The following is a 52,811-nucleotide window of genomic DNA, read 5'->3' on the forward strand; positions in this document are numbered from 1 at the left end:
GAGATTTACAAAACCTTGAAATCACTTTTAAAATGCTAAAAATATATTTTTGGAAGATTATAAATACTATTTTATGAAATATATTTCAAAATACTCATTTTTAAATATGAAATTAGGGGGAAAGGATGAAATAAGTAAGCACAGCCTAATTTTTATTTATTCTTTGTGTTTGAGACACATTTGTACAAAGTGGCAATTCCACTTCTGCTGTAGCACACTGTCAAAGGAACACAACACACTACTTGATATTTTGAAAGACTGCCATAGACAGATCTAAAAGGCCCTCCCAAACTCCTTTCTATGGGAACCACTGAGGATTCTGAAGCTTGTAGTGTGCATTTTAGAAATCTGACAGTGTACTGTCCCCACTAGCCCTGAACCTGGGAACTCCGGGAAAAGAAAACTGCACAATTAGTATCTCAGGACTCCAGAATTCTTAATGAACATAGTAGCCTGTGGCCTTCACATCTGATTTTTAGTGGTATCTTAGGCCAGGTTCACACACTGTATTACCAATATGTTGTTGCCTGGAATATACATCCTGGCTCTGCATTCTACCAACTTAACATACTACTGCCCCAGTTGAGTCAACAATACTTAACAAGCATTTACTGAGCGCTTGCTTTGCGCCAAGCACTCCGACAGGTTCTGAGGCTACAAAGTCTGGCAGAGACACAGTTCCTGACCTGAAGGAGTTTGCAGCGAAAGATATAAACAAGATATTGTTTCCCCTTTGGGCTTTTTCTATGATTTATAGTTATCGCATGGATAAAGAAATAAGACATAATATTTACAAATCAAATCTAAGTAATAACCTTTCTTCCTTAACATTTTAACAAATAAATGACTGAAACATCAAGTTGTAAAACAATGTCTTTTAGTTCTTGTGTTTTTTTTATGACCAGCTTTCTTTAAAAAAAAAAAAAGATTTTATTTATTTATTTTTAGAGATGGGGAAGGGAAGGAGAAAGAGAGGGAGAGAAATGTCAAAGTGTGGTTGCCTCTTGTGCACCCTCCACAGGGGACTGGTCCATAACCTAGGCATGTGCCCTGACTGGGAATTGAACCAGCTACTCTTTGGTTTGCAGGCTGGCACTGAATCCACTGTGCCACACCAGCGAGGGCTGTTCTTACGTTATTTGTAACCTATATTATTTTACTATTATTATTATGTTTTCATTTATATGTAGTAGATAAATGAAAGGTAGACCTGTTATTTCAGAAGAGAGGTATTACCTGCAATTGGGCAAAGAGGGCAACTCATGCTTGTTCACTATTTTATTATCAGGTTTGACTTGTAAATAAAATAAATTATATAGGAATTTTAAATACTAAAAGATATCTGTCTATAATTTTGATTATTTCAGAATAATGGTGTGTTTTCTTGTGGGATGCCCCATCCCACAGAGCTCTCTCAGTTGCCTCAGATGAGAATAAGTTGTCCCAGACACAATCTGTTGTTTGGGACGAAAGGTGTCACAGAACAGGCAGAAAAAGGGGTGGCAATTCCCTCCGGTGGAGAATGCCCCAAGCCCTTCTCCAAAACGGCTTTTCACTGGGATCAGTATGTGCAGAGGTATGCAGCATGCATGCATAGCTCATGAGACAATGCTCAAAGGCTGTAGTTAATAGAAAACAGATATTATCTATGGATAACAATGGAAGGAACACAGAGATCTGCCTCTGATCAGGGTCTGGCAGCTGGTTGTTAAGGCGTGTTTCATGAGATAAAGAGTTTCACTCCTGCTTTTGGACTTAGAGATCTGATTCCTGGCAACAGGAATCCAAAGCAAAGCAAGCCTCCAAGAGTATAATGCATTCTTTAGCCCTGATGTCCCATGGAAACCCTCCATGCTAGTATCAGGTCACACCTGCCTCCAGCATTCCTAGTATTCTAGTCGAGACTTACAGGCCTTTTTCAAGGTCTTGCTCCCCCGCGACTAGTCTCTGATAACACACAAAGTGGTCCCCAACATTTTCTTACAATCCTTTTAAATCAAAAAGCAAGTTATTGTCCTGTCTGGTGTAGCTCAGTGGATTGAGTGCTACACCAGACAGGTTTGCTTTTGGCTGCAAACCAAAGAATTGCCAGTTCAATTCCTAGTCAGTTCCCCGGGTTGCTGGCCAGGTTCCCCGTACGGGGTGCTTGAGATGCAACCACACACTGATATTTCTCTCCCTCTGTCTCCTTTTCTTTCCCTCTGTCTAAAAATGAATAAATAATTTTCTTTTAAAAAAGCAAGCTCTTTAAGCAGTTTAGCTAATTCTGAAACTCATGAATTGGTTTTTTTTTCTCCCTTATAAATTAAAATACGAGGTACGTCCATAAAGTATCCAGCCATATAACAAAAAATAGAAACACTTATTGAAGATGTAAGATAAAAGAAGCATTGTACATAAGACAATGATACCTCAGTCCCTCCTTCATTTACAGCAAACACCTATAATGTTGTACAGAATTTATGAAGTCAGATTTATGTTTCCTTTGAATGTATCTCTCATTTGAGACTGAGCCACATGGAGCCTTGGGAATTATTTAGATTAAATATTACAAAATATATTTTCTAATAAAATATCAATGTATTAATGCCAGCCAATTACAGTAGCATAGCTTTTAAAGATAGTTTTGAACAGGATTGAAAAAATATGCATAACTAGACATAGCCAGGAATTTTTGCATCATTCTCTGTCTATTGTCAATCCTCTGGCATACTTAATTGAAATGTTGAAGGGAGTTCAGTGAAGGGACAATTTACAGAGCTGTGAGCAGGGTCAAGGGGAGCCCAGAGGAATGCTGAAGCTCGGAGGGCCCAGCAACAATGGGAAGCTGTTTCCTGGGACTGAAGGGTCGGGCGAAGGGACAGGATTTCTGGGGCCCACTGAGTTGTGCAGCCTAACACTTCAGTCATAGACATTTTCCCCTTAGAAGGTGCAGTCACTCTTTTATTTCATACTTCAGAAGATATTATGATAATACGAGGTCTGTCCAGAGGGTATCCAGCCATATAATATGAAAAAGAGACATTTATTGCAGAAAATACAAGATACAAGAAACACTGTACAGAGGACAATGACTTCTCAGTCTCCTTCAAAGTAGGCACCTTGAGACCTCACACAGTTCTCCCAGTCACCATCAGCTCCTTCATTTTCCTGAATCTCATCAACAGTCTGAAATCTCTTCCTTTTCAAATATGATTTTAGTTTTGGGGAAAGCCAGAAGTCACAGTGGGCCAAATCTGGGCTGTAGGGGGGCAGAGTCACCTGGGTGATTTGATGTTTTGCCAAAAATCTCTCCATGAGACATGATGCATGAGTGAGTGTGTAGTTGTGATGAAGCTGTCAATCACAAGCTGCCCATAGCTGCAGCCTTCTGGATCATCTGAATAGTTTCTGTGGAGGAATAGTCAAACTTAATGCAAATTTAATGCAGATTTGTTGCTCTACTCGCTCAGTCATTTTGAATGTGACAGCCACACAGTACACACACTCACTCAATGGTGTCTACTGCCCCCACTGACTAGTACAGTGAAGTCATCATTGTTCATGCATCCATGTTTCGGTCCACTCTCCTTGGCTGCCAGGTTACACTGATGGCACACAAAACATTCTCATTTATATTAACAATGGCTGGACTTTTTCCAGACAGGCCTCATATGTCCCCTTTGCTCCCAAGGTAGCATAGTAAACACATTTTGTGATAGTTAAAATATTTCTTCAAGGCCAAGTAACTGTTAGAAGAACAAAAAGGTTTGTCATATATTTTCAACAAAAAAAGTGTTTTTCTTGTATTGGAAGACCATATTCATCTTTAGTCTTGCAGTTTTTTCATGGACCTAATCATATTTCAGGCACCCTCTCAAGGTCAAGAAGAAAAGAAAAAAAGCTCAACAGAGTCAGACAAAACTACTGCGCTGTCAGCAGCACTATCCTATCACTCTCTCCTTTTGCTCTATATTTTACAGGCTCATACCAGGTATGTCAAGCTCTCAGTATAAATGGGACAGCAGGACAATGGAAGCAATCCAAGAGTAAATAATAATGAAATGATAATGCTGTATGACTTGCATGCAGAAAATTCTGTGGATGACAAAATAAAGCGACTGTAAGATAAATGAAAGAGGTGAAAAGAGTCAATGTAGTGGAGAAAAATTAAGGAAATTTGTTTGTTTTTAGCTTTACACAAAACATTAGGCATTCCACAGTGATAGCATCTGGGCACTTTTCACATAGTTTGGTTTTTGTATTTTTTTTATTGTGGCGAGAGATACATAACATAAATTCATCATTTTAACCATTTTGAGTGTACAGTTCAGTGGTATTAAGTGCATTCGCCATGTTGTGCAACCATCACCAGCATCCATTTCCGGAAATTTTTCATCATCCCAAACAGAAACTCTGTACTCATTAAACAATAACTCCCCATCCTCCTTTAACTCCCCATTCTCCTTTCCCCTCAGGCCCTGGTAACCTCTAATCTACTGTCTCAATGAATTTAACTATTCTACTGCCTCATGTAAAGGGAATTATACAGTATATGTCCTTTTATGCCTGGTTTATTTCACTTAGCATAATGACTGCAAGACTTATTCATGTTGCAGCATGTATCAGAACTGTGTTCCTTTTTAAGGCTGAATAATATTGCACTGGATGGATATACCACATTTTGTTTATCCATTTTATTGTCGATACACATTTGGGTTGTTTCTACCTTTTGGCTATTGTGAATAATGCTGCTATGAACTTTCCTACCCCTGCTGGGTGGCTGTCTTCCACTACTTCATTCCCAAGGCACAGGACTTTGATGAGAGCATACATTAACTTCTGAATTTTATTTGTTTTTGCCACGTGTATTTACGAGGGGTACTAAATAACGCACAGACTCAGCGACTCTAACTACACAGTAAAAGATAAGTCTCTGAGGCTGAAAGAACTTCTTTCTTTTATATAACAGGATCTATGGTATTAGCATATTTTTAACATGTCAACAATTAAAAATGGCTTGTATAAAAGGATAGAAAAAGCAGAAGTTGAAAATGCAAATTGAAATTGGAGAACCCCAATAAGCAAACTGTAAACTTTACATCTGTAGAACACATATCTCCACTGTGGAGATGGAAACAGCAAATTATTATAACACTATTTAATATGGTTTTTTTTTAGTTTATTTATTTATCTTTAGAGGGGAAAGGAAGGAGAGAGGGAGAGAAATATCAATGTATGGTTGCCTCTCATGTGTCCCCTGCTGGGAACTGGCCTGCAACCCAGGCATGTGCCCTGACTGGGAATTGAACTGCGATCCTCTGGTTCGTAGGCCCGTGCTCAATCCACTGAGCTACACCGGCCAGGGCTATTTAATAAGTTTTTAAAAGGCCAAATTGTAAACCTCAAAAAAAATGTCTTTCCTCATGATTCACTTGATGGCCATGCCCCATCACATGCCTTATAGCTACTCTGAGATTTTAACTTATTAATTAGTTGTACAATTATTTGTTTACTGTTGTTCGCATGAGTCAAACTGCCGGTGACTAACTGCCATGCTATATTGCTTTTCTAAGTATCACGATGACAGAATTCATAAGGCTTGCTCTTACCAGGATTAGAAAAACACCTATTTTCACTTCCTTTTTTTTTCCCTGTCCTGGTTGGCACTCTAACTCCACATTAGTTTGAGGTGGGGTTTGGGAGCATGGGAAGCACCATTACACAGATGCTCCCTCTGTGTTTGCTTCGTAGATGAAATCAAGATCTGTGAGAATCTGCACATGCAAAAGTGCATGCTGTTGTCTTAAATCTCCCATTTCCTCATGCCCTTGATTTTTAGGGCCTGGCGATTTAACATAAATTATAGTCTATGGCAGTGACAGGGAATTAAAATATGGAAAAGATCATACATGTTTCCTGATCTAATCATAAGACCATGTTCTTCCTTTAGCAATTTATTCATTTCTTATTTTAAAAAATAGTCTCTTTCATTGAGATTTAGTGGTCACACATTCCTAACTAGAAAAAAAAGAAACAATTTCCATCTTGAAAAAATTAATATAATGAATCCAGGAGAAAAAAATATATTGTTTTGGTGTCTCTTCTGTAGGAGATTTGGTTCCTCGCTTTTCTATCAACTGAGATCAAGCATAATGTAGTGACCAATGGAAAACAGATTCATTTCCTTCCTGGATAAAAAAATATAACTCAAATTTATGCAAAACTTATTGCATGGATGTTGACACTATATTTCTTTGATAATAAAAAGACAGTACATATGACAAGATTTTACATTTTACTGAATGAAATCACAGTTGATTAAAAATGCTGAATTATTTTTATCTTATGCAAACATATTTTATTGTTGTGCAAGATTGCCCTCTTGTGTTTTCTCTAGTTAGGTCATTATTATTTTTATCAATTTAACATTCAGCTTTTAACTTTTGCACTTAAAACTAACTCACTACTAAATGAACTACAAAGCTGTACATTCAAAACCACACAGACCGTAAGTTAATGTTCGTGTCTGGGCTCATGGTACAACTTTATTCTTTTAAATCTCAGAATTAATTTATAAAATGCTATGGCTTAAAGTTAAGAAAAAGCAAACTCAAACAGACATAAATACATAAAGAAAAATTTAGAATAATGTCAAGGAACACTAAAACCTTGGTACTAACTGCCTATATTACCAAGTAATAGAGGATGCGGCCAATTAATCTATTAGTATAGGTTGGTTTAATATCCTTGTAATCAGTTTCTTCCTTTACCTTACTTAATTATTATGGGTATATGAAAACACAATTAACATTTTAAATTATTTTGAAAAACATTCCTTATTTATTAAGTTAGCAAAGTTTTTTTTTAATGTTGCCTAATTCAAACAGGTACCGTCAAATGTTGCTGGTAATAATGTAAACTTGATACACATTTCTGTAAGTCAAATTGGCAGTATATTAAAAAAGGATTATTAGGTTTACTTCTAGGAATTTATCTCAAGAGTGCAATCCTAAGTACCCAAAGAATTCTATGCCAAAACTGCTCATCATAGCATAATTTATAGCACAAACATCAGTAACAACCTAAATATAGCCATGTGTTGAATTAGATTGGAATACAATCATACTGTGGAATCTTTCACAACTATTAAAATTTTAATATTTAAAATAACATTTTCCTATGTGACAATTTTAAGTTTTTAAAAATCTGGACTAAAATGAAATGTCACCAAATATAGTGGTTGTCATTTGGGAGTGGAACTATGATGGGGTTTTTTTTTCTCTATTTTTGACTTGTCTATAGTTTTCATGTTGTCTATGAATCACTGGTATAATAGAAGAAGTCCCCATGTTCCTAACATCACCAGAATCCAGGTAGTGCCCTCTGTATAGAAATCAGGAATTCTCGGTGGGTTTTCTACGCAAGCTCAGAAAGCTTTTGTAAAGAAAACCAGGACTTCAGCAACTAGGTCATGGTAGAGCATCCGGATGAGTGATTGTGGGAAAGTGGAGGGGCCCTAGGTCACAAAAAGAGTGGGAAAGGTCCTTAGAATGGATACTTATTCTCCCAAATCTTTATTCTTTGAAAGAAGAAGAAACAGGTGATATAACAGAGCAACAACTACTTATTAAATGCTGAATACTTTAGGTTGGTTGAAAGGATTAGAAGTTAAATGTGATAAATGGCTGAATGCCAAGGATAGTTAACAGAAGTTGACCTCCAGCCATCCTGTAGGACTTCCTACGCTAGATTTGTAGCTAATGAGCCAGTCTTCCTAGCTACATTTCTGCAACATCCCTTGTATCCCTTTAACCTCCATCTCCATCCATTTTCCATACTTCAGAGAGGGTGATCTTTTCAAAGAGCAAAGCTTCAACAGATTCCCAGTGCCCTGTGGATGAACTAAACTTTTCATGGTGGCCGACAAGGCCTTTAATGATCTGACTTCGTCTTACTTCTGTGGTTCCCTTCTGCTTCCCTCACTCTGCCTTCCAGGCTTCTGATCTCCACCAGGCTTTGCCTCTGGTATACTCTCCAGTGGGACCCGCTCTGTCTCTAACTCCTGCTTCCTTTTCAAGTCTCTGTTCAAACACTTGCCTTCACTGGGAAAACTTAGCTGCCACCACCATATGCACCCATCGAAATCGCTGCTTTCCGTATCACATGTCTTACTATATGTTATTAAATTCTCTGGTTTAGTTGTCCTCATCTGGACTGGAGGCTCTGGGAGGGAAAGGGCTAAGTAAGCCTGATTCACTTCAGTACTTCAAAATGCCTAACAGGGGAGCAACAGATGTTTACTTAAAGAATGAATAAATGGATGAATAAATTTCACTTCCCCTGAACTTTCTTTAAAGAGGTATTCTGATGCAAATGCATATCGAAATTAATTAAGGTAAGGGATACACATTCTGATGGTGGTAGTCCTGGAGTGCTGTGAGTTCTCCATTCCCCACTGAGGTCCTAACTCCTGTTTTCGGTTAACAGATATGTGTATATGTGTGTATATATTTCAGAAGATTTTTCATATTATTTTTCAAGCCTCTCATGGAAAAAATTTCTGAGTTATTGACCAATTGTTTCTAATCCTTAAAAAATAATGACATCTTCATTTAACAATAGGGGAGTAAATACACTGTAATTTATAAAATAATTATAAAAATCTTTAAAGACATGGTAAAATAATATCATGCTATTATTAATAACAATATCATGGTAAGGTTTTTTTAAGTATACAACTACATATACAAAATAAGCTACTATCTCCCACATGAAAAAAATGCATGTATTATATATTTACATAATAAAAATATTGAAAGGAAATGCATTAAAAATATTTTTTGATTATTTCTGAAGGTCATTTCTACCTTAAACTTTTCAGTATTTCTATTTAGAATAAACATGTATTACTTTTGTTAAAACATGAAGCATTATCAAAAACTCTTTATAATAAGATTAATTCCTTAATGTATAGGCAGTTATCCCAAAAATTGTTTTAAGACTAAAGGATTATTTCATGAATATTTTTCAGAAAGCACATACATATTTTAAAATATTTTATACTGAATAGATTTAGTAATGCAATGACCTTTAAGGCAGATGCTACTAGAAGACTATAATCCAGCAACTATTCAACTAGAAACTATAACTATCTTGAATGTGACTTGTCAAATATCCTTATGTTTAGAGTTTTTCATATTTCTCAAGAGAAGACAATTTTATTAAAGAGTATTTTGTGGATCCTTTTATAGTTTATAAGCGTAATGATTGGGTGTTCATGCTCTTGTGTGACATGCGTCTCCCATAAACCTTGTTACAACATCGGCACATTGCCCATCTGACATAAAAAAAAATAACTAAAATAAAGAGTATTTTGTGAAATGGTTTTCAAAGAAAATTAATGTATTTTATTATGTCTAGTACAAAAAAATGACATTTTTAAAAAGCCCTGAAGGATAGGCTACAGGCAATCAGCTAACTGTAGTTGGTCAAAGTGGACTGGGGAGAGGCGGCCTTGGCCAGAATTACCTCTTGAAACAGGCCAAAAGCAGCAGCTCAGACTGCTAGTCTGGGAAAATCCCTCACCTGCACCACCATCTCAATAGATCTAGGAAGTTGCTTTTTCTTTTGCTTAACAATAGGTATAGTGATAAGCAAAATTGCCCTCCTCCAAATCTCCCTGAAGTGCAAAAAGACTAAGAAGATCAAAGGAACCATTAGCCACTCCCTGAACTTCAAAGGTTTATCCTATGGGAACTTTGAGAAGCTGCTGCGAGTTTACAGGTTACTCACAGACTTCCATTACAGTCTATAAATATAACATTACAAATACCTTGATTACCACGTTCCTTTTATCTCCCTTCTATGGTTGCATTGAAGGTTCTAGAGGTTCGTACACAGACTGAGAAACCAATCCCAGTGCATCATGACCAGACCCCATACAGCCCCAATGAACGCTGAAGCACCATTCCTGGTGTGACGTTCTTTCTGTGCTTTCTGAACCTAGCTTTTTAATGTCTTGATTGTTTCTGTATTTTCTCACTCAGAAAAAAAGTAATAAAACAAGCATTTTTATTTCACATAGTTTGTGTTTTAATGTGTTATCAAAGTCTACAAAATCCTTTCCTGGACTGGATGTACAGACTCAGTCCCCATGATGATGAAACTGTTTCTTCGCTAATGTACTTCATTCGGGCTGTGGTGACTTTTATAGCCCAGAAACTCCAGTTGGTCGTGTGTATGTAGACTGTGGTGCTGTCATTGAACACACTGCCTCAAAGTGTTCATTTTAATAATAAAAAGTGCATCTGTAAGCAACTACTTTAAGCAAAAGACCCTAGAAGACACGACTAGACCCTTGAGACTCTAGAAGACACTTTTATCATTTCCGGTGATAAGAAGTCGTGTATAAATAAACTGGTTTCGAGGCATTTACACTGAGAGAGATCTACTATCTGAAAAGATGTAGAGCAAGGCCAACCTCAGAGTCATACACTCAGCTACCGGCTAAAAATGGAGGAAGACAGAAATCCCACCCTTAAAAGGCTTCCATTCTAGAAGAAGCTGCAGGTGAGCAAAAAAAGTGCTATAAACAAGTATCCTCATGGAAATCCAAAGCACTCGCAGCATGGAAAAGCCAGTTTTGTAAGTAGTGAGAAGGAGTGAGTGTGTGTGTGTGGGTGGGGAGGGAGACTGACCAGGTGTGGTGGGGGTGATGATTTCAAGGAGCAGTAGCAGCATGAGCACAGACACAGAGGCCAGAAATCATCTTGCACATTTTGGGAACTACAAGAAGTAGGTTGATTCAAACTTCATTCATCCATATACATAATGATTATTAATTGAATTCTTTCAGTTAGAGTTGTGAATGGCAAAAATAACTTGTGCTTCAAGGTAAGATCATCAAAAGGACCTTGTTTAGCCCTGGCTGGTGTGGTTCAGTGGATTGAGTGCTGGCCTGTGAACTGAAAAGCTGCCCGTTCAACTCCCAGCTAGGGCACGTGCCTGGGTTGTGGGCTGGGTCTCCAGTTGGGGGTGCGTGAGGGAGAAACAACCAATCTATGTTTCTCTTGCACATCCATGTTTCTCTTCCTCTCTTTTTTCCTTCCTTCCCCTCTCTTTGAAACTAAATAAACAAAAATTTAAAAAGAGAGGACCTTGTTTATGCAGCGAACATAGAATGTAGTCCTCCCAGAATCCACCCCCATTCTTTCTAACAGAAACTTAATGCTACTTAGTATACACCTCTTCCCTACACACCTATATGCCTCCAAAAGAAGCTCGCCCATGCTTAGCCCCAGGTAGCCTAAATGGGGATATGCTTAGTTTCTTTCTAGTGACTGAGTCAGGAATGGCATATGACTAATTCTGACTATTGAGACACTGAGAGAAGTTTGCTAGAGGTTCCTAGGAAAGCGACTCATATAAGTCACTGTAGGCCTCTCCTTTTCTCTCACTGAGCAAGAATCAAGAAGCACATAGCTCTCTGCCCTGACTGGTGTGGCTCAGCGGCTAGGTGTGGCCCTACAAACAGAAAGGTGGCTGGTTGGATTCCTGGTCAGGACACATGCCTAGGCTGTAGGCCAGGTCCCTGATTGATCTTGCTGTCCCTTTCATTCTCCCTCTCTTCACCTTCTCTCTTGAAAATATATATAAATAAATAAAACATTTTTTAAAAAGAGAGAAACAACATAGCTCCAAATGCTTACGGCAATCATATTAATAATACGAGGGAAACCAGCTTTAGGATGGAGCTGACTCTACAAATGGCAGGAGAGAGAAAAAACCTGGGTTCTCAATATTCTCACTGAACCAACTAGCCCTGAACTTCACACTACCTCTGGTAGTGTTTTACATGGCCTAATTTACTCCCTGATTTTTTTAAAAGTTAGATTGCATTAGTTGTCCTGTTGTTTGTGTCCAAAACACCCTAACCAAAGTTTAGGTTTTACTAGGCAATGGGTTGTCGACGAAGATGTTTAAGCAGGAGACTGACATCATCAGTTTGCACTTTATGAGAAAAGCAGTGGCAGAAATGCTGAGGATGGATAGACAGGATGAGGGACTTGCTGCCATATATGAAAGGCTTACTCTGCACTTTGTAATAAACATTTTTCTTTATTAAATCATTTAACCCTTCCAAAATCCTATGAAGCATGTAATAGTATCCACATTCGATAAAAGGCATCTGAAGCCCAGAGACATGAAGTTGTCCAAGAACACGAAGCTACTAAGTGACAATTTCATTATAGACAGTCCTTCATATATACATGTTAGAAGCAGCTCATCTCACTCTCAGCCTTAAATAGGCCTACTTGATATGAGTAAACCCAGCCCTCGTCTAGTGATTGCCTCAGAAATAGGCTGGTGACCCAACTCTGGTCTGGCTTCTAACCACAGATTCATACTGTACACTTCATAGGGTTATTATGAGAAGTAATGAGCTATTGCTTATGACATACTAATGTCTGATAGGCCCACATTAAATGCTAACTATTACTATTATGATTACAGACTACAATTATCAAGAAAAACTGAGAAGAAATATTGAGAGAAGGAAAGCAATAGAGAGTGGTATAACAGAAGCCCTGGGAAGAGTTTCCAGAAAGGGCAGACCAGGATCAAATGCCATGGGGGAGTGAAGTGACAGGAAAGCTAAAGAGAGTAATGGGTCCAGCCTTTGGGACATAATGAGTGGCTTTTGCCAGAGTGGTGTTAGTGAAAATGACGTGGCAGCCAACAGACTGGTTGAAGAGAGGACTTGCAGTGAGTGGAGACGGTGGCTACCTACTGCAGATTAACAGTTTCACTGTGATGGAAAGGGGAGGAAGAAAGGATGGTAGCAGAAGTTTTTGGATGGAGTACCTTTATAAACTCTGAGGCAGTAGCTAGCAAAGGTACTGTTGAAAATTCAAGAGAGAAACGATGATGGGACAAGTCCCAAAGGAAAATGAAAAGAGATGGCTTCAAGCCCAGAGGCAGAGGGAAGCCTTAGTCTTGAAGAATCAGGCCATCTATCCTCCTCTAAGACGCACTGGGGAGGGAGGGAGGTGTAAGTTCAGATACAGATGCATTTGTAAGTATGGGGAAGGAGTGGAAGTTGAGAGAGTGTACCTATGGAACACTTCATTCTTCTTAGTGAAATGAAGGCAGGGTCCTCTGCTGGGAGGGGGAGTGTGCAGCACACTGCAGTCTGGAATAGTCGCCCTGGGGTGAAGTTAGCCTGAAAGACAGATTAAAGAATTCTAGAGTCCCGACCGCTATGGCATAGTTAAGTTGGAGACCACGAATTTCCAAAGGCTTTAACCATGTAGGAATATGATTTTCTTCAGTACCACTCATAAACCCTGGTGGAGATAGGAAAATCACCCTGTTATGAAGGTAAGTGTGAGGTTAAAAGTAATGGAAATGAGGACCATTTGGCCATAGTTTTCGCTGGTTCCTCATATTCTCCAAAGGCCTCAGTTCTACAAACAAAATCTGTGCATATAATTGGGACTGCCAATCACTGTTCTCAAAGGAAAAGAAGGTTAAAAAACACAGTCACACCCAAAAATTCAAAGGGAAGAAGAATATTGTTAATTAAAGCATTTTACTTAGGAATCTCACAGTGTCCCAGGATTGCAGGTAGGAAAACAATATACTAATATTCAGTCTTTGATTAAATTGTATGGCCCTCAAATTTGATGTATGCTCTTTCTTTCATTTAGGATAAAACAAAATTAAGGGGACTCATATTCAATGCTTTATGTATAATAGATAGGATAAATAAGAACCACACGGCATGTAAAATAAAACTACACAAATATTTAAATTATTCAGTATGTGCGCCTATGCCACATAACAGGTCATCCTGCTGAGTCAAAGGAACTTAAAACGTCTCTCCTTTATTAATGTCTTCATTCCTATGGTTACCTTTCAGGTAAGTACACAGCTAGGTTTCCCCTCTAAACCTAGCCAATAAGAGAAAAATGTTAGGTTGTTAGAAAGAATTAGGAAGGGAATTTTCTCCTTCCAAGCTGACTTTAGGAAGTTGTTTTCGAATTTTGTTTTTGAAATTGCTATTGGTTATTTTAATTGATTTAATGAGGAGTTATTTCTTTTTTTCTGTAACAGAGGGGAAGGGGAGGGAGAAGGAGGAGGAGAGAACTATCAAGGATCCTCTAGCACAGGCCCTGGCCAGGGACCAAACCTGCAACCAAGGTATGTGCCCTAGCCAGGAATCGAAACTGGGAATTTTTTCTTTGTGGAATGACACCCAACCAACTGAGCCACACCACTCAGGGAGAGGAGTTATTTCTTCTAAAAAAATTAAGGTGTGTCCTTCTGATGTTCAAAAACAGAACAAAGACAATAGTAAAAAAAGTGACTATGGCATCATAAAGTATTACAAAGCAATGAACATATCAATCACACACGCAGAGAACATCATTGGTTACACTTTACCTGCTCTGAGACCACTTGTTCCTATGAAGTTATTGCTCATGAGACACAGTTGTCTTTTCAGAGTCTCATTAGAAGTAAATAAACCTAAATCATGAGTGAACTAATCTCATTTCTATTCCTAAAACAATGCTACCATCATATCAGCATATTACTCATAAATATGAGTAAATAAGAAAAGATTTTGCCTTGGCTGGTGTAGCTCAGTGGATTGATAGCGGGCTTCAAACCAGAGGCTCCCCAGTTGATTCCCAGTCAGGGCACATGCCTGGGTTGCGGGCCAGGTCCCCAGTGGGGGCCACATGAGAGGCAACCACACACTGATGTTTCTCTCACTTTCTTTCCCTTCCCCTCTCTCTAAAAATAAATAAATTTTAAAAATTTTTAAAAAGAAAAGATTTCGTAAATATAAGTGCAGATTTCTTAGAGATGTCATCTGACTTGGAAGATCATTATTGGAATTTTAATACTGGGATATAAAGTGGAGTCACCGGAACTTAGATATCAGAATGCTTATTAGCTTAGTAATTAGTAAGGAGGTCAGAATTTACTTTGGTTAATTATAAATATCCTGGACTGCTGAATGAGAGATTAGCATTAATTCAGTAAAAAAAACTTAAGCTCCCGTTTATGTGAATACAAAGTGAAGAAGACTCAGTCCCTGACCTCAAGGAGGTCTTTATAACTCTCGTCTTTCTGAAAATAACTTTGTGACATCAGGTCAGCTACTTAGTGTGAGAAAGCTCAATGCCCAGTTACAATACAGAAAGAATGTGAAGACCTGCCACCACTCATTCATTACAATAGAGTCACATCTTTCTATTGACAAGGTTATATTCCACAGTGAGTGACAGACATTTCTCCAAGTAAAAATTACCCTTAAACATGTCCTAATAAGTTGTGTAGGGCCATCTTGATCAGTTTTTCCTGCATGACTTGAACAGATTGTTTCTTTTGCTGAACATGCAGGTTACATTTAGAAACCATGTCTTTTGAAAAATAAGTATATTTAAACCATGTATAGACATTTGGTAATGAGTTTGTTTTGTATTTTTTATAAACCATAAATGGTATCGCATTGTACTTAGTATGCATCTCATTTATTTTACCCCCTTAAGGCATAAGCTCCTGTGGCAAACTTGTATTTTCCAAAAATGGCCACAGCAATATTTCTGGTCTCACACACTCTTTAAGAACTTTGCCTCTTCCCTATCAAGAGGTAGGGTCCATTTCCCTTCCTCTTAAACCTGAATGAGGCTCTGTAGTAGCATGGGTAAACTGAATGCAGCAAAACCGAACTGACACTGTACAACTGATAAGATTACTGATAATGGAGCAAAGAAAAGTCATCCCTGCTGTGCTATCTGAATTCCTGACCCAGAGAATCTGCAAGGGTAATAAATGCTTGTTTTATATATCACTGTGTTGTTAGGGGGAATTTGCAATGCAGCCAGAGTAACTGGAAGAGCACCTATATATCTATTTCAATGTTTTAAACAATGGCAATGTACAGTACTATAGTATTTATGTATCACATGAGTATTTAGTGATTTCCGTGTTGATAGATACTTAACTGGTTGGGTTTTTTCCTATTATAAACAAGGCTGAAATAAACAAGCTTCTATGTCTACTGGTGCACAAATTGTCAGTATTTCTACAAAAGCCTAGGGGAGTTTTTATAGAAACCTATAAATGAGTTAATAAATACATGTAAGATACTTAGAACAGTGCCTGGCAAACAGTAACAATTTTTTTTTTTGTTTCTTTTGAATCAGTATAAGTTGAACTTCCATATAGAAAGTCGTAGTTTTTCCTTTCCATCTTTAGTGAGAAGGACCCTCGCGATTGTATCTAACAGCAGCTATGGCCAGTGCATACTACTGTTTACAGTTTACATTATGGCAAACACTTGCAAACATAGTCATAGAATTACATTCCTGAAAACGTCCACCTGCTGCACACCTGACCCGCTGTATCAATCTCTTGTTTAAAAAAGTTAATTTGCTCCGTATGCTGGTGAGTTACACTACCTGCGTTCCTCTTAGGCCAGGTCTGCTGAAAATCATCAGTTGTGAACCCCAGCGGAAAGAGCTCTCGGCAGTGCTATCCCTTCTGCACCCCCGTAGGCGGACTGTTCCACGGGGAAGGGGGAGGAGCTTCAGGTCGCTTTTCTGGTTCTATTTCAATTCATAAGTTTAGTAATCTGCTTTTTAAAAAGTTTTTAAAATTAAACTTATTGGGTTTACACTGGTTAATAAGATTATATAGATTTCAAGTGTGTATTTCTATGGTACATGATCTGTATATTGCATTGGACTGTGCTTTTTTAGTCGCTGTCACTGTCTTCCACCCTAACTCTCCCCCACGCTTGCTTTCAGCAGCCCAACACCTGTTAATCACGTTTACCTCCAATTTTCCTGGGCGGGGTGAAGGGGGGTATCCTTAAAAAGGAAGAGGAGTAGCTGTCCACCTTCTCTAGTGTTAAAGGGGCAAAGTCTAGTTAAACTTAAGTGACATTTTAACTTCCTCTTCTTTTCCATTTTCTCCCCTGATTTGCTCCAGTTTAAGAGACTCGGGTAACCGCCCCCCGCCCCCCAACCCTTCGCCCTCGGGCAAACGTTAAAAGAGATACAACTGAGCAAAAACATTTTTAGGAGTCTTGTAAATGGGATCGACAGGCCTGGAGACGGCGGGCTTCGCGGCAGCTCCGTGGCGGCGGCTGGCTTGCAACGGAGAGCGCCCGTCCCGCCCATCTCTCTGCGGCTCCGCGCCGCGAGCTCCGAGGAACTCCAAAGCCGGAGAGAGTAGGTTGGAAGCAAGTTACTCCAGAGCCTTCAGCAACTTCTCCTCCCCTTTGCCCCACTCGTAGCACGCACCTCCCCCGAAGCCGGCAGGAGACACCTTCGGCCCCGCCCCTGCACAGGTCACCTCCCTCCACGCCCCTTTCCTTTGGCCCGGGCAGCCGGCAGGCAGGGAAGTGTCGTAAAGCCAGGCCCAGGAAACTTTACCCGGGGTAACAGACGAGGCGCTTTACGGCGACGGCGGCTGAGTGTGAGCCTTGGCGGTGGAGGCGGCCGCGGCGGTGAAGGAGGCGGCGGCAGCGGCTGAGGAAAAAGAGGAGTGGCGGCAGTGGCGGCGGGGACCTGTGCCGGGTGAGCCCCACGGAGGGGACGGGGAGGGGCAGCGGTGACAGGGCTGGCGGATGGGCCCGGGCAGACGAGGACGGTGGCCGGCTGAGCAGCTGGGCGGCGCTGAAGAGCGTGAAGGGGGTCGGGGGGAGCCACAGAATTGGGGGAACGCCTCGGTGAGGTACGATTTCTGCCTTTGTTTCCCCCACCTCTGCTGTCCCCCGCCCGCCGCCCCCTTTGCTCCGCGCTGGTCGGCCGGGTCTCATGGCCTCCGCTCTCGGTTTGTGTCGCCTCTAGGATGGCGGAGGTACCGCCTGGGCCTAGCAGCCTCCTCCCACCACCGGCACCTCCGGCCTCGGCAGTGGCTGAGCCCCGCTGTCCCTTCCCGGCGGGGGCCGCCCTCGTCTGCTGCAGCGAGGACGAGGAGGACGACGAGGAGCACGAAGGCGGCGGCGGCAGGAGCGCGGCGGGCAGCGAGGCGGCGGCGGCGGCCAAGGGGCATCCGTGCCTCCGGTGCCCTCAGCCGCCGCAGGAGCAGCTGCAGCTCAACGGACTGATCAGCCCCGAACTGCGGCACCTCCGGGCGGCCGCCTCTCTCAAGAGCAAGGTTTTAAGCGCGGCCGAGGCGGCCACGACCACGGCCACCCCTGACGGGGGCCCCAGAGCGACTGCAACAAAAGGATCCGGGGTCCACTCGGGCGAGAGCCCCCCTCACTGCCTCCCCAGTAATGCCAGAACTGCGCTCCCCAGCCCCGCAGAGGCAGCGGCGGCCCGCAATGGACTGGCGGAGGGCGCGGAGCAGGAGGAGGAGGAGGAGGAGGAAGACGAGCAGGTGCGGCTGCTGTCTTCATCCCTGAGCGCCGGCTGCAGTTTAAGAAGCCCCTCAGGCCGGGAGGTTGAGCCTGGGGAGGATCGGACGATACGTTACGTCCGATACGAATCCGAGCTACAAATGCCCGATATCATGAGACTGATCACCAAAGATCTGTCTGAACCCTACTCCATTTATACCTATAGATATTTTATCCACAACTGGCCGCAGCTATGTTTCTTGGTAAGTGGGATGGAGTGAAAAGAGGGTGAACCCAGCAGAGAGACCCAGGCCGCGCAGGGCAGGGAGCGTGAGGGCAGAGTGGCAGTGGCTCTGCGCTGCGTTTCAGATACCTGACGTGACGTGGAGTGCGTGTTCGCGCTCCTAGGTATTTAATGAAACTTCGGAAGGTGAGACCTCTTGACCTCAGTTAACTTCATACTGATGTAAATGCAACAGGCCTGTACGGCGTTGGGTGTTGGGGGTTTTGCATCCTGTTTGCATTAGCTTATAATAATGTTTAACCTCTTTAATTACCCTTCCTCATTCTCAGAGTACTTTGCAGTCATTTAATTTGAACATGATTCTGTTCGTTGCAGACCTTATTAATCTCTCAATTACAGCTATAATCAGGGAAGGGTGTATGCATAAACTTGTTTTGGTGAACATGATTGTCAGTAAACTTACTGTGGTCACATTGGAGAATTAAATCTTACAAGCGTGTTCTATCATTATAGAGATTGTTTCTTTTTACTTCCACAGGACAATTAACAGTTTGTAGCCAGCTTGCTTTCTGGTGCTTGATTGCAGAAGGCGCTATTCACACTTCTGGTGGCTGAAAAACTGAAACTTGAACAAAATACCTTTTTGCGAAGTGCAGGAAACTAAGTGTGAAATTGTTACTCAATTCCATATCCAGATACCTGTCTTTTTCCAAGTGGGTTTCTAGGGGGAAAATGTTTCCTTTTTAATTTTTTTAACTTACTGATTTATTATGTTTTGAGAAAAACTGGTCATAGATATGCCTAAATACTAGTAGTAACACTACACTGGCTTGTGTGAAGTATAATTGGCAAAAATTTTTATGTGTGTGTAAGTCAAAAAAAACCTGGCTACAAATAAGCTGAACAAGTTTTTAAAACTTTACACGGTAGCTTCTTTCCATTTATATTTACCAATTTCATTCTGTTTGAAACCTTTTACTTAAATATTAACTGCAGATACATGCTTTGTATCATGTGCTCACAAACATGTTGTTTCCTTTGAATTTTACTGAAAGGCAACATGCTTTTAAGGAGGATTTTTATGATATGTAAAGGGAAAAGCCACTGCCACTGTTTATTGTTTCAGCATCGATTTAGTTGCACTTGGTAATTCCCTGCAAGACGTTTTAATGATACTTCAGAAATCCATCTTTTTCATTCTGTAGTTTAGTGGTAATCTGAAAATATATCCTTAGCATTGTAGTTCTACTATTTTCTGTGTTCACTTTGATAAACTTCAGTTTAGTACACTTGTTTTAATCGTGGAAACTCGTTTATATTCTATGAAACTCCTCTTAGGATTCTAACCATTGTATCAAAAAATGGGAAGATGATTTTTTGCCACTGTTACAAATGTCATATCAAATGCCATCGTAATTACTAAAAATTACAGACTTATTTACTGGTAAATTAACCCACAGAAGTGAACAGTTGAGTTACACTTTAGACTAAAATAGTATATGTGTTTCCGTTAATTTCAGAAAATAGTTGGGTATATATAGGAGTGGGCAAGAGTAGGTTTAAAGTTGTAGATATGTGAAACAGTTTATTGTTGTATTATTTATTAATTATTGTATCACTGTTCATATGAACAGGTGTAAGCCTACTTCTGCCCACCCTAGTATATAATATTTAGTAAACTTTTCAGTTCTGATAGGGCTCTCTCAACTTGTCTGCCATTTTAGACTCTGGAAAAATGAGTATTAGTAAACTTTAATTTTGATTTTATGTAGACTCTTCCCAGTTCACCAGTTATTTTGTACTTTAGCCCTTGAGAGTCAGTTTAACATAAAATTCTGAATATCTAGAAATGGAGATATGCACAAGTGGTTGACCTATATAGGTTTACTGGTGCAAATATAATCTAGTGGTATGGAACAAAACAATAGCCAGACAATCAGAGGCCATTGTAGTGCTGGGGCCTTTATATTGGCATTTTAAATTTTTGAATTTCCTATGAGAACTAATATAAGACAAATTTAAGTGTACGTGTTTATTTTAAGTCATATCATTTTAGAACTCTAAAGGACCCTAGAGATAATCTAGCTCAACTTAATTTTTTTTAATGCGAAAAAGTAAGGACCAGGGTGACTTTACAATGTTTAAATCTCTAGATATGTAGTGTAGGTAATGCTAGAACCTAAATCTCCTGGCCTCATGGAAACAAGAACCTGAAAAATGATATAACCTTGACCCATTCATTGAACATGATTGTCACCAAATTATACTTCATCAAGGGACACATTGTTCTTACCAAAATCAATCTCAGTGATGAGAAATCTCCAAACTGTCTCTGGTTTTCATGAGTAACCTGTAATGGATTAAACAGAATTAATGAGGTTGGACCTTAGAAAATTGCCAATACTTGATTATATTTGACTAAAAATTACATTTGGTTATGATTCTTCCTAATAATTGTAATATGTGAAAGAGTATTATACAAATGGGAGGCACTGTCAGTTACTGTATACTTAACTAATTTCTCACTACATCTTTTGAGTTGATGGTATTTTTAGTTGTAGGTGTGATTTTGAACTTCTTATTACCAGTGATGTATAGTGCTTCCGTTTATTTGTTCTAAGTTTAACTTTCCGGCTTCTTCTGGAAACACTTCTTTCCTATCCTATTTTTAGTGTTCTGGAATTTAGGAATCTCTAATTCACACAATTTCTATTTTTCAAGTACTATAGATTGTTAAGCCTTTTGGCCTTTAGAGTTATCTTAATTAACCTTGCTGGAATTTTTCAGTTTCCATCTGAAAAAAGAACATGTTTGATACATGAGTTCCAAATGTATGTGCAGAAACTTTTTGGAAAAATTGACGAGCAGTTTAGTGATTCTTGTAAGCGTATATTTATTAGCAGTTTATCAGGAAAAAAATAGCATTGAGCTTCCTCACTTCCAATATCCTATTAGTAATAATATGTAAAAACAACTTGGTTTTTGCTCCTACAGATTTTTAATCAGAAAGAAATCAATCTAGTCCAAAAGGGAACTAATATGCTTTGTTTGCTTTTTGCTTCCTTGGTCAAAGAACAAAGAAAATTTGAAATTTCTAATTTGAAGGAATTGTCCAGCTATATTATATCTGGTGGTTTTAAATTTTTCCTCTTTTGGATGGTTTATTAACTGTGAAGAATAGCTCTTCTATAGTTTTGTATTATAGATTTATATAGCTTTCCACTTTCTCTAGCTAATGAGGTTAGGTCCAAGTTTTTTTAATGTACTATTTGTTCTGTGACATTACACACACTGACACAAGCACATACATATTTTTGAAGCGAGTTTTCATATCAGAAAATGCTGTCGGAGTTCAAACAACTCTTGTGTATATTTCATGTCTTAATATAGAAAGAAATTTTAGTTTTCAAAAGATTTTGAAAGCACCAGATTGATTTATTATGATTGAAAATGGAAATAATTTTAGAGGTTTATTGGCTCAAAATAGGGCTGTGTGATAAAACAAATTAACTAGTGTAGATTGTTGAATTTCCTATTCCTTTAAAAGGATTTTCCTGACCTAGTTGAGGTTGAGGCTTGCATGAAATGGATTAAAATGATCTTGCCTAAAAGATTTGTCCACAGTTTTTTTTCTTTAGCCAAGGGCTTTTAATGCATTTTATAAAATGATGAACTAAAACAATCTCACAACAAATTTAAGTTAAAATAAGTAAGAAGTATAAATTGGACTCTACTTAATCATCTTTAACCCATTCCTGTTTTTTGTTGTTGAAATAATTTCTTCTGAAAAGTCAGTTTCATTAAGAAAATTTTAATTTTAATTTTAATTTTTTTAAATGAAGACTCTGCAGCAAACAAGTATTTCTCACTGACACATTATTAAACAATTGGAGTTGTTTCCTTATTTACATTTACCAGAATACCACACTACTGGAACTTTCTATCAGTGATGGAACTTTTGAAACATTTTGAGTGGTGACACTGGGGATCTTAAGGACTCTGGAGAGCTGTACATTTTCAGTAAAATAGATAGCTCTCATATTGAGTTCTAGGTAATCTGTGAGCTGTACAACAATGACTCACACTGCCAAGAGTGTCCTAAAAGTGAGACCATCATATCTCTAATCTTTGTTGTACTTCAGTAATAAAAACCCCTTGGGTAGGATCTAAGGAATACCTTAAAACAGTCATTTCTCTGAAAATTTTTTACATTTTTTTCCCTGATCAAACTACTATTTGGCTATAAATATTATGTCATATCTTTCACTAATGCTTTATTATAATTAAATTTTAAATTATTGTACTCTGCTGATAATTGTTTTCATAGTATTTTATCATTTTAACGAATAGACTTTTAAAAGAAACTATTTTTACATATTCTCCCTTTCCCAAGTCTTAAATATGTAGGTCTTTATTACAAATAATTGTAATTTTAAATCTCTTTTAAAGCTAATTATAATTAGAACCCTTTTATAAGATACTAAAATATTTGTTTATCTTGTGGAGTTCTTGCTCTCCCCCTCCTCGTGTTTTGATAATAAGCAGAAGAAACTTACGTTCTAAAGACTTGAAAGATTTTAAAACTAGAACATTTGAAGGAGCTTTGGGATTTTTGAAACTTCTCTTCTGCTAGAATTCTCATTATTTCTTCTTCCCTCAAAAATGCTGACCGCTAGTTGGTTGCTGTTTCCCTGGGTGCAGTACCTGATGGCAGTATGTTCTTCATAACTGTTTGTTTATTTTTAAGGCCATGGTAGGGGAGGAGTGTGTAGGTGCCATCGTTTGCAAGCTGGACATGCACAAAAAGATGTTCCGCAGAGGTTATATAGCGATGTTAGCTGTGGATTCCAAATACAGGAGAAATGGCATTGGTAAGAAAAATATTATGTCACTAAAAGAATGTATTAAGTTATTTTTCTTTTTTGTTTTTGAAGCAAAAGACTTCAATGTAAATATGTAGAAATGAGCATGATGCTAAGATTGTTTTTATTTCAAACTATTTCTAAAATGTTTTTATTGAATTTCTTATTGATTTAATTGTTTGAGAGATTATCTTTCTAATAAGTAGCAGGTGACCATTTTTTTGTTGTTGTTGTTGATACTATTACAGATGTCCCCCATTCCCTCCTGCCCTGTGGCCTTTACCGAATTGTCTGTGTCCACGGGCTATGCCTGTATGTTCTTTGGCTAATCTCTTCCATTCTCTCCACACCCACTCACCCCCTCCACTCAGAGATCTGTCAGTCTGTCCCATGTATCCATGCCTCTGGTCTTGTTTTGTTTGCAGGCGACCTTTTTTTTTTCTCCAAACATATTTTTTTATGTTCAAAATGTTTTTTTATATACTAAGTGCTGCAATTTTTGATAGCATTGTAAGAGCACTTATCATAGCCCTCAAGCAGCTGTCTATACTTGGGTGAAGTGGGCCTCAATGAAGACACAATTATGGAGAAATTGTTAACCATTATTTAGTACTAGTTGTCAAACACTATATATTAACAATTCAGGGAAGACCTGCAAAAAGAATTTTTTCTGTTCCCAATCATCTCTTTTGTGGGTCCTCCTTTTTTGCCAGTTTTCAGTTAATCTTACAATGGCCATTAGAGTCACCAGGGTAGTTTAAAAACAAATACTTGGGAAGCTTCCCCAGGTGACAGTGATGTAAGCCTGTCCCAGAGTTTAGGAACTACTGGCTCTTTGTTCAAGAAGGAAAATCAGGTAGATAAGCAGCTGTCTGAGTATGTCAGATTCTGGGATATACTGAAGCTAAGTTAGTATTCATGAAAGAATATTTGATGCTGTAGCAGTACTTAATTACTAGCAGTTTTGTCACTTGCAGGTTTTTTCCCCGACTGTTAGTGTTATTGTCCAGTTTAAGGCAGAATCTTAGATATCATGGGAAATTATTATGAATAGGTTTACTTACTAGATTAGGTTAAACCAACTTACAATGTTATAATTTACCACCAAGATTTTTAATGAATCAGGCCTAATATGTAAGCCAAGTTTGAGGCATTGATGCATTGAAAAGAGCTGATATGAACTCATGGCAAATGATAGGCAATTGGCTATTTCAGAGGGCAGAAGCCAGTAGCCGGAGGGCTGTATCCTAGTCCTCAGACATTTTGTTTGGCCCATATAATGCATATTTGCTCATGTTTTGAGAATTAAAATATTTCTTATAAAATGTAGATTTCTTTCTTCTCTTAAAATCACATTTGACAGTTGTTTGCCCTTTAATGTACCCAAATATATCTAACCCTAAACTAGGATATGTTTTGCTAGGCTTTTGCAGACATACCTCTGACATCATTTGGGAGTGCCAGACTTTAGTGTGCCTAGACTCATTGTAAGGTTTGTAGGAACCAACCCAGTGTTTTGTGCCTGCTTTAAGTCATAGCAGTTCTGGTGTGATGTTTGGCAAGATTGGTTCAAGGGTCATGTATTGAGTCCTGGCCAGCTCAAGAGGTTCCTGGGTTGCTCGACTGTAGCATATCTTGCTTTTTTCTTTTTTCCCTTTTCCCTTCAAACAAAATAGTACAAACTCCTGCTTGGAGCAAATGATTACACCTGAGAAAGAGGACTATGTTAGGACTGAGGTTTTTCAAGAGGAGACTTACTATGTTGCTATGTGTAGGTTCTATTGGCCTCTCATTTTAAATCTGAAGTTTTTCTCACTTTGATTTTAGATAATCTGTGTATCTGCATTCAAGGTAGAATTCAGCATTTGACATTTCTGTGCCTATTACGATATTATAATTTAGGTATCTTTAAGAAACTACTTACATTTTTCCTTCATTAATACTCAGATCTATGTTCTAGGTACTAACTTGGTTAAGAAAGCTATATATGCCATGGTTGAAGGAGACTGTGACGAGGTAAGTCTTTCTAAATGTTTAAGACCTTTTATCCTGGGCAGTATTCTACTGGGTATTTTTTATAAGTAGCCCATAATAATTGTACTGCAGGTTTTATTACAGACTATTACTATACAAATACAGCTTATAGTGAAATTATACATTATTTAAACACACATGAATTTTGACCTAGAATAAATTTTAAGATGGTATTGGGAGCTAAAATTTGTTTTGTGTCAAAATGTAAAGCTAAAATCTTAGACATTTTAAGTAAATAATTGATACTCAGAGGAATTGGTATTCAGAGGACTTATTATCAGTTATTTAAGGTAGCTCTTTTTGCAAACCTTATTGTAATTTACTTGCATTTAAGCCTTATTTTCTCTCTAAATATTTTTTTAGCTGTTGGCTGTCACCTCATATTTGAAAAACATCTCTTAGCATTAAATAATGATAATGCTTGGTGGGGGGCAAGACAACCACTTTTTAAATGTAGAGCTCTCTATATATTAACCTAAGAGCATCTCTTTTCAGCTTGTTTGTAAGGCCTGATGGCAAGTATAATTTCTTTGTATGTTGTAGCCCTGGGCTTTAAACATGGTAGATGTTCAGTAAATAATTGTAATGGTTGGGAATGTTAAAATTTACTATTGAATAATTTGGGAAAGAGTGAATTAGGGGAAGTATAGCTGTCCATATAGCAATGAAGACTGAGAAAGAACAAAGTTGCATTTTTATGTATAGTAATTTATGAGCAAAACAAGTGACAGTTGTCTTTGTTATTGGAGGGCAAGTGTGCCTTAGAAAGTTTACAATGTATTTGAAATCAGGTATTTTTTTCCCCAACAGACTGACATTAATAAGTTACTTGTCTTGGTTACTTTTTTTAAGTTGTTTCTTTTTTTTATTTGTACAAAATCTAGACACAGTCATTAACCATTTTGTGTGTGTGTGTGTACTTTGTTTTATAAAGTCTCTTTCACTGTCTTCATGCTCTTCAGCTCTTCATTCATCTTTCCACTTAAAACTACTATTAATCTTTCGATATGCATCTTCCTATTTTCTAAGCACATCTGTATGCAAATGTGTAATACTTTTTTTATAAAAATCTAATCATAGTCATTATTTGTAATACTTTTTCCATTTAACTATCTCATGAACACATTTCCATGTCAGAATATAGAGATTTACCACAGAGTATTCTCATGCTTCTTGTTCACATTAGTTTGTATTCTGACAGATCACACTAAATGGTGGTTGTGTGTGAAGGCCTACAGACATACTAAGCAGCACAGAGAAGTCCTGGGATTTAAGGATATTTAATTTTACTCCAAATAAGATAATTACACATGGTGGAGGATCTCATATTGTTCGAAGCTTTTAATATCAAAAAGTAAAAGGTACAGTGACCTTGATAATTTACATGGCTGGTAACTAAAATTTGCATACGTTTATGAGTATAAGTCTGTGTATTTGGGCCATAGCCGCACTGGCTTAAACAGTTCATCAAGAAGAATGTCAAGCTTTGCAAAATAGCATGTAACAGTTGGGAGAAACTTTGGTGTTGTGAGACCATGTTTTGGTCTCCTACTGCTACTGAGTAGAGTAGTTTCCAGTAAACAGGGATGCTATGAGCAGGGAATATTATGTTCCTTATGGTTACGCCTTTTCTGAGTTATCCTAGTTAGGTACCTGTGAGACACGCTTCACTTAACTGATCAAATATTTAAATAGTATTGGTTTTTCTCTGAAAGATGGGAGGAAGGATATGGAGATTTTGGTTATATTGTTTTAGTCTAAGGTTAAATTCTAAATTAGTAATATATTTATGGTAGAAATAGCCTTTTCATTGTGGGCCTAAAAACTTGATTCTGATCGTATTTCTTTTGAAACAGTGAATAGTACTTAGACTGAAATGGGAATGGTTTCATGAACCTATTCTGGTTGTGTGGTTTTAAATAGATGGTTTGTGCAGTGTGAATAGCTCTGCCTCTGGATTAGACTCTTTCATGCTTTAAAAAAATGTTCAGGTAAAGGATTTGCTGTATGCAGGGATGGAACTCTCATCTACTCTTTATAAGGGTTTTACTTTCCCTTTCATTGAGTTTTAAACCATAGCAACAAACTCTTCTATCCCCCCCCTTTTCTTTTAATTTTCTAAAATTTTAATTGTATTGTATTGATTATTCTATTACAGTTATCCCAATTTTCCCTTCTTTGCCCCCCTCCATCTAGCACCCCCACTCCCTCAGGCAATCTCCACACTTTTTTTGTTCATGTTCATGGGTCATGTGTGTAAGTTCTTTGGCTACTCCATTTTCTATACTGTACTTTACATCCCCATGGCTCTCCTGTGACTACCAATTTGTACTTCTTAATCCCCTCACCTCTTCACACATTCTCCCACACTACCTCCCATCTGGCAATCACCAAAAGGGTCCCCATATCCCTGATTCTGTCTCTGTTCTTCTCGTTTGCTTAGTTTGTTTTTTAGATTTAATTGTTGATAGATAGGTATTTATTGCCATTTTATTGTTCATAGTTTTGATGTTCTTTTTCATAAATAAGTGCCATTAACATTTCATGTAATAAGGTTTGGTGATGATGAACTCCTTTAGCTTTTTCTTGTCTTGGAAGCTCTTTATCTGCACTTCAGTTCTAATAAACAATATCTTTGCTGGGTAGAGCAGTCTTGGCTAAGTCCCTCCCTGCCTTTCATGACTTTGAATATTTCATGCCAATCCCTTTTAGCCTGCAAAGTTTCTTTTAGAAATCAGCTGATAGTCTTATGGGAACTCCTTTGTAGGTAACTGTTTTTCTCTCTCTGCTTTTAAGATTCTCTTACCTTTAACCTTTAGCAGTTTAATTATAATGTATTTTGGAGTGGGCCTTTCTGCATCCATCTTGTATGGGACTCTCTGTGCTTCCTAGACTTTCATGTTTATTTTCTTCACCAAATTAGGGAAGTTTTCTTTCGTTATATTTTCAGGTAGATTTCCAATTTCTTGCTCTTTATTCTTTCTGGCACTCCTATGATGTGAATGTTGGAATTCTTGAAGTTATTCCAGAGTCTGCTTGTAATACTCTTGGGGGGCAGTTTGGAGTCTTTTGTCTTCTTACTGTTCTGACTGGTTGTTTTTTTATGTTCTAAATTATCGATTTGATTTTGGGGTCCATCCACTCTACTGTTGTTTCCCTGTAAATTGTTCTTTATTTCACTTAGTGTATCATAATCATTTGTTTCTGTTGGATGATTTTTATGGTGTTAAGGTACTCAGTAAGTTCCTTGAGCATCTTTATAACCAGTGCTTTGAACTCTGCATCTGATAGATTGCTTATCTCCATTTTGTTTAGTTCTTTTTTTGGAGTTTTGATCTGTTCTTTCATCTGGGCCATGTTTCTTTGTCTCCCTGTGTTTGTTTTTATGTATTAGGTAGAGCTGCTATGATTCCCTGTCTTGACAGCATGGCCTAACATAGTAGGTGTACTATAGGGTCCAGTGTCACAGCCTCCCCTATCACCCAGGTTGGATGCTCCAGGTGCGCCCTTTGTGTGGGCCTAGGACATCCTCCTCTTGTAGTTGAACCTTGATTGCCATTGGCAGGTCAGTGGGAGGAATTTACCCAGGTAAGTCCATTTCGAAGACTGGCTGTGACCACTAACTGCCAGCCTTTGCCCTCCATGGAGGATCAGATAGGCAGGGGCAGGGGAGTGGTGCTCCAATCTGGTCTGTAGCTGTCCACTGGGTACACAGGCACTGGAGTTTCCTGTGTGGTGCAGGCCAAGGTCAGCCCCAACCTGTGTCCTGCCTGGAGCCTTCCTGCCTGAGCTTAAAGCAATCTGAGATGGCCGTTACTAGTTCGGGGCTTGGGGATTCCTGGGCAAAGTCAAGCTGTAAATATAGGCTGGCTGCTGGTGGTGCTGGGCCTGGAGCCATTTAAGAGATTTGGGGGTAGGGGATTATTGAGGCCAGCTATTATTTGTTTGATAGGGTTTAGGAAGTTGTGAAGCATGATCCAAGACCTGTCATTCATATGAAAAAGTCACGGTTAACAGTTTGGGTGGGTCTGTAGGTTGGGTGGGATGGCGCCTCAGGGAATCTCCAGAGTAGGGCGCATAGTGTTAACCAGGTTGGTGGATTCTTACATGTGTCTCCCACTGGCTCTGTGGCTGTGTGGGGAGGGGTCAGAAAAGGTACTGTGGCCTCTGCCCACTTTTCTACCTGGGCAAAAGCTGTCCCCCAGCTCTCTCTTTGATACCAGACACTTCAGTCCCTCCTTGTATGCCACTGGTGCCTTTCAAGTTGCTACCCTGGTGCTGAAGCTCAGTCTGATTAAGTCCATGTGTCAGCTCTTTAAGGCGAACAGCAGTTCTACTAACTCAGTCCCCAGTGGTTTTTGCAGCCAGAAGTTATGGGGACTTATCTTCCTGGCACTGGAACTGTGGGGTGGGACTGGCACTCCTCACTCCCAAGATAACCCTTTTGAAGTTTTATTCACCATGTAGGGATGTGGGACTGGCGGTTCTGTGTGTCTGCCCCTCCTACCTATCTTGGTGAATATGGCTTCTTGAATTTGGTAGTCAGATTTCTGTTCGACTTGATTTCTCACAGTTCTTAGTGATGGTTGTTCTATATTTAGTAGTAATTTTGATGTGGTTGTGTGTTTACCTATGCCACTATCGTGACCAGATATCTCTCCTTTTAGTTTTTTATAGTAGTGTGTTCGTTGGTTCCACTTTCTATTGCCATTTCATCTTGTTGGGTTTATTTTCTTCCTCCTGTACTCCTTTGTAACTACTTTCTAACTGATTATTTGCTTGAACTGGTAGCTTCTTGGTCCTCTGCTTACTAAAATACTTCTTGGTTTAATGTATTAGGTAGAAATTCAAATTCAAATACCAACAACCTCTTTAATTTATTTTAATCCTTCTGGACACAGTCCCTGCACCTTCTCTGATTTTCTTGACTTCCCTTTTTGTAATATAGTCAACCCCACTTATCTGCAGTTTGCTTTCCTGTTTCAGTTACCTGTGGTCAAGTGTGGTCTGAAAATATTAAATGGGAAATTTCAGAAATAAACAATTCATAAGTTTTAATTTGCCTGCAGTTCTGAGTAGCATGTTGCAATCTTGCACCGGCAGTATGCTGCTCCATTTGAACCATCCTTTGTCCACTGTATACAGGCTGTGTATTTTACCTGTCCTTTAGTCATTTACTAGCCATCTTGGTTATTAGATTGGCTGTTGCAGTATTGTTATGCTTGTATTCGAGTAGTTTTTATTTTACTTAGTAGTGGTGTCAAAGTACAAGAGCGGTATGCTGGCAATTTACATATGCCAAAGAGAAACCATAACGTGCTTCCTTTAGGTGAAAAGGTGAAGGTCTCAGTTTAAAAATTGTATGTTGAGGTTGTTAAGATCTGCAGTAAGAAAGAATCTTCTACCTGTGAAATTGCCTAATTTATAAGTGAAACTTTATCATATGTATGTATGTATGTCTGTATGTGTAAGAAAAAACATACCATATGTAGGGGAGGGGACGACCCATGGTTTCAGGCATCCACTAGGGGTCTTGGAACATATCCCCCACAGGTAAGGGAGGACTGCAGCCCTTCACCTAAGTTTTCCTGTGCAGAGTGTGTGTCTTAGCAACTAAGGAGAGCAGAGATACTTTTTTGTGTTTACTTCTGTGCTCTTAGGGTGGCATTTATGATAGAGTGTGTGGTTCTTAGAAGTACTCTGTTGAACCAGTGTTTGATGAGTGATTATTTCTTTGTTTACAGTATCTTATCTGCACCTCCTTTCTAGGAACAGCATTTGCTTTACTTATTTTCGTACATAGTAAGATGGAAAAATGTATCCTGGAGGGTTAACTAAGTTGTTAAAATACCTTTTGATAAAAGCAAAATTATATGTAAAAATAGTCTTGTATAAAATTCATCATTTTGAGGAAAACTCAGAAATTATAATTCTCTAAGAATACAATGAACAATTGTGAAACATAAACGTGATTTTACTTTCATTAATTTACACTAGCTTTCCTTTTTTTGATCCCCATACTTTTTAAAAATATTTATTTATTTTTAGAGAGAGGGGACAGGAAGGAGAAAGAGGGAGAGAAACATCAGTGTGTGGTTGCCTCTCATGTGTCCTCCACTGGGGACCTGGCCTGCAACCCAGGCATGTGCCCTGACTGGGAATCAAACCGGCAACCCTTTGCTTCACAGGCCCGTGCTCAATCCACAGAACTACACCAGCCAGGGCTTCCTTTCTTTTAAAGTGTTAAGGAATTTTGATAAATTCTCAGAACAACATTTGAGAAGGGTCTTAAATGACCTTTTCTACTACTTAGGTTGTGGTGCATTTTTTAAAAAATTATTCTTACAAAAATAGATATAAAATATATGAACCTATTAACAGATACATTTGGAAACTTTACAAAGCCCTCCCATGCACATCCAGGCAATTTTTACTTTCTATTCTATTTGCAGAATTTATGGCCTTGAGTCATGTATATATTGCTTTTGGTTGCCACTTGTCATTTTAAGATAAATTCAGAGTAAGTTAAACCAGAGTTAGTAATCATAGAGTTGAAATGTATGTATATATTTTGTGGATTAGATTTTTGCCCAAATAATAAGTGATATACTCTTCATATGTTTTTATTTTTCTTCACTGACTTTCCTAACTTTTTATATCAGAATTAGACATGTTAAAACAGCTTATTAACTAAAGATCTTTTCATTTTTTTATATATAGCTTGACTAAAAAATTACAGTATCAAAAAAAACAAGTAGATTCATTGCTACATAAATAAGAAATACATTACCCATATTGCTGATCTAGCCTAAATTTGTTTACATCCTATTCTCTAAAAGGCCTGTTGTGGCTACTAGAACAGATGTCTTGGGTTTATGTTTTACATTAGGGGAAGTAGTAAGGAAAACATATACAAATAGCATGAGTGAGTTTCTGAAATGTAATTCTTAGAGTAGTCTTATGTACCTAAAATAATGAACCCGCTTGGTGGCCATGTAATCAATCCGATGTATTTTTTATGAAATAATTTAGAATGGAGCAGGTGATTAAATAGCACGAACAGTGCTTTATTTTTTTAATCTGTATGTGTCTTTGATATCTCACCTCCGGAAATTAAAATTTTAAAACTATTTTCAGACTTAAGGTGTGATTACTATGATATTAATACTCAGTACTAATTCATATGATGAAAATACACTGGAATCAAACTTCTTAATAGAGTGGAAGTGTGCACTGTGTGACCTTAAAACATTTTTAGTTGACCAACATCTTCCATTTCCCCCTCCCCCAAGCTCCTGGCAACTACCATTCTACTCTCTGCTTCTATGAGTTTGACCATTTCAGTTTCAACATGTAAGTGAGATCATGCAGTACTTGTCTTTTTATGTCTGATGTATTTCACTTAGCATAATGTCCTCTAGGTTCACTTATGTTGACACAATGTCGGGATTTCTTTTCTTTTTTTAAGGCTAAAAAATACTCCATTGTGTATATGTGTATATATATATATACACATATATACATACTACTTTTTCTTTATCTTTTCATATCTTAATGGACATTTAAGTTGTTTTCATATCTTGACTATTGTGAATAATTCCATAAAATGGACATAAAAGCTCACATAGTGATTTCAGATTCTGATTTCAGTTCCTTTGGATGTACAAGTATATACCTAGAAGTGGGATTGCTGGATCATATGATAGTTTTATATTTAATTTTTGGAAACCTCCATACTGTTTTCCATAAAGGCTACCAGTTCACATTCCCACCAATAGTGGCCTAACTTATTTAAATAATCTATTACATGTTAACATTATCATACATCTTATGATAATGTACAAGATGACTTTTAAGGTTTCTGTGTCTAATAATTGTATGTTTAACATTTTTAGTTTAACTGGAAACACATTTTGGCTATGAGACTGAGACCGCTAGGTCAAGAACAGAGTAAAATGGGGTTATTGAATCTATAAGGATTTTGGGATGAGTTTAGCCTAACTAAAGATCTGGGTATGAGAAGTCTGGCTTCCAGATCTATCTTCTGTCACTTAGTATAGTTGTGTGATTGTAGGCAAGGCATTCAACTTTTTGTGGCCTGTCTCGTTGTCTATGCAGTATGATGGTAATTTAATGTTAAAGGGATATTATGAAGAGCAGTGAAGGTATTTTCAACAATATTAGTGTCAAGTAGCCTTTGGGATGCCAGACAGTGAGCTAGTGCTTAGGTTCCAGCAGTGAAGAAGCCTGTCCTCCCTCCAGCAGCTTCCAGGCTTTGTATTTAAAAAGCTTTTCTAAACTGTAATGGTTTGGCTTAGTCTGACAGTGGTTTGTTGCTAAGAGAATTCGTGGAACTTCACTGTAATCCTTTTTTTTCCTGTTAAGTAGAATTCAACTTTGCCAAGTTTCTTTAGAACCAAAATAACCTCATTATCCATTGGCTTCCTATGTAATACTCTTGTGATGTGGACTAAAAGAATAGTTTTATAGTGAATTTCCAGTATAAACCCACATCCTCTTTTAATATAAGGATATAAGTGAGTTAGTATTAAAAAGTAGTTATGTTTTTCTGGCATTTTCTATTATGTCAAATAATAGATGAACTCTTTGTTTAGAAAATGTGAATGTGTCAAGAGAATCTTCATTTTAACTAAGGTTAGCCCTTTGTGTAATCTTTTTCTGTGTAATTTAAAACCTTTGTGTATTTTATGTAGTCATGGTTAGCTGCAGATGTTGTGAATATTTTATATTGCCAAATATTAATGAACATGGACTTAGATCTCCTTTATAATTTCTTAAGTAGGTGAGAGCTCCCATTTGCTGCATTGTTTTTACTTTGGAAAGTAATCAGGAGGAGACATAGAAGAGTGGACATTATTAAGCTCTAGTTCAGATTTAAAGACTGGCCCTGAGCTTCATTTATTTGTAAATTGGAGATAATATTTATTTATAGGGTTATTGTGAAAATAACTGACAAATGCATGTATAATGACATAATACATGTAAAATGCTTTACATAGCACTTAGTAACCCTTTAATAAATATTACCTAATTAAAAAAAAATCCTGTTACTCCTTTTAACTTCTTTGAAATCAGTTCCATGTTTTGTGCTGTTGTAGCTTTGTTGTTTCTCATATTAATTGCTTTGATTTAACATTTTAGCTGTAAGTAGGTGCTGGCCTAAAACAATTCTAGAGAGTAACCAGGAGAATTATTTAGAATTGTATTGACCAGACTGGAGTGTTGGACAGCATACATTACTGAAAATTAAATTCTGTTTTTTGAGAGCAGAGAGAAATTGTGGACTTTTTACTTACCTTAAACCAGTGTGTTTGCTCTACAACTTTTTATTGCACGCCTTCTTAGGAACATTTTCTCTTGATCCTGCACTATTAATTACTTGTTCTTAGATTTTTTTAAAGTTTGTATTTGGCATGTGATTACTTATGTAATATGAAAGGTGCTAAGAACATATATGTTACAATGAACAAATGTTTCAGAGATTTCTGTGTGTCAGGCAGTATGTTAAGTGCAGAGGAAGAAGCTATGAAGGAAGTACCTGTGATCAACTGCCCTTGCTGGGCTCTCCCACTAGGAGATATGACGTAGTCCTTAAATATTAGATGAGAGCAGTTGAATAAGGAGTAGTGCGGAGTGCCATGACATTATATAAAAGGAAAGGGACGTAACTCCACTCAGTCTGGAAGTGACAAGCTAAGACTGAAAGCAAGGAGGATAGGAAGAGCATTCTTTTTATACAGAGTATATGAAAGGTGTAAGGTAGGAAAGATCTGGGTGGATTCCAGAAACTGAAAGTTTAGTGTTGATAGTGGAAAACAAAGGGAGAGATGTAAAGGTGGCAACGTAAATAGAGGCCAAATTTTGTTTGGCCTTTTAGGTCTCTTTAGATGGGGTGTCAAACTCACTTTCACTGGGGGCCACATCAGTTTTCCCAGTTGCCTTCCAAGGGCCAAAATGTAACTTTAGGACTGTATAGATGTAACTACTCCTTAACAGTTAAGCGAGAGTTCAGCGCTGCCACCAGATAGAAACAAGGTGCCAGGCCCGATAAAACAAGGTGGAGGGATGGATTCAGCTCTCAGGCCTTGTGTTTGCCACCTGTGCTTTAATTTTTACTTATGGACTTTATCTTGGCGACAAGCAGGGAGTTAACAAGAGCATTGATCACACTACTTAGAGAGAATAGAAGACTTTTTGAGTTAGGAGGCTCTTGTACTTAAAGTTGAGGGCAGTTTGTACTAGAGTGTGGTATCAATGGGGATAGAAAGAAGAGGATCAATTTGGGAGAGATTTGGGAGAAAATTGAAAATACTCAGTGCTTGTATGTATGTATGTATGTATGTATGTGGGTGGACAGGAAAGAGGTTCCAAGATGACTCCCAGGCTTCAGGTTTGAGACATTGGTGGGGTGGATATCTTATTACTGATGTGGGATGATAGAGGAGGAATTGACCATGAGTTCAATTTTGTATATGATGAGTCGAGGTACAGTCTTTTCTGTGTGATTTGCATCTTTTGGTTGAATTCTAGCTTGAGTTGGAATAGGAAGAGATTCAAAGGCCTCAGTTGGGCCTCTGTTTATGTTTTGCCCTTTTTTATTCAACTTCAAACATCTGAGGATTATGACATTCATACAGTAATTGGATCACTGTTGATAATTCTCAATGAGGTAGGTTTAGAATCAATAGAAAAGCAAATAGAGCTATGAATATGAAAGGGTGGTGGGATAAATGATGTTTGGGTAGAGGAGGATAAAATAAATTAAGGAAAGAAAATCATAATATTCAAAAGTATCAGTTCTACATTTTCAGGTCCTTTGCTTCAGTAATACTAAAAAAAAAAGACATTAATACTTTATGTGTTTCTCTGTCTAAAGTGTCAATATTTGTAATGTCAGATAGTGGTTCTCAGAATTTAGTTCCCTGACCAGCAGCACCAGCATCATCTGGCAGTTTTTTAAAATGCAGATTCTTGGCCTTGTCTAAAACCTACTCAGAAATTTGTGGGGTGAGACTCAGAAATCTGTATTAACAAGCCTTCCAGGTACACTAAAGTTTGGATACCTTTGGTCTAGGCTCAGCAAGTTTTCTTTGCAAAATGCTGGATAGTTAATATCTAAGGCTTTGTGGACCATAGGTCTCTGCTGTAACTACTCAATTCTGTCCTTGTAAATTGAGAAAGAAGCCATAGATAGCCCTCATGTAAACAAATGGGGTTGGCTGTGTTCCAGTAAAACTTTATTTACAAAAACAGGAGGTGGGCACATTTAACCCAGCACCTGTAGTTTGCAGACTCTGGTCTAGGCTCTAGACAAGTGTGGTAGTTGTCACCAGGACAAATGATGATGAACAAGGGAAAATAGGAGCTGGAGGTCAAAGTGAATACTTTCAAATGCTGGCTTATTTTCTTAAAGCATTGATTGTTACTTTTTTTCTTTTTATTTTTGTCACACTATTTTTCTCCACAGGGAACTAATTTATCTTTGTTTTAGTATGAAACATATATTCTCATTACTAAAAATTCCAAACATCACAAAAATCAATAGATCAGAATGAATATATCTGTGTTCCCACCCACTTGCCCCAAAAAAGAATTGCTGTTAAACTTTTGATGATTATGTTTGGTTTTTTCTGTGTGTCATTAATAATTATTGTGTTGCCGTCAGTTTTTAAACAACTATGGTATGTTTTAAAAAAATGTCATCTATTGTTTATAAGTGATATGTCAAATTGTGAAATTATAAATTAGTTTCAAATATATAACATTATAACTTAGTTTTTCTTATTTTTTGAAGGTTGTTTTGGAAACAGAAATAACGAATAAGTCTGCTTTGAAACTTTATGAAAATCTTGGTTTTGTTCGAGATAAGAGGCTGTTCAGATACTATTTAAATGGAGTTGATGCACTGCGACTTAAATTGTGGCTGCGTTGAGAAACTGACATCAAGGAACAACTTTCCAACCACGCAGAATCGACCTTTGCATGCAATGCAATTTGTACAGAATTGCTTTGCAGATGGATTTAGTAATTTCCATGCAGTTCTTATCTGTCAGTGTCTCATTGAGTGTCGCACAATATTTGTTGCACTTTGGCATGGCGCATTTGTTCTGAATTAAAAGAGATTGTTTTAAACTTAAAGAGTTTTTTTGGTACCAACAAGATGTGCCAGTTGATAGCCAAGACTTGTTTGTTCATTTGCAAAGTCGGCTGACAATGTTATTTACACAGTGATCATTTTACCACAGAACCAGTAAGTGGAACATGCTTTTTGTTCCTTAAAAAAGCCAATGTAGATTGTAAAAGTCTCTTAAGTATTCTAACATTTCACGTGAAACCTGCCATAGTTTTCTGAAGGGGGTGGGGGAAAAGCTTCAATTTTAGGGTTTGTTTTTTTTTTTTTCAATATTAAATTTTCCATTCTTGAATATTGGTACCTCAGTGATTAGTGAATGAAAAATTTAGGGTTGGGTGTGTCTTACAATGAGTAAAGATAACAATTACATTGCGTCTGCCAGTGCCTGTGTAGATAAGTATATTTGTCTTCATCTCTAGTTTTTAAATGCATGCTACCTTTTCCTTTTTTAAGGCCTTTGCAAGCAAACTTTGTTTTTATTTAAATTCTAAATTTGATAATAAATTATTTCAGATTTTTATAATTTGGATACTTTTTCCAGGTGAGTGACACAGTGGTTTACTTTAAAGTAAGACGTTGAGTCTACTTGGAAAATCTTTGAGAAATGGCTCAAAAGGGGTGAGAAAAGTTGATGGAGCCGGGAATTACTGGGTTTTGGATGCACTTTTCTTTTTTGAGAGTGAGGGAATTTTTGGAAAAGAATAGAAAATTAATGTAAACTGGTATGATTTTATTTAATCAAAATTATTGCTAAGCTGTGAAGAACAGCTTTACAATGTAGTTGGAATTTTTTTCCCGCCTGATTAGGATTCACATTGCTTTCATTTCTTAACATGTTTCGGCTTTTGGTTCTTGGTCTTGGAAATAAATTTCAAGGTGCATTGTATCCACTTTAAACTGATTTTATATACTTGCCACTTATTTGAGCAAATTCTTTGAAGAGCTTTGCTTAGTTCCTAGAAAAACAAATGGGAGAAATGGAAAATTTTTTGGGGGGAATGCATTCTTATGGGTTCTCAGTAGCCATCACCATGTTTATCAGTTACACCATGTTTTGGCCAGTCTGTGCACTGTAACAAGTCTTAAAGTGAAATTGCTTTTAATTGAGTCAGGAAACCTGTGATGGATAATTTATTTAACTGGAAAGCCTCAGTATCCATGGGAAAAAAAGATTCATTCTCTGTGAAAATGCTTTATAGGAATCTATGTTTTTTTCTTTAATTTGGATATGCTTTACTTCTGCTCTAGGATTTGGTTGGAATTTTATTTTATGACTATAATTACTGTATTTTTAAAAACCCTACCTCCGTTAACAGTTGGTAAAAGCCCCCTTTCAGGAAAGTTTGCTGTCTCTTTTTTTTTTTTTTTTTTTTTTTAAGGAAAGCTGCTCTTTGCTCAGTGTAATGTCTTGAAAGTGAACATGATAAGTACTTTTAAAATAAAGATACACAGATTTGGTGAAAATAAAGTCTTTTTGCTGGTGGGGTCATTTATAGTTTCTTATTTTTAAGAAAACTTTTTCCTTACCTTTTGTATTGCTCTTGAAAGTTTAATGGGCAGAATTTTGGTTACATTACAATACTCAGCTTTCCAGCTAACCATTTTGAGGATGTTTTTGGTCAAACTTAATTTGGGCTGTAGCATTTAAGAATACCAGTCATTGTGATGCTTGTTGTTTTTAATATGAGGAGAACTGAACTGAAACAGTTCAGTAATTACATTATCAGATTTTATCTCACTACTTTATATTTGACTTGCTGGTTCATAGGTAATGATTGTTGATGAATGTACATTTGCTTGACTCACTAATGGGGACAGTTTTAAAGTAGATACATGCTGGATTTTCACTTCAACCATTATGTTTTCGGCAGGTCGTCAATGAAACCATCACTACTGACCTTTTCCCCCAGCATTGACCAGGTTTTGCTGAGTTGACTGGGTGTTTGTAAATATGACCTTAACCATGTGACTAAAAAGTCATATGGTTGCCATATTGTTAAACTGGTGTATGTTGAATAACAGCATCTATTTTATGTCTTTAATTGGGAAAGCAAAAATTGCTCCCTAAAATTTTAACCTCTAACATGATCACCCAGTACCAGAACCAAATCTCTTGCATTTGAAGGGGTATTGGTATTGTGCTTTTATTTTTCTTCCGTAATCTTAAAACAATTCTATTGAAAATTGATACAGTGAGTTCACTTGGCTAAAACTGAGCAAAATTGGTGCAACTTTCTTTTAAAGGGGTGCTGCCTCTTTAAGACTGACTGTACTATCCACTGACACTGGTTTGGCAGTTAATACTGCTGAACATTTTTTATACATGCTACCATGAAGCTATATATATGTTAGTGTTGAAGAAGCTAACGGGTATACTACCATTTTTGATGTGTGGACTGATTATAATTTTCCTTATGTTAAAACTATTCAAGAGAAGTCCACAGATCAGAAATCAGACAGTAGTGTTTGAAGTTGAAGCCAGCAAAATTTTAAAAAGAAAGAAAAATTACTATTGAAATCGGTTTTAATATTTTCTGCCTCTTCCCCAAATTACCCTTTCCACTTGCTTGACAAATCTTTGTAAAGGAGTTCGTTTGTCACGTGTTTTAACTTTACCTTGCCCTGTGTTATGGTATTGGCTGACATGTATAAGACTGGATGCGTATATTATGGTGTCTAAAAATCATGAAATTCATCACTTTCCAGGAGCATAGATTAAAAACAAATTGGTAGTGCATCAGAATTTTCAGTGCACCATGACATCACTACAATGAGTGCTATAATGTTACAGGGCTTTCAGGTTTGTAAAGACATAACCATAAGTTATATTGACGTCAGGTATGAGTTGAGTATCTATAAAATATCACGTGTATCTCAAAATATTGGACTGCTGTTTGATGACTGGATATTGCTGCATAAGTTTCTTCTATTGTCCCATATCCTTTTGGAGAGAGAGAGATTTAATGGGATTTGAAATGTGCAAGCTGTCTAAATAAGATGCAGTCAAATAAAGTATGGTTACGTTGTGTTTGCATTTTTCTTTCAGATACAGCTGTGTTCATTTTATGCTTGAGTTGTCTTACCTACTAAGAACAAAACCTGAGCAGTCTATCCTGTTTCTGTTTCCTGTCTCCCATCTTAGAGTTGTTTGGAAGAAGTGCTGCATAATTGTTATCCCTGCTTTGTGTTCTGACACAATTAGAAAATAACAACATGAAGTGGATTTTCCTAAACGTATTCAGTTAGTCAACTCATATGTCAGATATCAATACAAATGAGCATATTAAATCAGAACTTTTTGTCCTTGTTCCATAGCAATTTATTCTAAGAGAGTTTTTATTTTAATTTTCTATTTTTAATAGATTTTATTTATTTATTTTTAGAGAGAGGGGAAGGGAAGGAGAGAGAAAGAGAAACATCAGTGTGTGGTTGCCTCTCATGCACCTTTTCCTGGGGATCTGCCCTTACAACCCAAGCATGTTCCATGAGTGGGAGTAGAACCTGCGACCCTTTGGTTTGCAGGCTGGCACTCAATCCACTGAGCCACACCAGCCAGGGCCTAATTTTCTATTTTTGTTCATACTTAATTTTTTTTACCCTTATTAAGACCCTAAAGTAAAAAAAACATTATATAAAGGGCTTTTTGTCCCATTCTTGTGAGTGACTCTAAATATGGTATTCATATATGCTTTCATTATCAAGATTTATGGACATTAGTAGAAGAGATCTGTTTTAATCTTGACTTAAATTACTTTTGTCATGCATACTAAATTTTTTTAATGGTCATCTTGTGACAATATCTGAGTTTATGTTTTACTTGGTTCTTACATAGAACTTTAAATACATAATAAATTATCTAAGTAAGGACCAGAAAATTGATACTGTTCTTTCACAACTGTGAACAGAGATTAGTATTCAGCTCTAGCCTAGAAATGCAGTGATACTTTTAAACACCTTTAAGAACAGATGGGTTTGAAAATTCTCAGGAGCATATGGTACACTGCATTCTCTTCAGATCAGTGCTGTCTAATGTAGCACTTTTTATGATGTTAGAAATGTTGTGTTCTCCAAATGCTAGCCCCTAGTTAACATGTAGCTCCTGCGCTCCTGAAGAGTGGCTAGCATGAAGAACTGAATTTCTAATTTTCGTTCATTGAAATTTAAGTAGCTACATATGGCTAGTGGCTACTGCAATGGGCAGCATAACTTTAGATAGCATTTAAAGCAGCAAAAGCTAAGGAAAGCATTTTTTGTATAGGATTTTTAAGGCCACACTACTGAAATAGGAAACAAAAGGATCATGATTAAAAATCATCTGAGCAAAAGAATATAGCTGCACTGTTTATGTTGACAAACTTTCATTAATACACTATCTGAGTGACACCACCTCACTTCCTGCCCCTGTTATGTAGTACTTCTCAGGAAAGTAGCCTTTTCCAGTTTTTATTTGGAAATTCCTTGGGTTGCAGAGATACACAGATTCAAGTGCCAAAAAAAAATGGTTTCTGATGAGATTGTCGTCTTTTGCATTAAAACATTTTACATAGTTAAGCATAATTTTCATTTTAGATGAATTTGAAATCTTTACATCTCTAAATGAGGTTGATTTTTCATTACCAGTGGTCAAAGTGGAATATGGAAGAACATCATATTTGTACTTTACTCATTAATCATTTTTTAAATCCTCGGAGATCGATCATGCTGATGTGAAGGCAAGTGGTTTTGTTTCTGAGAGAACCAGATTAATTTTGCTGTGTTCTCTGGCCACCCTGTGTCACCCTTGATTCTGGTCATCTAGTAAGTGACTCATCAAAAGGGCAGGAGTGGGAATGGGAGTGCCAGGCTTAGTACAGCCCCTTAACACTGGTGGGCCATCAAGGCCCATGTCCTGTTGAGAGCAATCAGTGTTTAATCTTCATGTGAAAAAGAGGAATAACATCACCAAAGTGCCAAAATAGATCATCTGCTTTAAAACATGAAAACGCAGGGGTTATAATGTAGTAAGGTTTTAAAGTGCTAGGAAATAAGCTCATTTTTAACGGATTTTCATGACTACCTCTTAGGTATATGAATATATCAAATTTTCTAATACCTCAGTTCTCTGAGAATCTATGTACACTTTGTAAGCAAAATAACTTATCATATGCTAGGGCAAGGACCTGGTTTTTAAAGAAATTGTATAAAGACATTTGTTGTGTGGTCAGTCAATCCGAAATTTCTTGAAGACGTCATAGTCTTTTCCGGTCCCTTGACTGACGTTTCTTTTTCAGTAAACATACTTAGTGAGATTTGTGCTCCAGGAAGTGTGTACCCTCATTTGTTTTCTTAGAACTGCAAAATTTTGTATTTCTCATGTTTTACTTTCATACCAAAGAAACCCTTTTTAAAAGCCAGCAGGTTGCACTAACAAAAAAAAAAAAGCTTGCTCCTTAAATAGGCATTCTTAAGAAGTTTTATTTAATTGGGTTTAAGTATTTTTCCAGAGGAAAATAATCTTCAGTGTTTAGTTAAAGCCATTAGTAATAATTTGTAAAAATGCATCTTTTTTTTTTGAATGCACTAGCTCCATTAAGGGAACAATATTGACAATGTTATGGAACTTCTGTATTATAACCCACAATTGCATAAGTGTTTTGCAAGCTGATAGAAGGTAATTGCTAAATTTCATGTGTGATTGTGAACTATTCAGGGTTCAGTGCCTGAACATTGAGTGGATTGACCTCTGTCATTTTTAGGGCCAGGTTCCCATGATTGTACTTGGTTATTCATTTTAAAGAGGCTGAACCTGTTGTCTTAAAGCAAAACCTGCTGCCTTTAAACTTTGCTACCTCCCTCCCTTCAAATGTGGCTGTTAATAGTGACTCTGCACAATTAGCTAGCATTATATTTGATTTTATTGTGAATGCAAATAAAATTATTTTAACTCTAAGTATTGACTTAACTAGGTAAAAGTAAACTGATTTCAACACTATCTTTGACCAAGTCTACCTGATAGTTTACAATAGTTTGCAAGTGAAGTACCTTGTTACGGATGTGAGCATTGTGTCTGAGTTATTGTGGAAATGATAATTTTCTTCATGTTGGGAATGGATAATGAACATTCAAAGGGTTTATTTTCATACTGATGATACTGGGCAAGTTTTTTTAACCTCTCTGAGCCTTTAGTGACAAATACCTGGAAAGCTTACTGTAAAGAATGACATAATTTATATAAATCACCTTAACAGAACCTAATAGCCTAGTACAGTAGTACAGAGTAAACAGTAAATTATATATAGAGAGATAGGTAGGTAGATGGTATTTTGGTATAGGGTTTTATAGCACCATTTAAATCTCAAGTCACCTAATTATTACATTAGATCTTTTGAGAGTATCGCAGAAGCAAATGAAGAGAAGACATTTTGCCTTTTTATGCGGAGAATATTAAAATACGTAGACAAAAGTATACAATAATTTTCCACGTACATAACCAGGCCCAGTCCCCATGGCCAGTCTGGTGCCATCCAGTCCTCACTCACCTTTCTGGTATTTTTTCCCAAATGAATCCCAGACAGATTTTATTTATAAATATTTTTAAATGTACTTAAATGGTAATATCTAATTTTTATTTTTAAAGTTAATTTTATTTTTTATTTATTGATTTTATAGGGAGGAAGAGAGAGAGAAAGAAACATTGATTTGTCGTTCCATTTATGCATTCATTGGTCAATACTTTTATGTGCCCCGACTAGGGATCAAACCTGCAACTTTGGCATGTAGGGACAACAGTCTAACCAGATGAACTACCCAGCCAGGGTGTCAAGCCTAGTATTGAATAACAATACCATGATACACACACAATCATCTTTAACCATTATAGAACCAGCATTAATGCTCCAGTTTTTAGGAGATTTTTAAAATAGCAGTATTGAGATGCATAAGAAGTGGAGAGTAAATGTAATGACTGCAGAGGAGGTTACTCTTTCAAAAAGGATAAAAGATTCCTGTTACAAGGACAGTAGACACCCTATTAGGTAAGTTTGGAGGTACAAACAAATGATTAAAGAAAGTTGAAAAGTAAAGGTAACTGCAAGGAGGGCTGTGTCTTGTGTATCCCAGTTGCCTAGTGTTTTCCCATAAGAGATTGGGAAAAAACGAGGTGACAGGTATGGTAAAACTGCTGACAGGGACAAAGGAATGACTCAGGAGGAGGGGTCGGGGTTTTGAAATAACAGCAAAGCACCGCAGAGAGAGAGAGTGAACAGGAGAATAAAAAGGTAAATGTAGGGACACAATTTTAATAGAGATGGTTAAGCAAGTGAAGACAGGTTTTCCTTTGGTAAGAAATAAAGTGGAGAAAGGATAAGGACCACCCTATATTGAAATAACTCCAGTATTGTTAAATAGGGATCAATAGAGAAATAATTCAGGCTACGTTCATCACAGACATTATCTGAATTTATAAAGAAACCTTAAATCTCATGGCTGACTAGACGTCAGAAATGCATAAAATTGGGAAATTATGAGTCGTGTTTTTCTTTTTTTGCATGGCAGCTACACTGAATTCACGTGGAGTATGAGCTACAGAATTGTGGTTCTCAAACCAGTGAGACCCATTTCCTTTCTGTGTAAAAGAGCACCTGACTGGAGGCAGAAGAACACCTGGACGTCTCTGCACAGCGTCCTGTGCGGAGGGTCACTGTGGTCTGACCTGATTCCAGGATGCTCACAGCCGTGGGGATGTGATCCCCTCAGTTTGCGGTGGAGAGGGTCATGATTAATGTCCTCTCTTCTTTGCCAGGAGAGCAATAGAATAAGCAATAAACAGCCTGCAGCGAGATTGCCTTCTTACAGTTTTCAAAGCAGTTTCACCCACTTTTACTCAATCTTTAAAAAGATCCTTTGCAATGAAGATAAACCAACACTCACAAATGACACCTCTGCCTTGGGTTGCCGCAGGGACGAGAGCTGAACCCAGGCCTCCCGAGTCTCCTAGATCTAGTTGTCTTCCCATCACACCTGGTGTGTGGTGAAACCCGAAAAGGACCAAGTCCCATATGTGTAATTCCATTGCACAAAGTTAAAACTTTAATGAATCCTATCAAATTAATAGGTCCAATTTGTAAAATCTATTAAAGCATTTAGGATTGAGTAGTTTTTTTTAACATCTAATGGATTTCTAATAATTACATCTGTAATATCTTTCAAGGGGATTGAAACTTTTTAAAGGTAAAGTTGCGTTACATACTGTCCCACGTGAAAATTGAATACTCATTTACATAATTCATTTATGTTTAATTTAAAATTTTTGAAATATGCTCTAGCATGTAACTCTATATACCCAGTAAACTTACTTTGTCAAATTTCAAATAACCCCAAGGAAATACCTTTTTAAGGGAAAGGAAGGAGTAGGAGTTGATAGAAAAACTACCTTGATTATTAAGCAAGTTTAAAGTCTAAAATATGTAAAATACTTAAAAATATGCAAAATTACACTATACTAATAATTTATAGTGAGTGCTTGTGGTGGGGGGTGGGCTTCGCCCACAGGACTCCCCTATCTGCCAAGGATAAGAAGTCTACCAAGACATGATCTGCTTGGGGAGGAAAGATAGCGGTTCTCTCAAAAGAGAAGGGCCAGGAGCCTGTTCCTTGATGGGCTTCTATTGGGTTCAGTTTGCACAGGGATACAGGTAAAGCTCATCAGTCATTGTCAGGCAGTAAGGATGAAACAATGATAACATACAGAGAACTTTGAGGGCTTATTCTGAGTCAGGGTCAGATAGCTAAAGGGCCAAAAAACTGGGGAAACAAACTGTGCTTGGACTCCATTTAAATCGAGGGTATTAGCAAAGCAGGTTTCACAGGATTTTATATATTCTTTCTGAAGCCTGATTGCTCAGGGGAACCTGCCCTTTCCAGCACAGGGCCGCACCCACCTCCGGCATTGTTTCAGGCTTAAGTCAGGTGGGGGATGCGGGCAGCCAAGAGACTAGGAGACTGCTCAGAGACAGAATGAGGACTCAGGCTGTGTCAAAGCTGAGGTCCATCACCTTTTTCTATAGTAACCCAAGTCCTTCCCGGAGGGCCCCTTTGTGACCATGCCTGTCTTCGGCCATCTCTCCCTTGAGGAATCTTACCCATCATTAACTAACTAATCATCCACTCTGAGTCAAGCAGGGTGAAGTAAAAGGAGGTAGAGGCAGGTGCCCCTACCAGGAAGATAAGCTTTGTCTCCTTAGTGGCTTATGATCCCCACGTGTCTTTACTCAGCCTTAGCCGTGGGAGGTTACAGCTTCTGCAACTTGGCAGGGCGGTTCCCAAGTGCTAAGCCTCAAAAATGCAAACATTAGAAAATTATTTTTGTGTATCTGTGTGCATGTGTGTGTATGTATACATACATATACATATTTATATATTTTTTTCCTAATAGACCCTTTTCTTGGTGGTAAAACCTTGGAGTATCAGCTGCTGATAATAACAATGTTAAATGACTGTTGGTCTATAAAGCTGGCTTCAAGTAGAGGATGCTGATATGCAAAACTTGTGCCACTTAAAGCACTGGACAGTTCAGAGTGGCAGCCGTGCTATGGGAGAAAATCTTTATTTTCCTACAGCATCATCAATATTCACCTTTTAGCGTAGTGATGTGGGTGCCACTCGAGTGTAATTTCGTGACAGTAGGGAATTGGTGGCTGTGGGTGCCACAAAGTGTAATGATGTCACGAAAATTACAAAGTGTAAAGTGTCACGAAATTACACTTGAGTGATGTGGGTGCCACTCCAGTGTAATTTCGTGACAGGGAATTTGTGGCTGCATATGTTCCATCAGTGCCCGGAACATATGTGGCACAAAATAAATGCTTATAACATAAATGTATTCATTGATGCAGAATGCTTTTTAAGGTTCGCTACAGAAAGTTTTCACACTGAAAATCATCAGAGTTATTCAAGGTGTGAACTTGCAGGCAATCTATATTTCCCTCCCTCCCTTCTTCCCTGCATTAGTCATTGGAAATAAGCACCCTCTGCTAATGTTCTTCTCTGGGAACCTGCTCTAGGCTAGACACCATGCTAGGTACTGAGGACAGAGAGACAACCGAAAGCTCTCGTGGGGCTCACAGACCTACCTTAAGCTCTGTGTGATGCGCAGAGGTGATCACTAAATTATTTTTTATGATGCCGAAGAAGTTGACAAGGAAAAAACTCTGGAGAATCAGTAAGATCCTAGATATCTTTCTTTTTGAATTGTTTTTCTGAATTTTTGAAAAAGAAACAAGCAAATAACTTTCTTTCTTGTGAATCTAAAGATTTTTTTTTGTTGTGTGAAACATTTAATTACTCAGACACATAAATCCACATGCAATTAACCCTGAATTGTAAATTAGAACTAAGAATTTGATCAAGAAAGTTTCATGGAAATTGAGGTACTAAATTTATATATTTAAGAGATACTAAATTTATATATTTTAGCCTCAAAGAAATAGTTTTTTATAAACCTAATGCAGTTGGACACTTTGTTTTAAGGTTATTTGCATATACCTTCCCTGATGAAGAATTAACTTCAATCAACAGTGCTTTAAAATCAACAGTGCTTTTAAAGCCTTATGTTTTCAAGTTTTTCTAATCTGTAACCCAAATGTTTCCATTCCTTGTTCATGATATACCTCTTCTTCTGTCTTCCACCACAAAGAACCTTGCCAAGTCAGCTGTAAAGTCAATTTTCTGGCAAAACCGAGAAAATGAATACACTGTTTAGTCAAAGCAGCCTACTGACAGCAAGGAGAATCAAGGCCAAAAACAGGGTCATATTTATATATAGAAAAATAGAAGCAGAGGGCCAACAGTCTGGTTATTTAAACAGGCAGAAGAGGAAAAAATATTAGAGATTTTTGTGGACCGAAGTAGAAACTTCTAAGTCTTAATGCAGAACTTTATTTTTTTTTTCAGAATTTTATTTTTACAAAGAGAAAATTTCAAATGTTACAAGGATATATATATATTTTTTCCCCAAATGCTATGTCAGCCAAAGTCATTACATCTACTTCAAAAGATAGGTCACTTCTTTGAGAAGTTTAATTTGCTTTTACCAAGGGGAAATGTGGTTGACTTTTGTGTATGTTTCATTTAATTGCAAAGTATTCATTTACCTTATGAATGGTTAGGTAACTGTGTGAGTCTCACCTTTTTTTCTCTTTTTTTAAATAAAAACCTCAGAGATTTGACAATTAACTACCAGCTCATATATTTTTGATACTTAGAGAGATCCCTGGGGAGTCACCTTAATCCTTCTGGTTCCAAGCCTGAGCCTCACTCCTGGCAGACGGATCTGTGTGTTGGGCAGTCAGGGGGAAAGCATGCAGCACGCAAACACTACTGGAACGTTGCCAGCATCCAAAGAGATGTTTAAATTCCCAATAAGAACCCATCATTTAGCCATCTTGTCACAGGTGGGCACAGGTAACCAGGTTCTTGGTGATCGGGACAAAGAATTGAACAACACCCAGAGGTTATAGCAGAGAACATGGGAGCAGGCCAACTCCAAGCAGAGATTGACCTCAGGGACTGGAGGGATTCTAGGGCAGGTCCTTCCTGGCCAGTTTTGGCAGGCTTTCACTGCGCATTACAAGTAGTTGTATTACTTTATAGCTACTGCACATGTCGTCTCCCACGATTTTCCTGATTGGCCACCAGGAAATGGGGTCCCACAATGTTACTGAATTGACCCCCCCTTCTCTTGGGGTCTCCCTGTACTAGGTTTGCCTTTCCCTTCACCAGAGAGTTATAGCTCTCCATGTTAGAGATTGGTGAAAAGGAAAGGAATTATTTATTCAAGTTATACAGACTTAAGAGTAATGACTTAATGTCTTCATTAAAATCCCAAAGTCCTTTAAAACACCTACAAACACACACAGTCCTTCCTTACCCCCTTTGCCCAGTCTGGGGTACCTTATCTCAGGAAAAGAAATAGAAAGAAAGCCTCATGGTGATTCTCTGCTAAAGTGGAGTGGTGGTTCTCTGATAAAGCCGCATGGTGATTCTTCTTGCGGCTGTGGTGTGGGGAGGGGGAGTCCCCCACTTTGGCCTGAGCTGCTTGGTTCTCTCTCACCAAGGCTGTGGGGGTCCCCTCTCTGCCAAAAGCCGAGTCTCGGTTTAAATCTCCGCACCCATTCTCCTTTGCGGCCCCATTTCCAACTCCTCCTACAATTAGTTACATCTGCCAGGACTCTCATACCTTCCCGCTTTACTGGGCTGCCATAGTGAGTCTGGGCAGGTGTGGCCCCTTGGTGAGGAGCCAGTCATCTCCAAGCTCTCATGCAGGTGCTGTAACCAGGGGGAGTTGCCTCCCAGTTATGTCTTGGGTAGAAGTCACTCTTTTCTCCCTGGCTCAAAGCATGACCATGGTTATTTAACATATCTATGAAACCAGTTAAAGGTTCTAGATATGTTAAATTACTATTCTAGAGGTTATCCGTGAAAGTGTTGCTATGCAAAACAACTCAATGGCCCTGCTCCATGTATCCCATCCCCCAACTTAGACTTGTGAGGGTGAGGACATCCCATATTTTTAATATTTCCTGGATACCCTGAGTTCTAGACCCCATTGCAAATCCTTCTTTTGAGCCCCCCCTGGCTGCACTGTCCTACAATCTGACCAATATTTATTGAGCCCCTACTATGTGCCAGAAATTGCACCTGGGATTGTAAAGAAGACTTCCATTATTTTTTAAAAGATTTTACTTATTTTTAGAGAGAGGGGAAGGGAGGAAGAAAGAGAGGGAGAGAAACATCAATGTGTGGTTGCCTCTCATCCCCCCCCCCCCCCACTAGGGAAGTGGCCTGCAACCCAGGTATATGCCTGGACTGGGAATTGAACCAGCAGCCCTTTGGTTCACAGCCCACTCTGAATCCACTAAGCTACACCAGCCAGGGCTAAACTTCCACTCTTTTAGCATCAAATAGTGTGTGAAGTCCAAGAGAGCAGAAGTCTAGGGAAGGGAAGAAAAAGCATTAATTGAAGGCTTAAGGGGCCCTGGTGTCATCGGTTTTCTTCAAGCAGAGAGCAGTCCCCAAATGCTAATGGTAAGCTTGGGGTCACTTAAATAAGCATTCAGTTGTATGGTGAGTCAGAGCTGTAGAAGGCAAATTTTGAAGGATTAATTAGGAAGCAAGGAAGAAGCCGTCCTTCTTATAAGCAGTTTAAAACTGGGCAATATGAGTAATGCCAATGTAGCTGGACATTTTCAGCAGGATAATAATTCTCTTTTCAGTCCATAATCAGCATTATATAGCAACTCTGTCCCTCCTCTTTAAAAAAGATCTAAAAGGTATTGGTAAGTGCTATGGATTTTATGTGTGTGCAAGTGTGTGTGTATTGGTGCCACAGTGTTGCTAGCAGACACTCCAGTGGCAGGAAGTACTTCAGCCAAAGAGGGCTGCTTTGCCCAGTGTGATGCCCCTTCCCAGAGCAGCCCATTTGCAAAGCTTGGTTGGTGTTCGCCTGGAAAGGTCTGGCTGCCCCCGTGCAATTCCAAAGGGCCTGGATGCCGGAACTCCTTGTGGGATCGCCTGAACCTTCGTGGAAGCTGCGTCTCAGTTCGGCTTTGCTTTCCATTCAGTTGCTTCCTAACAAGCTTCCTGCAAGCCGATCTCCATCCCAGGGCCTGTTTCCCAAGGAACCCACGTGCAAGCACACATACGGCATGCCTGGAAGGGATCTGAGGCTGGAAGAGAGACTGAGGCCCTTTTCATAAATAGCTTCAACATCAGCCATTTTTGTGTTTCTTCCCAGCAAGGACTGATGGGATATTGGAGGACTGTGACAGGAAATCTGAGCTTCGGCCAGGGTCTAGTTTTAGGAGGTCAATGACAGGGCTCATCCCAACCAAAACTGCATCTTGGAGTTAAAAGCACTGCCTGGGAGTCAGAGATATTTGGGTTCAAAATCATGTCTGTGTTTGGCTTTGGATGAGTTATTTAAATGCTGTAAACCTCAATTTTCTCACCTGGAGAACAAAGAATAATAAAAGTTACTTTATATGTTTATGGTGATAATTAAATACCCGTCACTCTTTCATGATACACTCTAATTTCTTTTCATCATCATTATTATTTAAAGCATTTAGGGCTTATTTCACACAGGGAGACCAAGGGCAGAGTTTGGAGATGACACTGGTGACATCGACCTGTCCAGCTCTCCGGGGGTCTGGGAGTACCAGGGTCGAACCCAAATGTAAGTGCACAGGAGTAGGGCCGCCATGTGGAATGAGGCACCCAGCCCTTGGTCCCATTGGCCCTTGACTCCTATTGCCTTTGAGTCCAATGTAGTTACCAAAGTTGGTCCACCAGGGCCTGGATGATAATGTTTTACAACCGGAGGAGCCTTGTATGTGGGAATTATGTAGACAAATACAGTGTGACCCCACATGTGGAAACTAAAATAAGCAAACTCGTAGAAGCAGCAAGTAGAACGGTGCTTGCCACAGGCTGGGCAGGTGTGTGTGTGTGTGTGTGTGTGTGTGTGTGTGTGTGTGTGTGTGTAGGAAATGCAAAATATTGCCCAAAGGGTACAAAGTTTCAGTTACAGAAGATGAGTAAGTTCTGGAGACTTAATGCAGGGGTTGGCAAAAGTAGGTTTATAGTCGTTCATTGCTGGCCCTCATTATCTGCTCATTCCTGTAGTCTACTTGCTATCCTCAAGCGCACTTCAGTGCAAAGTGAAGACCTACTTTTGTCCACCCCTGTGTACACCGATGGGACTATTGCTAACAATACTGTATTGTATACTTGGAATGTGCCAAAAGGGTAGATCTTAAATGTTCTCACCACATTAAAAAAAATCAGTATCTATACGAGGTGATGGGTATGTTAATTGTCTTGATTGCAGTAATCATTTCACAATGTACATGTATGTGAAAACTTCGCGTTGTACACCTTAAATAGATACAGTTTTTCTTTGCCACTTGTACCTCAATGAAGCCGAAAAACATTCCTCAGGCCTGCTCTCCACGTCCCAGTCCTCACCGTCCTTGTCTCCCAGGTGATATGGGACAGCTCTAGACCTGATAAGTCTGAATTCTTGGGCTGGGGCAATTTCTAACAGACTCCTTTGCTTCTATCATCCTCTCAGATCAGCTTCGTAGGAATCTGGTTAAAATGAAATCATTGCAAAAGAAGAGGGGAAAATGAGATAGT

At 38.3% G+C, this 52,811-nt stretch overlaps 1 protein-coding gene and 1 non-coding gene across 4 annotated transcripts; both read left to right on the plus strand.

Annotated features, from left to right (window-relative positions):
• Window positions 1–9,221: 9,221 nt before the first annotated feature.
• LOC119045269 (small nucleolar RNA U13) lies at window positions 9,222–9,325 on the plus strand. The gene has a single exon (XR_005081763.1). It is a non-coding gene; the product is annotated as a small nucleolar RNA U13 (small nucleolar RNA).
• Window positions 9,326–17,408: 8,083 nt separating this feature from the next.
• Window positions 17,409–40,682, plus strand: NAA30 (N-alpha-acetyltransferase 30, NatC catalytic subunit). 3 transcript variants are annotated; one of them, XM_053673349.1, is made up of 6 exons: window positions 17,409–17,576; window positions 17,850–18,606; window positions 23,335–23,458; window positions 25,410–25,465; window positions 32,776–32,836; window positions 37,299–37,423. In XM_053673349.1, the coding sequence occupies exons 2-6, from the start codon at window positions 17,851–17,853 to the stop codon at window positions 37,325–37,327; spliced, it is 1,026 nt and encodes a 341-aa protein (XP_053529324.1). In that variant the 5' UTR covers window positions 17,409–17,576; window position 17,850; the 3' UTR covers window positions 37,328–37,423. The 3 variants fall into 3 exon arrangements, with proteins under 3 accessions (XP_053529324.1, XP_036995614.2, XP_036995605.2); XM_037139719.2 differs by lacking the exons at window positions 32,776–32,836; window positions 37,299–37,423 and adding an exon at window positions 26,685–31,340 and having other exon boundaries at window positions 17,410–17,576; XM_037139710.2 differs by lacking the exon at window positions 32,776–32,836 and having other exon boundaries at window positions 17,412–17,576; window positions 37,299–40,682.
• The last annotated feature ends 12,129 nt before the right edge of the window (window positions 40,683–52,811 follow it).

The sequence above is a fragment of the Artibeus jamaicensis genome, unplaced genomic scaffold (genome assembly GCF_021234435.1).
Source record: "Artibeus jamaicensis isolate MK-2021 breed Jamaican fruit bat unplaced genomic scaffold, CSHL_Jam_final contig_851, whole genome shotgun sequence".
NCBI classification, from domain to species: domain Eukaryota; kingdom Metazoa; phylum Chordata; class Mammalia; order Chiroptera; family Phyllostomidae; genus Artibeus; species Artibeus jamaicensis.

Bases quoted from the DNA above. Each gene is read 5' to 3' on its own strand.
- NAA30 (XM_037139710.2), top strand. From the start codon at position 17,851: ATGGCGGAGGTACCGCCTGGGCCTAGCAGCCTCCTCCCACCACCGGCA. The intron at 23,459-25,409 runs GTAAGAAAAATA...TCTATGTTCTAG, and splicing joins ATACAGGAGAAATGGCATTG to GTACTAACTTGGTTAAGAAA. The intron at 25,466-37,298 runs GTAAGTCTTTCT...TATTTTTTGAAG, and splicing joins TTGAAGGAGACTGTGACGAG to GTTGTTTTGGAAACAGAAAT.